The sequence below is a fragment of the Impatiens glandulifera genome, chromosome 5, assembly GCF_907164915.1.
Source record: "Impatiens glandulifera chromosome 5, dImpGla2.1, whole genome shotgun sequence".
Taxonomy (NCBI): domain Eukaryota; kingdom Viridiplantae; phylum Streptophyta; class Magnoliopsida; order Ericales; family Balsaminaceae; genus Impatiens; species Impatiens glandulifera.
The window spans coordinates 29,350,323-29,403,937 of record NC_061866.1 but is presented as its reverse complement, the minus strand read 5'-3'; the positions used below and the strand labels follow the sequence as shown (position 1 = coordinate 29,403,937).

General features: G+C 30.4%; 5 protein-coding genes across 8 annotated transcripts; 2 read left to right on the top strand and 3 right to left on the bottom strand.

Annotated features, from left to right (window-relative positions):
• Positions 1-6,797: 6,797 nt before the first annotated feature.
• Positions 6,798-7,492, bottom strand: LOC124940625 (chromatin remodeling protein EBS-like). Its single transcript, XM_047481147.1, has 3 exons — positions 7,420-7,492; positions 6,979-7,321; positions 6,798-6,870 (listed from the first exon to the last, which is right to left on the bottom strand). The coding sequence occupies exons 1-3, from the start codon at positions 7,490-7,492 to the stop codon at positions 6,798-6,800; spliced, it is 489 nt and encodes a 162-aa protein (XP_047337103.1).
• An 8,918-nt stretch (positions 7,493-16,410) lies between these two features.
• Positions 16,411-20,434, top strand: LOC124937583. Of its 3 annotated transcripts, none has more exons than XM_047477870.1 (5): positions 16,411-16,545; positions 16,710-19,010; positions 19,090-19,401; positions 19,469-19,544; positions 19,625-20,434. In XM_047477870.1, the coding sequence occupies exons 2-5, from the start codon at positions 16,759-16,761 to the stop codon at positions 20,360-20,362; spliced, it is 3,378 nt and encodes a 1,125-aa protein (XP_047333826.1). In that variant the 5' UTR covers positions 16,411-16,545; positions 16,710-16,758; the 3' UTR covers positions 20,363-20,434. The 3 variants fall into 3 exon arrangements, with proteins under 3 accessions (XP_047333826.1, XP_047333825.1, XP_047333827.1); XM_047477869.1 differs by having other exon boundaries at positions 16,430-16,545; positions 16,713-19,010; XM_047477871.1 differs by having other exon boundaries at positions 16,430-16,545; positions 16,713-19,010; positions 19,618-19,827.
• An 813-nt stretch (positions 20,435-21,247) lies between these two features.
• LOC124940373 lies at positions 21,248-26,694 on the top strand. Of its 2 annotated transcripts, none has more exons than XM_047480886.1 (8): positions 21,248-21,660; positions 23,731-23,790; positions 23,880-24,328; positions 24,399-24,519; positions 24,603-24,887; positions 24,965-25,066; positions 25,155-25,530; positions 26,433-26,694. In XM_047480886.1, exons 2-7 carry the CDS (start codon positions 23,737-23,739, stop codon positions 25,524-25,526), a joined length of 1,383 nt encoding a protein of 460 aa, XP_047336842.1. In that variant the 5' UTR covers positions 21,248-21,660; positions 23,731-23,736; the 3' UTR covers positions 25,527-25,530; positions 26,433-26,694. The 2 variants fall into 2 exon arrangements, with proteins under 2 accessions (XP_047336842.1, XP_047336841.1); XM_047480885.1 differs by having other exon boundaries at positions 23,670-23,790.
• Positions 26,695-29,574: 2,880 nt separating this feature from the next.
• LOC124940581 (chromatin remodeling protein EBS-like) lies at positions 29,575-30,294 on the bottom strand. Its single transcript, XM_047481106.1, has 3 exons — positions 30,180-30,294; positions 29,730-30,072; positions 29,575-29,647 (listed from the first exon to the last, which is right to left on the bottom strand). The coding sequence occupies exons 1-3, from the start codon at positions 30,250-30,252 to the stop codon at positions 29,575-29,577; spliced, it is 489 nt and encodes a 162-aa protein (XP_047337062.1). The 5' UTR covers positions 30,253-30,294.
• Positions 30,295-49,321: 19,027 nt separating this feature from the next.
• Positions 49,322-50,373, bottom strand: LOC124940533 (chromatin remodeling protein EBS-like). The gene is made up of 5 exons (XM_047481060.1): positions 50,271-50,373; positions 49,830-50,172; positions 49,679-49,747; positions 49,425-49,509; positions 49,322-49,345 (listed from the first exon to the last, which is right to left on the bottom strand). The coding sequence occupies exons 1-5, from the start codon at positions 50,341-50,343 to the stop codon at positions 49,322-49,324; spliced, it is 594 nt and encodes a 197-aa protein (XP_047337016.1). The 5' UTR covers positions 50,344-50,373.
• Positions 50,374-53,615: the final 3,242 nt, after the last annotated feature.

Below are 53,615 nucleotides of genomic sequence, written 5' to 3'. Positions count from 1 at the left end.
ACTCGTACCGATTTCTTACCTATAATTTTGATACCTGTATCATGCTGTATTAATTTTTTCGGTATTAAAAGTTGAAACACCACATGTAATTGCAAAATGTTGCAAAAACAAGCATTCCATATATGGATTTGCATAGCCTAAGTAGTTGATTATGTACAAGCATCTTCAAAGGAAAAAATGACTTATGAACAAATATCTTCAAAGGAAAGCAGAAAAGTAATTCAAAAAATGAGTAAAATTGTCCCGTACAAAATATAAAAAGTTGATGAAAAAGTTTTCATAGTATAAAAATGAAATTTTATAATTCAATCACAAATTTATATTAAATATAAAAATATATCAATCTTTCATCCTCAAACACTTTGTTTATCTTAAAGACTCCCTTAAAACAGAAACAATACAACATAAGAAAATTCTAACTCTGATAGTGTTATTATCTATCTTCTAAGCTTTCAAGTGCACATGAGATGGGTTGTGTTAGTGAAACAAGAAAGTAATATATGAAATTTTAAATCTTTGATGTATGTATTATAATTATATATACACTAATTGGAATAGATTGCTTTTTGAGAATATCAATTATATATTTTTGGATTTTTTCTTTGTAAAATGACTTACATTTTTTTTAACATTAAAATATTGATATTATTTCCCTTTTTTTGTAGTGAAATATCTTTGATCACATTGAAAAAGGAGTGGGGAGACTAATAATTAATTAGAAGGCAATACTGTGGTAGATATTTATTTGGTGGCAATCTATTTTATTATGTTTTTACTCATCATTTTCTTTTATGAAATTATCTATTAATTGAAATATTGTCAAAATTACAAAGAGGAAACTATTTACAAGAGGAAGCCAAATTGTATTAAATTTTAGATTGATGCCCATTATTCTTGTTTTTCACATTGTTGGTAATTGGTTTAGATCTGTTGTTTATATTTGATATTTTGGTGTTTTCTAAGCATTATTCTGTAGACAAAATGGTAGATACTTCCCTAATTAGCATGTATCATATTGCAAAGTTTGTTATCTCATGTTGGATATATTACTCTGTGTTCAAGTAAAACTCATATACTTTAACTTATCTTAATAAGTAGACTTAAATGAACTCTGCCTTTAATTTGGATCCATCAGATATGCTCTTAGGCGACATCTTCATCTGCAGTGTTAAGGTAAGTTTATCATATATCTTTTTCTTTTATCTCCACTTTGAATTCAACTTTATCCAGTACCACAAATTTTAAACATATTATACATTTTATGTCTGGGTTTTTTAAGTTGCTCATTGGTCTAGGTAATTGTTGTTCAGTCTCAATCCGAATTTTTATCAATTTTATTTCTTCAGTCTTTTTTTATTATCAATTCAAATATATTAGAATGCCAAGGAACAACAATTTAAATTTCGAGTTCGCATCACTCCTATGGATTGAAAATCCAATAAAGAAAGAACTGAGATGTTTTTACAACTATGTGATGAGGTGAAGCTAAAAGAAAATTTCAGTGATAAGAGTCCTTCATCCATTGGTTACAATAACTTGAGTGAGGGTTTGTGGACTCATTTGAGTGTCTATCATTAGCACAAAATCTTTAAAAACAAGTGGCATTTAGAGAAAACAAGGTATTGAGAGATTGAATTTCTAAAACACAATTCTAAACTTAAATGCATGGGTTGGGATGATCAACAAATACCATAATAGCTCCAAACTCATAGTGGAAAGAATATTAAGGTAAGTACTATTCTTGGTTCATTTTCATAATAATATAATAATAATAATTATTAGTCCATATATAAAAACTAGTTAGACTATTTTTACATATTTTAATATTTGTTAAACTAATATTAAATTTGCTTATTATTTTGTGTTGAATATGATAATGTCAAACTTAATAAGTTTAAGTTTGGTAGTATTGAAAATATTTTTGAAAGATTATTCGGCGACATTATAGCTACCGGTGCGACAGTGTTCAATGTTGGAATGGACACAAATGCTGAAAGTTCAGGTGATTCTGAGGATAGTCAATTCACTCCAGTGGATGCAGATGGAACGACTCATTCAGGAAAGTCTGGAAATATAGTGAGAGTGAGCTTAATAGGATAAGGGAAAAGGAGGAGGTGAGATCAAGACACAAACAAATCAATGAACATGTTAATATCTTTATTATAAATTAAGATACTTTTAATATCCAACCATCCAACATGACCATAATTTCGTCCTCCTGATATTTGAAATGGTTTAGTTAATGATTCAGTTGGTGTTGATACAAAGTGCAAATACACTAACATAACATTAATATTTATGTTAAAACCTGTCACAAAAAAATAATTCAAAATCAATATACAATTATAATAAATAGATTTGATGGGAGAATTGTTTTCAACTTTGACTCTCCTTTTTACTACATAACTTACATCTAGAAACCATATATGACACTAACCATAATAAATGAATGTATAAGTCAAACAAGGCAATAACATGATTCTCTAGAATATACATTAATATTTGCCTTCAAATTTCAGCATGGCCTATTTCACTACATTCTTAGCCAGTTAGGTTTTACTTGTATTAGAATATAACTATTCAGTCATTTCGTTAATAAAATCTTCAGTTGACAAGATTATATATTTAATTTTTTTGATGTATACAAATTGATAAAAAAAAAAGAAACACTTGAACTATGAGTTAATTAAGGACAATATATTCAATTATTCTATCATCCATAAGAAATAATTAATTAATAACCTTACCTTCTCTCCATTGTTCAGTTTTTTTAATCCACACTTGTTTAAGCTAGTATATATTATATTGTAATAAATTGGTATATATGCAGTATGTTGATTTGTAGTAGGGAGAATTTAAGCACTACAGAACAAGACTTGTTCATGGGGATTCAAAAAGAAGTAATGAGTGGTCCATAATATAAACATCATTTTGCATACACTGGCTGAATATATGCTTGATTTTCTTGATAGATTGATGTTTTATTTTGGGACGTTTCTATATACAACATATAAGTTATGCAAAAAAAACTTATATGTTTAGGCAAAATGATGTTTATATTATGATATAACTTGGGGGTGAAGAGTGGAAGATAAAAAAATGTTCCTTATGAAATTATTTCAGAAAATGAAGTTGAGATTGTTGCAGAACCTCTGGTTGAAGATCTATCACGAGTCAAGAGGTGTGTCAATGTCACTTATGTCGTATATTAGATAAGTTTAACATTTAAGAATTTAGGTTCTAATAATAAAAGTTATGTATATATAGTTTCATCTCATTGCTATTTTTACACCGGGGTTTAACATTTATTTGTTTTCATGTGTTGTTTTTATTGAGCCAATGAAAATATAAGTTTGATAGTTGAGGAGAATGTTTTTTAAGTATACTGAAACTGAGAGTTAATGAGAAGATTTGTTTCTACACACAAAAAAATTCATTAGGTAAATATGAATCTACTAGTTAGTATTATCATGTTCTTCGTTATTGTTATCTCGTCCTCTTAACTTTCAAGTTAAATTTAAAATAGTTGGTAAATGTGAATTAATTAATTAAAGAGAGTGAGACAAATTGAAATGATGTGTTTCTAAAAAATAATGTTAAGAAACCCTATACCTAAAACAAATAAGACACGAACAACATAATTGTGATGATGAATTTTCTTTTAATCTTGTTTAAATTGTCAAATATATATATGGTTTTCGTGCAACTATTTTTGTAATAATATCCGTGTTAGTAATTGTCTTCAAACTTTCTAGATGGATTTACAAATCATCAAATAAACAAGAAAGTTAATAATGATATTAATCTCCAATAAAAACAAAAAAGGAACATTTTAGAACTTTGTAAGGTATATTTTGTCATATGCATGCACTAACTCGAATAAATTGATCTTATTGATGAGTATCAATCAATCCTTCATAAAATTTATATGGTAGTAATTTAAAAAATAAATATGATTGGATTGTAATATGATTAGATACAATATGATTGGAATGTATTATTCTTTTTGTTTTCATCATTTCACAATTTTTTATTTTGAATAGTATTTGCATTAGAAAGATGATCATTTAGGCGGTATACAAAAGTTACCATAGATTTATGGTAGGAAATTCATTCAAGTGATGTATTGATTGTTGAATGTTTTCCAAATAGATTGAAGGTGAGACCCTTTTAAAAGTTGGAAGTGGTGAACACAAAATCTTGTTGTTGCTCTATGAAAATTATCCACTTGCTTGCAAGGACATGAAAACTATTTGGGAACTCATGTATATGCTTAAAAAGAAGATTGATATAAAGAAGTTGGAGAAATCAAGAAGTGTTGTTTGGAATGAAAATAAAGAAAGATATATGTAGAGTCTTCATTCAAGTTGGGAAACCAAATGATCTAAAGTTAATTAAGAGATGTTTATAGATTCTCCATGTCCCATTGCAAGGGAGTGTCTATTTCACTGGCAGTCCACTTCAAGGTGTTAAATGGAGACTACCCAAAGAATGAAGAAAGATGCAACTGTAACTTGTTCCTTATTGTTTGTGATGGCTTGGAATAGGCCAATACTCATTGAGGATGAAAACAAGATTCATGTCAAATCCGATAATGACACAAAGAGAGACTATATATGATTACAAAGGTGGAGTTGAGAAATTGAGGATCCAGGAACCGCGACTTTGTTTGGTTGGGTTTGTGGACAAATCATGCAAGGTTGTTGACAAAGAGGAGATCAAGGTATGTGTTTATGCTTAAGGAATCAAAACAAGTTAGAAAATTTAATTTACAAATTATTCAAACTCTTTCTGGTTGTGTGTCTTACTCTTGGAGAGTTGTATAGGATGGAAATGGTTGAAAAGAGTATCTGATGAACCTATAATTGGTGAAGAATTCCATAAGTTAAAGCGCATACAGCATATGAAAGTATGAACAGGATGGGATGTTTGGATTTCAAAGAGAATTAAATTTCTCTTGTGATGAACACCAAGATAGATGATAGATAAGCTCTTTCACTTATGATCAAGGTGGATATTTGTTAGGAATGATGATATATAAAGTTAGAATCATGTCCTAGACAACTTTAGAAGTTTGAGAAATCATGGAACCTGATTAAATTATTTTTGAAGCAATTAAAGTTGAAATTTGGTGATTAAAATAAGCAGCCAATTTTTTTTTGAAAATCTGAAACACCACAGTAGAAAAATAAATGGTATCAATTAGTTAAATTGAAATATTGAGAATAAATTTTATAAAACAATTTGGGCATGCTTTTGGATGATTTGAAGACGTTGACATGTGGCCCTAGGAGTTTTGGCTAAACAAAATCTATTTTTAATATCAATTTTTTCAATGTTAGTGGTTTATTACAACTCAAGAATTTGTATGTTATTTTGTACATTCCCTTCAATTTTGATATGGGGGTGAAAAATATAGCATTATCTAGAAACCTAGCCTCAATTTAAAATGGCGAGGATTGAGAAAATAATTACTTAAATATGTTTTTAATTAAAGAGAATTAATATGACACTAACAATTATGACATTCCATTTTCATTTAAAGCGTTTCTAATGAGGATGAGAAAATGGTTTCTAAGTACCATTGTACGGTTTGTCGTTAGTTTGTTTTTTTTGTGTATTTTGTTTTCTTATAAATCACCTAATTATTCATAGTACTAATTATTTTTGCTTGTTTGGAGTCTTATTATTTGTTATTTGGTTGCTTATAAAATTTTCTCATTATTAGTTATTTTGAATAGGTTGTTTGTATTTAATTTTTTGATTACTTTTTCAACTTGATTACTTAGCCAAAATGATGGATCTTTCCATAGAGGACATGTATCTTACAAAGTTGTTGTCTTGTCTTATTGACATCATCGCTCTTTGTGTTCATATATATTTTACCTTAACAAGTTGTCTTAGTAGGATATATTTCTTATTAATAAAAAATGTTCTTTTAATATTCAACCATGCAATATGAACTAGAAGAAGATGAATAGGGTAAGTAACACTAATACAACATTTTGATGAAGTCATGTTTTAATTATAAGCTTTTAGAGTACATCTTACCCATCCTTATACTGTATTATGAAAAATAATAAGGTTTTCGATTGTGCATGTTTTGTCGTATTATGATATATAATTTAAAAAAATTGATTTGTTATATTAATTAACTCATGACAAGTATCAAAATCTTGTCACTTTTAATTGACTAACATGTCAAAGGAGATGAATTTCAGTTTTTTTTTTTCAATCTAGATTTAGATTAATGTTAAATTTATATTAGAAATGGCTAGTTATATAATTATAATCAACAAACTTAAATAGATAATTGTTTTTCTTACAACATAACTTTAGAAAGCATACATGCATAACAACTCTCAATGCCAAACAACACTACCATGATTCATTAGAATATATATTAATACACTCAGACTTCACATTGTCTCCTTTACTTAATTCGTCATTGAAGTTTCATCCTGCATAACAATAGAATTATAAATTAAGTTATCCGAGTCAATAATAAGATATATAATAAATCATTGCATTGTAAAATGAATACCTCCTCTCCATTACAACTGGAGCATATAAACTCATCTAATTGTTTTACTTGATTTATAGTCATACCAAGACAAGAAGGATGGTACCTACATAAAGATAAAGGTATATGACAACATCTCAAATTTGAACAAGTAAAACTTAATATTAAATAAATTCTAAACTCCACTTATAGGGCACATTACTAATTACCCAGAAATGTGGTGTGTTCCTATTTCCAACCTTAAAAAATTCAATTGATAATCCTAGAAAGATTATTACCAGTTTTTGCATTCCTCACACTGCACCATAAAATGGTCTGGGTTCTCAGGTATTTGGCATTTACAATACCTTCAAAATATAAGACCAATCAATCACAAAAACTACAAAAACTACAAAATCTATACCAAGTTAGACAGAACCAAACACAATAGATAAATAGATAAAATATATACTTACACTCTAACGCGAATAGGTAAAAAAAGACCGATTGCAGATTTGTATTCAAATCGGCAATAGTAATCCTTAGCTCCAACCCTCTCTAGCTTGGTGTAATTCTTGAAAGAATGAACCATACACTTACCTTGAACCGTGTAAGCACTCTGAAACTCATAGTGGTCAGACAAGAACAGTTCTTTCTCACCATGGAATAGTTTACGACCTCCGTTGGAATCCTCCGGCCTGTAATACCATCTTATCTGAACTGTCACGTTATTTCTATTGTCTATCTGGTTCTTGTTAATCTGAGCCACATAAGGAGTAGTATTGTTCTCCGGTGATCGCAACAGCACATTGTCTCCAACTTCAGAAACAAACCATAATGTAGAAAGATATTATAAAAACAAAAAGAAAGAAAACCGACATAGACAATCATATAAAAAAAGAGACAGATTCAATTACCTTTGACGACTTTGTTGGTGCCTCTGATAGTGTAGGAGTCTAGGTTGCGTTTGACTGCACTGGTTTTGGCCATCTAGTGAGAGAAAGTGAGGGTAATCTAGAGTAGGGTAGGGCTTTTGTTCTCTTATGTAGTACTAAAATTTATGGCGGCCATGGGCTAAACCCTAGAAATTCGTCAATAGCTGTGTATGGTTACCACGGGCCGCGGCCATGGGAAAAACCCTAGAAATTTTTCAATAGCTGTGTATGGTTACCGCAGCCATGGGAAAACCCTACATATTTGTCAAAAGCTGTGTATGGTTACCGCGTGCCGCGGCCATGGGAAAAACCCTAGAAATTTGTCAATAGCTGTGTATGGTTACGGCGGCCATGGGAAAAACCCTAGATATTTGTCAATAGCTGTGTATGGTTACCGCGGCCATGGGATAATTGTTTTGCTATGATGAAAACATAAAGAATGTCCATGGTATTATTTGGATTTGTTGAATTTTTTTGCTTAAACTTATCATTAGTTACTCAAAGTTAAAAGTACACTCAAATTTTTAGTAAAATTTATTATTTAGTTATTGTTTATTTTGAAAGTGAGTAACTATCATTCTTTCACGTTTTTGTAAAGATGACATTAACACTGAGAAATAACAATAAAAATAATAAGAGGTTGTCTTAAGTTTAGTTCAAAAGATTGCTAAACACAATCAACTTAAATATTATTTTAAATGATTCAATTTTCAATAAACAAATATAATAAATTTTAAATTAACTCGAAAACATTCTTTAGGAGATTGAGTTACCTCTTCACTGTTAATATCATCAAATTGTCTCTTTCTCCAAATGATGCGTTTTTTCGGAAAATAGGTTCAATTCCCATTTCACTTATAATATGTTCGGCTTCAACCAAGACTTGATCAAATCCAGATTCTCTAAACTCTTGGAGAAAAGAAATAATCCCCTTTAACTGTCTAATAGCAACATCAATATCCATTTTTTCTGATTGGAGAAATTTACTGACAATGTTAATCTCATATAATAACTTGTACCAAATTATCATTCCGGTTAGGAATTCAAAATTCTCAAGTTCAAATGATGCCAAACCCTCAGCTTCACTCTTAATTTTTGAGTCACAAGAAGTGTTTGCCAAATCAATTAAAGCATCTCGTATTTTTAAAGTCTGGTCTTTTATGGGCTTCACACTTTCAACATGACTTTCCCATCGTGTTTGTGATAATGGCTTGACCGTAAGACCTTGTACATGATCTTTGAAGATTTTCCACCGCTTGGTAGAAGAAGAGAATAATGAATTTATGATTAACCACAATGTTATACTTCCGCTATGCAATAATGCAAGATACAGATTGTGAATCCACCATTTCACCAGACAAGTCCACAACAATAAAAAATAATCAAGTAAATCGAACCAAAATCTCACCGAAATCGGAGGAAGAACTCTAGTGGGTAGTGGCACAGTGCCGAGAAACAAGACTGGAACGAGCGAAAAAGGCCCAAGAGCTCGGGGAAGGAGACAATCGAGTTTTCTGCTCTGATTCCGGCAAGCTGGAGAATCGACGACGGGCTTGGAGTTTGGGGAAAGTGTTTTTTTTTCTAGAATGTTTGTTCTTATTTTTTTTTCTTTTTCCTTGATTTTGTTGATAAATGAGAATTTTGCGATTCTTTTCTCCAAGTAAGATAACGTTTTTTATTTTTATTTTTTTGGATACAAATTAAGTTAGGGCTTATCATTGATAGGTTATAGATTATTATTTATGGGCTTTTTAAAAATAAGCCCATGAACATATCATTATAATTTTTTTTTTTAAGATTTTGGTACCCAAAAATATTTGGGCCTGAGGCAATTGCCTCACTTATTACACAACAGATCTAAGTTTCGTATACAAAGGTTGGGGGAAATATTATCTCATCTCAACTAAGGTAACTATTCTACATGATATATGAAGTTGTGTTCTTCAAATGAGCAAATAATGATGTTTTGCATTTTTCAATAAAGCTTAGCGGTTAAAATTACTCAATGCTAACATAAATTATACAATTCTCTCGGAATTGTTGATTTGATACACTCAAGAACTCATTAGCCATATATGTATATATACACATATTGCTATCATGTTTTCCATTTTGTTTATATGGTAATCTATCCTTCCAAATATTTTTATGTCCACATATTGAATATGAAATGGTTGATAAAGATGAAGTAATGTGACACATCAAAATGACCTGTGTTAAGGGAAAAAAAAATTAAAAAGCCTTAAATCTCAAGATAATAAGATAACTAATTTATTTAGTGGTGAATTTTCTATTGAAATAATTGTGAGATATGTATAGTTTTTGTGCAACTTTTTATAATAGATGTGTCATTATTTATCTTCTAAACTTCCAAACATATATGAACATTCTAACTCTGATAATCAGTAATGGAAGAAGAAAATATGATTAGGCCTGTTATTGGCTACTCATTTAAGATGAAATAAATATTCATGTCAAATCTGAGAATTAAACAAAAGGAGGTTATGAAGTGGGTCTTATGGTTCTACAATGGTGGACCCCTGGACTTAGGAATCCAGGGCCATTGTGTTTGGTTGGGTTTTTAAGACAGAAACTATACAAGAATTGTTGAGTACTAGAGGAGATTAAATTATGTGTTTATGCTTAATGAAATCAAAACAAGATGAAAATTCAATTTACAAATTATTGAAACTCTTTCCATATTAATGGTTGAATGTGTTTCTCCCGGAGTCTGGATGATATTAATTTACAAATTATTGATGAAGAATTCCATGAGTTGAAGGTAAAGAGAATGGACCAATTGGATTTTGGGATTTTGAAGTTCATTAAGTTTATCTTGCTATAAACTTAGAGTCATGTCTTACACAACTTTGGAGGTTAAAAGAATCATGGGAAAATACTATATTACATTGGAATCAATTAAAGTTGAAATTGGAATTTTACACTAAACTGATGAAAAATCTACAAATTTGAAGCACCATATAGGCAGGTTAAATTGAAAAATTGAGCAAAGAAATTGTGAAACACTTTAGTCACGTTTCTGAATGTTTTGGAGACTTGACACTTGGCTTAAGAGTTTTGACTGGACAAAAATCATTTTCTAAATTCAAAGTCTATTTCCACCAACTGTCCAGTATTATCCTTAATAAATTAGTTATTTGGTACACCACTTACAAAACTAGCTATGCCTGGATGATGTTATGGAAGGGAGCTTAATTCCAGTTTTAGTACGTGTTGAACATTCTTCAGAAAATCTAACTCGATTGAAATTGTGAGCATGAGAAATAGTTTCTATAGTAACATTTATCGGACTTACGATAATGTTCCCTTAAGTGTGTTCTTCATTCTTTTATTGATTTTCTTTTCCACCACTAATTGATAATAGTGGAATTGGTTGTTTTTTTTAGTGTGGAAGTAGGTCACTTTGGACCAAACTATTATAAATTTTATTGTCTTTTCATTTGTTGTTTGACTACTCTTGTTTTTTTATACCGAATATATTATGGTGTTGCATATTATTAATATTTTTCACATTGTTGGTTGGTTTGCATCTCGTTTGTAATTAATATTTTGATAACTTCCCCAACATTATTATGTAAACAAAATGATAGATTCTTCACTAAATTGCATAATCTTTCATAGAAGTCACATATTTACTTTACTTGAACAAAATTATCTTAAAAGAATATTTTCATTAATATTTTTTAATATCCAACTACAACATGAACCATAATTTCATTATGGTGTGTTTGAAATGGTACAATCAATGGTTGGGTTGATGTTGGTAGAAACAGTAAGTACACTAATTAATACAACATTTTAGGGATGAATAGTGTTTTACTTATAAGACTAGAGACTATATTGCACTTGTTATTATTATGATATAGAATGTAAAGAAACATTATCAGAATTATTTTAAGAAACTCATGACAAATTACTATCATAATCTTTTTATTTTATGATTGGCTAATATGTCAGACAATTATTGTTTTTTTTCTTTTCTTTTTTCTATCTAGATTTATATTTACAACATAACTATGTTAGAATCCCAAAAAACTAATAATATATATAATTATAATCAACAGATTTGACAAACGAAATATTATTAACTCTTTGACTCTCCTTTTTACCATATAACTTAGGGGTGTTCATCGGTTCGGTTTCGGGTTATTCGAGTTCCTCAATTCGGTTTCTTCGAATTTTTTATTTTTTTCCGTCAATTCGAAAACTGAACCGAATTCAAATAAATTCTAATTAAACCGAACCGAATTCGAATTTTATATTCGGTTCGAACTTCGAATAATTCCGAACCGAATTCGAATTTAATTTTCTTTTAAACTCAAAATAAAATGTATCAACCAAGAATTGAACCAGAAGTCTGTACCATGATAGGGTACTATTCTACCATTAGACCGCTAGTGTTTTTGTTTTTTTTTTCTTTTATTATATATTTTAATTAAAAATATTCTAGTTTGATTATTTTGAATTTATTCTTAAGTTAAGTTTGGAAGAATAAATAATAAAAAATGAATTCGGTTTTCGGTTTATTTTTCGAGTTGAAACCCAAACTCGAAAACCAATTCAAAAACCGTATTTGAATTCGAATTGGTTTGAAATTCGATTCGAAAACCGAAAATGAAATTCGAATTCGGTTTATTAGAATTCTGTTTCGGTCGGATATTCGGTTCAGACCTAATATTGAACACCCCTAATATAACTTATGTCTAAAAACTATACATGACACTAGCGAAGGTGAAAGTAAGGCACAAACAAGATTCTCTAGAATACACATTAATACATTCATTCTATGTTACCATGTCTCTTTCACTAATTAGTGATTTAGGATCTCGATAATAGAATTATTCAGCAATTCGTGCCAACAATAATATAAAAAAAAAAGAATATTACATTGCAAAGGAAAATTACTTACAGTAATAAAATCTTCAGCGCGAGACTATATATTAATTATTTTTTATGTTTCAAAACTGATGAAAAAGAAAGAAATAAAAGAAACACATGAACTATTATTAATTAAGGAAAGTATATTTAAAGAAATTAATAGCCTTGCCTTCTCTACATTGATCATTTGTAATAAATATGAACATGTATGAAGTATGTTGATTTGTTGTAGAGGGAATTTAAGTTCTACCGAACAAGACTTGTTTATGGGGATTTGAAAGAGGTAATTACTGGCCCCAAATTATAAACATCATTATGCATACATATGTATGCACTGGCTGAATTAATGTTTGATTTTCTGTATAGATTGTTGTTTTATTTTGGGAAGTTTCTATATACAACATATAGCTTGCAAAATATGGGGGTCAAGAGTAGAAGATAAAAAAAAAATCATTGTTAAATTATTCCAAAATATATGGAATTATTGATTGTTACTGAAACTCTAGTCTAGTCGAAGATCTATCACGAGTTAAGAATTGTACGAATTAATAAATGTCTATTTTGTCGTATTATATCTTCAGAAGTTTAACATTTAAGACTTTAGGTTATAACAACATAATTATGTATAGTTTCATCTCACTTCTATTATTACAATGTCGTTTAAAATTTATTTGTTTATATATGTATTGTTTATACTTGGTCAGTGGAAATATGAGTTTAATCATTGAAGAGAAAGTTTTTTAAGTACTTTGAGTCAACTTAAATTGAAAGTTAATGAGAAGATATGCTTGTATTTAAAAAAAAATTTCTTAAGTTAATATGAATCTGCATGTTGCTATTATATTCTTTATTATGTTTTCTCCTCGATCTTTTTAACTTTTCAATTATTTTTATGTCAACAAGTTAAATTTGAAATTGTTAGTAAAGATGAGGTAATTAAAGAGAGTGAGACAAATTGAAATTATATGTAAAAAACAATGTTAAGACGCCCTATACATAAACCAAATAAGACACGATTTGATGATGACTTTTTTTTAATCTTATTTAAATGATCAAATATACAGTTTTCTTGCAGTTTTTTAATAATATATTTGTTAGTAGTTGTCTTCAAACTTTCGAGATGGATTTATAAATTGTCAAGGTAACAAGAAGTTACTTATGATTTTAAATTTGCAAAAGAATCTCCAATAAAAAAACAAAAAAGAACAAGTTAAATTTGAAATTGTTGGTAAAGATGAAGTAATTAAAGAGAGTGAGACAAATTGAAATTATGTGTAAAATACAATGATAAGACGCCTATACATAAACCAAATAAGACACGATTATGAATTTTTTTTATCTTATTTAAATGATTAAATATACAGTTTTCTTGCAGTTTTTGAATAATATAAGTTTTAGTAGTTGTCTTCAAACTTTCGAGATGGATTTATAAATTGTCAAGGAAACAAGAAAGCTACCTATGATTTTAAATTTGCAAAAGAATCTCCATTAAAAAAATATTTTAGAACTAACTAACTAGAATAAATTGGTCTTATTGATGAGTATCAATCAATCCTTCATAAAATCTTTGAACACTACAAAAAAACTGTCGATTTGCAATATTTTCGTGCAACAAATAATTTATTAATGCTAATTTTTAAGAACTGCATTTGAAATTGCATTGAAATAACTTACCATTGCAAAAATTGCATCAGTTATTACAATAAAGATATATTTTCACGTAAAATAAAATCAAAAAAATATATATTGCAAAATATATCACTATAAATGATAAAATATAATATTTTTTCAAAAATTTTATGAATATAAGTCTGCAATAAATATAGTAATAAGAAAAATTACGAAAGATGCAAATATTTTCGCAAAATAAATTAAATATTAATGTTTGCAAAATATTTAGCAATAAGTTATATTTCCATTAACTATTGTATCAAATAATAAACACATAAGGCTTTTTTAATTGCAAATATAAATATAAAATAACTGTATTGGTTTTGTTAATTAAATGTGTACTATATATTGCAATAACACAAATAAATAATTTATTCGCAACTAGATCTGCAGTACAATGATAGAATATCATTGCAAAATATATTACACTAGTATTTTATATTTTTTTAAGAATCTTTTTAAGTATTCAAAATCCTTTCGCAATAGGATTTGCATTAATTTATATAAATTTTTACTTATCAATTATTTTCATACCATTAGTACAAATATAAATGCTATTCATATTGAAAATAATCATTTATAATTATTTCGCAATATAATTTACAGTAATTTATTAAATTTAATACCAATCACTGCAAACGTAATTGCTAGTGCTATTAAATATAATTGTTCATAAACTGTTCGCAATAGGATTTGCATTAATATATATAAATTTATACTTATGATATATTTTCAAATGTTTTCATACCCATCAGTGCAAAGATAATTGCTATTCGTATTAAACATAATCGTTTATAAATTGTCCGCAATTACATTTGCAGTAAGTTATATAAATTTATACTTAGGATATATGTTCAAACGTTTTCATACCCATTAGTGCAAACTTAATTGCTATACCTATTAAATAAAATCGTTCATGATCTTTCCGCAACAACATTTACAATAAGGTATATAAATTTATATTTTTGAACTCTTAGGTGCACTAATTTAAGCACTAACCCATTTAGAAAATTATATTTCATTAATGTTTGCACTAATAATTTGGATGTGTATTGCGAGAATTCATGGAACTTGAATGACATAAATTGTTATTATTTTTGAGCTCTTGGGTAGAATTCCTCTATATTAGTGTGCACTAATATTTGCACTAACTTATTTAGAAAATTATACTGCATTAGCGTTTGCACTAACAATTTGGATGTGTATTGCGAGAAATAGTGCAGATCGAATGTCATAAATTATAATTATTTTTGAACTCTCGGGTAGAAATCTCTTGTATTAGTGTGCACTAGTATTTGCACTAACCCATTTAGAAAATTATACCGCATTAGCATTTGCACTAACAATTTGGATGTGTATTGCGAGAATTAATGGAACTCGAATGACATAAATTGTTATTATTTTTGAACACTTGGGTAGAATTTCTCTATATTAGTGTGCACTAATATTTTCACTAACTCATTTAGAAAATTATATTGCATTAGTGTTTGCACTAACAATTTGGATGTGTACTGCGGGAAATAGTACAGATCGAATGTCATAAAATATAATTATTTTTGAACTCTCGGGTAGAAATCTCCTATATTAGTGTGCACTAGTATTTGCACTAACTTATTAAAAAATTATACCGCATTAACGTTTGCACTAACAATTTTGATATATATTGCGAGAAATAGTGCACATCGAATTTCATAAATTGTAATTATTTTTAAACTCTCGGGTAGAAATCTCTTATATTAGTGTGCACTAGTATTTGCACTAACCCATTTAGAAAATTATACTGCATTAGCGTTTGCACTAACAATATGGATGTGTATTGCGAGAAATAGTGCAGATCGAATAGCATAAATTGTAATTATTTTTGAACTCTCGGGTAGAAATCTCCTATATTAGTGTGCACTAATATTTGCACTAACTCATTTAGAAAATTATACTGCATTAGCGTTTGCACTAACAATTTGGATGTGTATTGCGAAAAATAGTGCAGATCGAATGTCATAAATTGTAATTATTTTTTAACTCTCGGGTAGAAATCTCTTATATTAGTGTGCACTAATATTTGCACTAACTCATTTAGAAAATTATACTACATTAGCGTTTGCACTAACAATTTGGATGTGTATTGCGAGAAATAGTGCATATCGAATGACATAAATTGTAATTATTTTTGAACTCTCGGGTAGAATTCTCCTATATTCGTGTGCACTAGTATTTCCAATAACTCATTTAGAAAATTATATTGCATTAGCGTTTGCACTAACAATTTAGATGTGTATTGCAAGAAATAGTGCAGATTCTATTAATTATTTCTCACCAACCACATCTACCCATGTACTTCTTTACCAACTTTATTTAATTCTTCTTCTTCATTTTCCTTTATTCTATCTCCATCTTTTCTCTACATTTCTTTATCATTTTACATCGTTCATCTATCATTTTCTTTTCCTAAACTCTATCTTTCATCACCAACTTATAGAAGATCTTCATACATTGATCACCAAAATCAAGAACATCAATACATTGGTTTTGTATTTCAAGGTAATTATGTCTACAAACTCCAATATCACTTACTTTATTTATTCATTGACTAATTATGTTTATATATATATATATTCATTGACTTATATGTAAACATATTGATTTAGTGAATGAAGATCTTTTAATCTATAATAATAGATAACCATTATTTTTTTTGCTTTTAGTAGGTATTGTTTCAATAGAATTGCATCTAAATTATATACATAACTACAAATGAGGTCTGACCGTGATTGGATGTATACGAGAAACCCTGAAAGTATGGAAGATTTTTTAAAAGGAGTGCAAGAGTTCATTTCATTTGCCACAACTCAACTCGGTTATATGGATGGTGAAAAAATAAGGTGCCCTTGCTTAAAATGTCGTATTCAAAAGTACATTAAGTCAGATTTGTGCCTTAGTCATTTGATTAAGCATGGATTCATGGCAAACTATCATACGTGGTCAGCTAATGGGGAATCTAGTCAAACCTCGAATGTATACACCTTTCGACGTAAAAGACCTTCGCTCGGTTACAATGAAAGAACAACAAATCGGTATGAGTCAATGATACATGACATGGATTCTAGTTTCCAACCAAATGTGGAAAATGAAGCATCAACCTCTTCCAATTTTAACACATATATTTTATCAGAAAGGTTTTGGAAAGCATTGAACGCGGCACATCAACCAATCTGGCCTGGTAATGATAGCGAGAGTAAACTATCTGCAACTGTGAAACATCTTAACATGAAATCCGAGAACAATTGGTCCGAACGTGCTGTCAATCAAAATCTTGACTACATTAGATCAATGTTACCCAAAGACAATTGCATGCCGGATAGTTATTATAGCATGAAGAAATTGGTTGAAGATTTGGGTTTGCCCGTGATTAGAATAGATGTATGTAGAGATGGTTGCATGCTTTTTTGGGGGGAAGATATTGATAAACAATCATGTAGCTTTTGTCATCAATCTCGATACAAAGAAAATGTTCGTAAACTAAAGCCCCACAAACAACTATTTTATTTACCACTAGCTCCCAGATTGCAAAGGTTGTACACCTCAAATGTGACAGCACCTCACATGACATGGCATGGTCGTCATGTCAATAAACCCGAGATCATGTGTCATCCGTCAGATGGAGAGGCTTGGAAGAGGTTTGATCACCATCATCCAATATTTGCACTTGAACATAGAAATGTTCGATTAGGACTATGTTCAGATGGATTTGCTCCTTTCGGACAATATGGAAAAGCATATTCATGCTGGCCAGTTATTCTAACACCGTACAATCTACCACCGGGGATGTGCATGAAATCACCGTATATGTTTATTTCATTGATTATTCCCGGGCCAAAAAGTCCTCAAAGAAAAATCGATATTTTCCTTCAACCGTTGATAGATGAGCTAAAAATGTTATGGAATGTAGGTGTTCCTACTTATGACGTTTCTCGAGGTGACACGTTTATCATGAAGGCAATGTTGTTGTGGACGGTTAGTGATTTTCCGGCTTATGGAATGTTATCAGGCTGGAGTACACATGGAATCGATAGTTGTCCGATATGCATGAAAAAATCTAAATCCTTCCGATTGAAATACGGTCGAAAAGCTTGCTACTTTGATTGTCATAGACAATTCTTGCCATTGGAGCATCCTTACAGACATGACACGCAACATTTTACAAAAAACCGGGTGGAAAGAACTATTCATCCTCATATTAAGGATGGAGATGAAATATGGACAGAAATTTCCCATTTGAAGCTTGTTAGTGAAGCTCCCAATGAATATCCTCATGGATTCGGTGATTATCACAAGTGGACTAAGAGAAGTATCTTCTGGGAACTTCCATATTGGGGTAAACTTCTAATTCGACACAACTTGGATTTTATGCATATCGAAAAGAACGTGTTTGAAAACATCATAAATACGGTTATGAATGTGAAGGGAAAGACAAAAGACAACCTTAACGCTAGGAAGGATATGTTTCTTGTTTGCAATCGTCCGGAGCTACATGTTGATCCTAATACAACTTCTCGAAAGCCTAACAAGGCTTCATATAGTTTGACGAAAACAGAAAACATGATAATTTGTAAATGGGTGAAGACCTTGAAATTTCCGGATGGTTATGCGTCAAATTTGTCACGGTGCGTTGACACAACCGAATCAAGGTTGATTGGATTCAAAAGTCACGATTGTCATGTTTTTTTAGAAAGATTATTGCCTATTGCATTTAGGAGATTACTACCTAAATTTGTATGGGGAACACTTGCGGATTTAAGTAATTTCATGAATGACCTAAGTGGTAGAACTTTGAGCTCAGATCAAGTGGATAACTTGCACTCTCAAATTCCGGTAATTTTATGCAACTTGGAGAAGATTTTTCCACCCTCCTTCTTTGATTCAATGGAGCATCTTTTGATACATTTACCATATGAAGCAAAAATAGGTGGTCCTGTACAATACAGATGGATGTATCCATTCGAAAGGTATGTTGCCTATATTCAAATTATATTTTCCCATAATTTTATTTATAGTTGTAATACATTTTTCCAAATTTCTATTTAGGTTTCTAAAGAGTGTGAAGCAAAAGGTGAAAAACAAAGCCAGAATAGAAGCGTCCATATGCAATGCCTATATTCTAGAAGAAATATCCACGTTTGCTTCATATTATTTTGAATCGAAGGTGAGTTGCAAACAAAGACAACCACAAAGGAACACTGAAGGGCCTGTAAACATAACAGAACCACCGATTTCGATTTTCAATTACCTTGGACGTGGAACTGGTGGTTCATCAAAGAGATTTATGTCAAGCCAAGAAACTTTATCGGCTCACAATTATGTCCTATTGAATTGTCCGGAGGTGGATCCATATTATAGGTAGCGAATTATTAATTTGAATTTCAATTATAAATTTGTTTGCTTAAAATTTATATTATGATTGTAGGGCCTTTTGTGACATGAATGTCGGGTTAGATCCGGATGAAATAGTTTGTCAATTCTCATCATGGTTCCGATCAAAGGTGATGAACTAATTATTTCACTTTGATTGAAAATTGATCTTATTTGGTTCAACACATGGTGTTCATTAATTAGTTTTCAGGTTGTACAAGACAATCGACGGAATACGGAAAAAGATCTACCTTATTTCATCTCATTTGGTCCTAAAACGCCTGCAACCACATATTCAACTTACTTCATCAACGGTTATGTGTGGAGGGCAGGTGATTACGGTTCTAATAGATCAACGATGAATAGTGGTATTTCCGTTCATGCAAACGATGTCGATTACTATGGACTTTTGGAAGAGATTATTGAATTACAATACCCAGGTCCATGTTTACGTGTTGTTCTATTCCGATGCATATGGTTTGATCCAACAAGAGGTACTAGAGTTAATCCTACCTACAGATTGATTGACGTTAACATGAAACATAGATTGAGGAAATACGATCCATTTGTTCTTGCACAACAAGCCATACAAGTTTATTATTCGAACTATCCAACCCCAATGAATGATCCTAATTGTGAATGGTTGGCCGTTTGTAAAACAAAAGCAAGGGGAAAGATTGAGGAAATATGGAAAAATGAAGTGGAGGTGGAGTATCAACAGGAGTATCCAACCATTGAATTGTATATTCCCCTTGATATACCGTTGTACAATGTTAATGATTTGAGTGACCCAAATATTCTGAATGTTGAGTTAGACGGATCAGATGAAATTGAATCGCATGAGAGTGGTTCGGAGGAAACTGAAAACGTAAGTGATTCATATTATAGTACAAATGAAGATGTTGAACCTATATTAGGGGAAGAACAATCCGGAGATGACATGTTTTAGATTCCTAACGAGTCAAATGATTTATATTATGATATATTATGGTGAATTTTATGGTATATTTTAATCAATGTTATGGTAAATTTTATGGTATATTTTAATGAATATTATGGTAACTTTATGGTATATTTTAAGGATTTTTATGGTATATTATGGTCACTTTTATGGTATATTATGGTGAATTTTATGGTATATTTTAAGGATTTTTATGGTATACTATGATATATTATGGTGAATATTATGGTACATTATGGTGACTTTTAAGGTATATTATGATGAATTTTATGGTATATTTTAAAGATTTTTATGTTATATTATGATAAATTTTATAGTATATTATGGATACTTTTATGGTATATTATGGTGAATTTTATGGTATATTTTAAAGATTTTTATGGGATATTATGGTGAATTTTATGGTATATAATGGTGAATTATATAGTATATTATGGTTAATTTTAGTGCAAAAGAGATCTTGCACTATCTTCGGCACTGACATTGTAAAAAGAGTATTGCAAGCCTTAACGCATATAGGAATTTACTTATGATTAAATGAAAGTATTGCAAGAGTTAGTGTAGAGGGTTAAGGGAAAGTACTGCAAGGGTTAGCGCAGAGGGTTAAAGGAAACTTTGCTTAGAGCTATGTTTAATGCAAGGCCAAATAGCAAAAATCTACCCGAGAGCTGAAAAATATTTACTTAAAATGCCATTGGAATTGTATTAAAATCCGCACTAATGGTTAAAGGAAAGTAGTGCAAAACTTAGCCCAGATTGGCACTAAATTCCGTTTAGAGCTAAGTTTAATGCAAGACCAATTACCCTAAAAAAATTTACCCGCCCGTTTATTTTATTTTTCCGCCTAAGTCCCCCCAAAATATTTCATTTCCAAAAAATATTTCTCTCTCCTTCCATTACGACCTATCTTCGTCTCCAAACATCCTTTAGCCTCCATCTTCATCTCCAGCCGCCTCCGTCTATCTTCATCTTCAGCCGCCTCTAGTCTCCTTCTATCTTCATCTCCAGCCGCCTTCAGCCGCCTCCAGCCTCCATCTATCTTCATCACCGTCTCCAGCACCGTGACCCTCTTTCTCCATCCTCCTCCAGCTGCCGTCTATTTTCATCTCCAGCCGCCTCCAGCCTCCGTTTATCTCCATCTCTGTCTCTAGCACCACGACTCTCTTTCTCCAGCCGTCTCCAGTCGCGATACCCTGAAACCCTCCAGTCGCGAAACCCTAAAACCGTCTAATCGCGAATCCCTAAAATCCTCTAGTCGCGAAACCCTCTACAGGATAACGTTCCAGGTATCTCTAACTCTATCTTAATCTTTCATTGTTATTGTTTATTTACAGTTTCTCAAGAATTAAAATATGTTTTAGGTCAATGGAAAACTTGACTGTATGCGAATGATCTATCACATATATATATAATCAATACTTTTTTCATTCTTTAGTATTAGGCATTGGAAAATTTGACTGTATGCGAATGATTAATCACATATATATGTAGTCAATACTTTTTTCGTTCTTTAGCATAAGGCATATAGAGTGACAGACTTTGGTAATACCTTTTTTATTTATACAAGTCTAAAAGAAACATTTAAACCCTTGATGACTGCTTTTTATGCATATTTGCAGAAAAAAAAACACATGGTAAAGATGATTTTTGTCCCATCTTCCATTAACTAGCTAAAACTTATAGATATATATCCCTTTCAAATCTTATAGGAATAACATAATCATATTATTTGTTGAATTCTGAAAGCTACCATATTTCAATTTGATTAGTACATTGAGATATTATGTTTGATTTTCCGTCTAACATTAAAGTTAATTTCTTGCATTCATTTCATCTGCTTATTTGATCTGCATAGTATTATTCATTCCAATTGTCAATTGAGCTTCCTTAGCTTATCTCTTGATGTGTATTTGTTTGTTATGATTTATTGTTTTTCTGTGAAATGGTAGAACTTTTCATCTAGGTTGAGTTCCTGGCTCATTTCTTGATGGGTATTTATTTGATAAGGTCAATTAGTACTTTTAATTTTGTTTCAATGCTTTTGTTTCTTTTATTTCTTAATTTTCAACTATTTAATCAATTTTCATTGTTATTGTTTATTTACAGTTTCTCAAGAATTAAAATATGATGAAATAATGTTTTAGGTCAATGGAAAACTTGACTGTATGCGAATGATCAATCACATATGTATATATAATCAATACTTTTTTCGTTCTTTAGCATTAGGCATTGGAAAATTTGACTGTATGCGAATGATTAATTACATATATATGTAGTGAATACTTTTTTCGTTCTTTAGCATAAGGCATATAGAGTGACAGACCTTGCTTAAGTCGACATGTGTATTTTGTTTCTTCACTTGCTTTTTGGTAACATCTAAGTTTCATTATATTAAATATTTTGTCTATTCTTCATTCTACTCCTTTTTCCTATCTGAACTTACCTTGTAGCCCTTCTTTCATTTGACAAAGTAATGACTAGCTAGGTTTGGCAAATTGGGAACTCAAGACTTTATTGTTCCATTGATACTAGAAAAAGTTCTTATTTCATCAAAGGTTTATTTCTTTTTCAGGATTATTATCTTTCTAGAAAATTGTACTTTCTTCGCTATTAGAATTCCTTTTATACCTTTGTTTACAAAAGACTTTGGTAATACCTTGTTTATTTATACAAGTCTAAAAGAAACATTTAAACCTTTGATGACTGTTTTTTATGCATATTTGCAGAAGGAGAACACATGGTAAAAGATGATTTTTGTCCCACCTTCTATTAGCTAGCTAAAACTATAGATATATATCCCTTTCAGATCTTATAGGAATAGCATGATCATATTATTTGTTGAATTCTGAAAGCTACCATATTTCAATTTGATTAGTACCTTGAGATATTATGTTTGATTTTCCGTCTAACATTAAAGTTAATTTCTTGCATTCATTTCATCTGCTTATTTGATCTGCATAGTATTATTCATTCCAATTGTCAATTGAGCTTCCTTAGCTTATCTCTTGATGTGTATTTGTTTGTTATGATTTATTGTTTTTCTTTGAAATGGTAGAACTTTTCATCTAGGTTGAGTTCCTGGCTCATTTCTTGATGGGTATTTATTTGATAAGGTCGATTAGTACTTTTACTTTTGTTTCAATGCTTTTGTTTCTTTTACTTCTTAATTTTCAACTATTTAATCAAGTAAAATATTAAATAAATTTAGTGATGTATATCATTTTCAGTTACAAGTTAAGAAACACAGCTTATTAAGGAACTAGTAATTGAATATTTACTTCTCAATTTCCTCCAGGATTTGGCTGTCCTAGTGCTATTGATATTTATATAGTTTATTTCTCCCAATTCATCAAAAGGAGAGGATGCCTAGACGAAAGAGGATAGACGATGAAGACACTGATACAGAATTTGAAGTCGTAAGATTTCTAAAATCCTAGATTTCAAAGATGTTGTTACTAATATGCTAATATTATTTTCAATAATGTTTTTTGATTATCGATTTCAGGAAACAATTCGACCCAAAATTAATGCACCTGCCAAGAAGATTGGTGCAAACTCTAAACGCCCTAGAATTGAAATATCCCCAGTACCTAAAAAAACGTCTAAAGTTGTTTCAAGAAGACAATCCCCACAGAAAAAAAAAATGGATCCTAAACGACTAGTTGTCTCTACTCCTAAATCACCAAACCCGACTCAACTCCAAAAACAAAATAAAACATCCAAACAACCAACTCCCAGCCATGATGTATCAACTCTCCAACCAGTATCATCTGCTGGTTTGGAGACTCAATCAGACCGGCCAGAAACATTCAACAATCATGCACTCGTCCTTGAAGATCCAATCCCAACTCATCCAACCTCAAATGTTGCTGATCATGATGATATAAGGGCGGAGGACGGGATAGCTAGTGTTTGTAAATCTTCTAAGACGTACATCGAGGTTAATGGAGAAAAGTAAGTTTCAATAGGTAAATGTTATCTCTAACAATTGACAAATGTAACTAATATATTTTTGTTTCTACAGCTTCATTCCAGATATCTTGAAAGATATACATCGGATAGTAACGGGATATTGGAGGGGGGCGTATTTAAATTGGAATCAAGTGCCGGAAGACATTAAAAACACATGGTGGGAACATTTTACGGTAAGTGATAATCAAAAACTTACATACTTTTAAATATTAAAAATTGTTTCAAATCCAAAACTAATTTCAATTACTTATTGAAGGAGATGTTTGAGTGGGATCTAGTCTCAGAGGGGGATGTAAACAAACTTTTTAAGAAGAAGGCGGGTACGAAGATAAGGAATTTCATAACTAGGGCAAAAGCAGCAATGAAGAAGCCACCACATGTCACACTGGAAGACTGGGCGCAAATGAAAATTAACTTTGAAGAACCTAAATATTCAGAGAAGTGCACTAAAGCTAAAGGACATAGACACGATTACACGTCAAATGGTGGGGCGACGTACTGCGGTGGTTCCATAACGGCGGAAGAACATCAGAGAAGATTAGTAAGTAATTTAGTTACTTTTTTAGTATTCAATTCATATTTATTTTCTAAATGAAATTATTATATATTTCTTGAAAGGCACGGGAACTAGGAAGACTCCCAACCATTCTTGAAACATTTGAAAAAACGTTTAAAAAAAAAGATGGTACTTGGAGTGGGAGCAGGGCAGCAGAAGTTGTGGTAAGTTTTATTCAATGATACATATGATTATTTATTATAAATGATGTTGAGATTATTATTTGTACTAATAATTTTTTTTTATGTGTAGGAAACTTTTAGTCAGCTCCATGAAACACAAAATTCTGTTCAACTAGAAGAAAGAAAAACCGACACTGAATTGTGGATGGAGGCGGCTGGATCGAGCACTAGCGGGCGGGTGTTTGGAATCGGATATATGGGTCGAAAACAAGTGTATCAAGATAATCGTTCCAGCACCAAGCTAAGTTTGGAGGTGAACACTCTGAAGGAAACAGTGACTGAATTGAAGTTGGAGAATTCAGAAAAACAGAAAGAAGTTGAGAATTGTAAGCTGGAAATCAATACACTCAAAGACCAATTCGCCGAGATGATTCAATTAATGAAGAAAAGTGGACAACCTACTCCCCTAACAAATACAACTCCGGAAGGCGGAGACGTATGAAAAGGTTAGTTTCCTTAACCTATTCATTCATTGAATTTGGTTTTATACATTGATTTTAATTTATACCAAATATACAGGAATGAGTGATTTTAATTTGGTGTTGTTTGGTTCTAAATTGATTAAGAAACTTTGTGTGAACTTTAGATGATTTTGTAATGTTGAATAACTTGTAAAATGTTAAAAAAAATAAAAATAAATTGTTCTCAATAGTATGTGATTTTTGTCAGAATTTCAGTTTTTGTAGACATCATCCTAATTAGATTCAATTCTACATCCATTTGGTCAACATTAAGTTGAATATATTATTTATAACTACTAAGATAATCATGATCTTTCTCCATAGACTTTTCTTATAAAACTGAAGTAGAAACATACATGTTGTGGATGCTATTCAAATTTTAAACATATATGTGGTTGTTATTCAAATTTTAAACATATATGTGGTTGTTATTCAAATTTTAAACATATATGTGGTTTCTTAGTTGTTATATTGTATTGTATTAGACAAGCATGTTCACACTAGGAAGGCAAGGGAATTAGATTTCTTAGTTGTTGTATTGTATTGAATTTAATTGAGGGAAAACTATAGTTGAAAATGTTATGTTATATATTGACATTATTGAGTGTTATTTCTTAATAATATGAAATTTTATGTGCAAGTAATTAGTGGAAAATGATGTTACATATTGACATTATTGAGGCATCAAAGGAAAACAAATCATATATTTTATTTATGTATTAGCTTTATAAAACTATAGTTTCAATGTTGTGAATGCTATTCTTTGTATAAAATTCAATGATTTCTTTTACATTATATAATATAAATATTTTCTTTATACATAAAATGTTTATACATTTCATTTTTTTGATTCAAAGCTTTGTTTGTATTTTTCTATATGTACACAGGTATGGCTGAAATGTGGATCTTCCATGACATTGATGATCTTTTTGGACTATATCAATGGATGATTTCATTATTTTATGGACAAGGTTTGAGAAATTATATTTTGGAAAGTTTGAATTGAATTGAATCTGATATGTATGCTGTTTGACTTGGTTATGTTTGAGGTTAATTATGATGTTTGAATTAGTTATGTTTAAGGTTTGAGAAATTATTTTTTGGAAAGTTTGAATTGAATTGAAATTGTGGTTAATTATGATGTTTGAATTGGTTATGATTTCTTTTGCCTATTATATTTCAAAATTAGTTTTTTCAATACCAGGTTCAAATAAAATAAAAAAGTTACAAATGTCTTAGAAAATTTAATGCTAAAATAAAAATTGTGCACAATATTAATGCTAAAATAAATAAAATTAAAATAATGTATAAAAGATTTGCAATATTTCGAATCAAATAGTGCAAAATAGTTAATGCAAAAATATATTACAAATATTAAAAACACTATTATTGCAAAACCAAATGTATATACATTTGCAAATGTTAATGTAAACTAATCTTATATATATAAATTATATAAGATATTGAAGAAATGATTGCATAAATTACCGCAAATTGTATTGGATCATTTTCAAATATTCCGTATTTGAATATAAATTAAATTGAGTATTGCAAAACCAAATGCGGATACATTTGCAAATATCAATGCTAATTAATCGTATGTTTACAAATTATCGAAGATATTGAATAAATAATTGCATAAACTACCGCAAATTTTATTGGATCGTTTTCAAATATTCAGTATTTGAATATAAATTAAATTGAGTATTGCAAAACCGAGTGTAGATACATTTGCAAATATCAATGCTAATTAATCATATGTATATTATATTATCAAATATATTGAAGAAAATATTGCATAAATTACCGTAAATTGTATGGCAACATTTTCAAATATTCAGTATTTGAATAAAATTCGGAATGTATTGCATATACAAATGCGGAAATATTTGGAAATGTTAATGCAAACTAATCGTAATAATATATTTATTAACGAAGTTATTGAAGAAAGTAGTGCAAAAACATGAGGCTTTTAATAAAAATATTAATGTAAATATTATTGGAAAATTATATTAACCATGGTTAGTATATGTTTTACAAAATAAGGGATTTTCTGCAGCATATTTGGTTTTAGTGATAATGTTATGGGAACTAGTATTGCGCGCGTTAATGCAAATTTGCATTGGGGTGATTTGCATTATTTTTGGTATCCTTGCAAATTTAGTTGCGAACCTCTCAGATAATGCTAATATAATTGCTGAAGTTCTTTTTCATTGCAAAGAATGTTGTTTTACCCTTGTTGCAAATTGACCGTTTTTTTGTAGTGGAAGTGGTTAACACAAAATCTTGTTATTGCTCTATGTAGATTATCCACTTGCTTTCAAAGACTGGAAACTATTTGGGAACTCATGTATATGCTTAAAAAATAAGATTGACATAAGAAAGCTGGAGAAATCAAGAGGGTTGTTTGAAATGAAAATAATCAAGAAAGGCTTGTGTAGAGACTTGTTTCAAGTTGGTCAACCAAGTTACCTATAAAGAGATGTTTATAGGATTTTCATGTCCTCTGAAAGGGGTTTACTTTAATTGGTACTCCACTTCAAGGTGTTATATGGAGACTAATCAAAGGATGAAGGTGAGATGGAGAAGATAGGTGCATGTGTCACTTGTTCCTTATAGTCTGTGATGGTTTGAAATAGGCCAAATTGTTGGCTACTCATTGAGGATGAAAACAAGATTAACGTCAAATTCGAGAATGACACAAAGGGAAATATGAAGTGGGTCCTATGTTTTTCCATAGGTGAATCTGAGAAAATGACGATATAGAAACTAAAGGCCATCGTTTTGATAGGTAATTTGTTGATAAAAACCATACAAGGGTTGTTGAGAAGCGGAAGTCAATGTATGTGTTTATGCTTGATGAATCAAAACAAGTTGGAAATTCAATTTACAAATTATTGAAACTCTTCCCACATCAATTGTTAGGTGTCTTTCTCAGCATGATCTTTAGCCAAAATGGAATATCCCTAAAAGGCATGCATCCTCTAAAGTTGTTGTCCCGTGTTGTTGACATCGTCGCTCTTTAGGTTTATGTAGAGGTTATCTACTTATTTTAATAAATTTTCTTAATATAATATATTTATTATTAATAAAAATGTTCTTTTAACATAACTTATGTCAATAAACCATACATGCACACTAACGATTGGTTGATGTTGATACATAAGGCAAGTATCACAAGTACTTAATACAACATTTTGATAAATTGTGTTTTAAATATAAGCTTTTAGATTACGTATATCTTATTCATCATCTACTTATATTATGAAAAATTATTATGATATATAATTGAAAGACATTTTATCTATTATATATATAACCTCATAATAAATTATTATCAAAATCTTATCATTTTTTGCTAATATATGGGAAGGAGATGAATCCTAACTTTTTTTTCAAGATTTAGATTCACCTTAAATTTAAGTTAAAAGTCATACATCAAAAAAACATCAATAAAAATAGATAGTTATAATCAACAAATTTAACTGAAAAAATGTTTTCAACACCTTACAACATAACTTATATGTCAATAAACCATACACGCACACTAACGACCCACAATGTCAAACAAAACACTACCATGCCTCCTTCATTTCACTTCACTTCACAACTGAGCACGTCTCCTTCACTTCACTTCATTCATGTTTTCAATTTTATCCTAATGACAAAAGAATTATATATTCAGTTAATCTTGTAAACAATAAGATAAATAACATAATCAATAAATTAGAAAGTGAATACCTCCTCTCCATTACAATCAGAACACATAAACGGATCTAATTGTTTTGCTTGATCAATAGTCATCTCAAGACAAAAAGGATGGTACCTAAAGAAAGACAAAGGTAGATAATAACATCTCTTATTTGAACAAATAAAACTTTAATACTAAAATTAGAAGTAAATCATAAACTCACTTATCCAGCACATTACTAATTACTCAAAAATGGTGTTCCAAATTCTAACCCTACAAAATCCATTTGGTATATATATATATATATCAACAAAGGTTTTGAAACCCTACACAGATTATTACCAGTTTTTGCATTCCTCACACTCCACCATCAAAAGGTCAGGGTTTTCGGGCAATTTGCATTTACAATACCTTCAAAATATAAGATTAATCAATCACAAAAACTACAAAATATATACCAAGTTAGACAGAACTAAACACAATATATACTTACACTCTAACGCGACTAGGTACAAAAACACCGGTTGCAGCTTTGTATTCATATCGACAATAGTAATCCTCAGCTTCAATTTTCTCTAAGTTGGTGTAATTCTTCAAAGAATGAACCATACACTTGCCTTGAATCGTTAAAGCATTCTGAAAGTCGTAGTGGTCGGACAAGAACAGTTCTTTCGCACCATGGAACAGTTTACGACCTCCGATGGAATCCTCCGGCCGGTAATACCACCTTAGGCAAACTGTCACGTTATTTTCATTGTCTATCTGGATCTTCTTCATCTGAGCCACATAAGGAGTAGTATCGCTCTCCGGTGATCGCAACAACACATAATCTCCAGCTTCAGATTCAAATTAACCATGATGTAGAAATTAAGATATCATAAAAACAAAAAGAGGAGAAAATCGACATAAACGATCATATAAAAAAAGAGACAGATTCAATTACGTTTGACGACTGTGTTGGTGCCTCTGATGGTGTAGGAGTCTAAGTTGCGTTTGACTGGTTTGATTTTGGCCATCTAGTGAGAGAAAGTGAGGTGAGGATAGGGTAGGAGAATAGAAGAATAAATGGGCTATTGTTTTCTTATGTAATACTAAATTTGACGGCGGCCATGGATAAAGATATTGGTCTATAGCTATTTATAGGTACGGCGGCTATGGGATAAAACCCTAGAAATTGGCGTACAGCTGTTTATGGGATTGCGCCCAGGTTTTGGATATAAATGCCACATAATTGTTTTTTTTTTTTTGTTTTTTTTTCTATGATGAAAATATAAATAACGTATAGGATTATTTGGATTTTTTGAAAAAATATTTCTTAAATTTATCATTAGTTACTCAAAATTTAAATTAGTCAATTTTTTAATAAAAAATTATAAATTAGTTATTATTTATTTTAAAAGTGAGTAACTTTCTTTCTATACGTTTATGTGAAGATTGTACAAACACGTGAATAAATAACAAAATTTTGCTATAAATTCAGTTCTAAAAAATGGTTAAACATTGCTAACTCAAATATTATTTAAAAGTTTTCATTTTTCAATAAAAAGTATAAAAATTTTCAAATTTATTTTTCAAATAAAAAAAATTAGTTTATGGTGAAAATTTTGTAATTTATTGAGAAAGAATCTAAGGTGCTAAATAACAACCCTTTCCTCAATCCAAAACTAGAAAATACTATTTAATTCTATTTCATAGAATATTGTAGTTCATTTTCTATCTGAACTTGAGTTACCTAAACTCGAAAGATACCCGAAATCTGATTAAACTATTTATGAATCTTAAGAAAGTATACTTAAGTTAAGTTAGTCGGAGGAGGAGGAGGAGGAGGAGGAGGAGGAGGAGGAGGAGGAGAAGGAGAAGGAGAAGGAGAAGGAGAAGGAGAAGGAGAAGGATGAAGAGGAATATGAATAGGTGAAGGAGAGAGGAAAAATATGCTCTAAAATTATTCATGGTGAGATTGTTAAGCACTATTAACTCAAATATTATTTAAAGAAATACATTTTTCAATAAATAAGTTAAAAAAATTTCAAATTTATTTTCAAAAATAAAAATTAAATTAGTTTATGATAAGATTTGTTGTAATTTATTGAAAAGGAATCTAAGGTGCCATATCACGGGTACTTAACAACCTTTCCTCAACCAAAAACTAGAAAATGCTATCTAATTCCGTTTCATAGGATATGCTAGTTCATTCTCTATCTGAACTTGTGTATCCTAAACTCGATAGATATATAAATCTGATTAAACTAATTATGAATCTCAAGAAAGTATACTTCAGTTAGTTTTTTATTTTATTTATAAAAATATAAAGACATGAATATGAGGAAAAGGAAAGAGAAGAAATATGCTCTAAAATTATGTTAATTTTGATTATTTGTTTATTTTTTGGGGACGGTTATCATCATCACTCATCATTTGAACCAGAAGGTGATGAGATTGTATAGTTATTCACTATCTTTGATCACATTTCTAATTATAACTATTCATAGCTATTTTAGACAAGACATATATGCTCACGAGTTTTGAGTTTTTGAGTATCAATTATCATTCCCGAAAGGATCAAGATTGTCTTCTTTCAATGAATATGACAGTATTTTAAAATATTGCAGATTATTTACAATATATTACTCACTCGCAAGTCTTGTTGATTTATTGTAATGAAAATATTACTACAAATATTATTACCTTTCACACACGTGATCATGATCTTCACCATCTGAATATAAATAAAAAACACAACCATTTAAAAAACATAAACAAGGATAGAGTGTTAACAAATTTGAACAAGTTGATGTGAAATTATAAGCCTACTAATTATTTTGATATTCTTAATAGTGTATAAGAAAAAATAATTATATGAATTTTATATAGTTGAAATTTGATAAATAATTTCTTTCTATAAAACATATATAATAATTATATGCTTTAAAATCTATTTTATTGTTTAATAATAATTAAATTAAATAATTTTATCTTTCTTTATTTAATTTTTCTATTTGGGTATTGTGGAGATGGTTGGTGATTTATAAAATTTTATTATAAGTGAAATTTTACTCATTTCTTACTCTCCACTTTTATATCTTCTAAAAATTCCGAATCTATTTAAAAATATTTTCTAAAATTTATAAACGAACTTATTATACTATACGAGATTTAAATAAAAAAATTAATTTAAAAGATTGTCACATCTGATCTCGTATTAATTAAGTGTCTCACCAAATAAATAAACAAATAAGGCTCAAAATAAATGAATAAAATACAATGGTTGAATAAATAAATAAAATAAATTATAAAAAATAAAAATAAAAATAAAAATATATTTTTGTATCATAATATTTCTAACTTCTTTAGCCGAAACCACTCAATCATCTATTTTCAATTGTACGATTGAATACGATAACAACGACACATTTATCAAATTAATTATCAAATCAAATAGACTTTTATTGTAGTATTTAATTTCACAAATATCAAATTAAACAAATACTTATTAATTTTTAAATCAAATCAGACTTTTATTGTAGTATTTAATTTCACAAATATCAAATTAAAGAAATATTTATGACTAATTGAACAATATATAATATATATATATATATATACTTCCTTAATTTTAGCCAAGAAGATAGTCGCGAGCAGATAAGGGTGGTCACGAGGGTTGAGGTTAAAGAAGCTCTATTTAGTATTGATGGGAATAAAAACTCGGGTCCTAATGGGTTTAATGCACAGTTCTTCAAAGACAATTGGTCGGTTGTGGGTAAAAACGTTACTGATGGGGTTCTGGAATTTTTCAAGAACAGGAAGATGTTAAAGCAATAGAATACAACGGTCCTAACCTTGATCCCCAAAACTACCGTACCCGAGAAAATACAAGATTTCAAACCAATTTCCTGCTGCAATGTGATTTATAAAATAATTTCAAAAATCATTTCTAAACGATTTAAAAATGTCATAGGAAAAATTATAAATCTTAACCAATCTGCATTCATCCCCGGTAGGACAATCTCTCATAATATTCTTCTCTTGCAAAACTTTTTAAAAGGCTACGGGAAAAAACAATATCCCCGAGAGTGGTTTTTAAAATAGATATCAAGAAAGCTTTCGACTCTATTACATGGGAAGCCATTCATGACTTTCTCGTTGTTTATTCTTTTCCTATGATTTTTATTGATTGTATTAATGAGTGCATTTCATTATCCTGCTTTGTTGTTAGCGTCAATGGAGTCCACGAAGGGGGAAATGGGATAAGGCAAGGGGACCCCCTCTCTTCTTACCTTTTCATAGCTATCATGGCGATCTTTGAGAGCATCTTCGCGATGTTCCGAAAGAATCGTCCATACATCTTTCACCCATTGTGTGAGGTAGAGGAGGTAACCCATTTATGCTTTGCTGACGATTTGTTCATTCTATGGCACGCATACATTGATTCCATTAAAACTATTAGGGCTACACTAACGTTCTTTTCTGAGGTTACAAGTTTAACTATTAATGAAAGTAAAAGTGTGGCATTTTATGGAGGCATGAAAGACGAAACAAAGAAGGAAATCTTCAATATCATGGGCATCAAGGAAGACAACTTTCCCATAAGGTACTTAGGAATTCCGTTAACCGCGAAGCAGATCGAGATTTCACACTGCAAGTCGCTGATTGAAAAGGTAAAAAACACGATATCTGGCTGGGTAGCAAAAAAAACTTTCTTATGCAGGGAGGATCGAACTTATCAAAACCGTAGTCATGGGAATAGTTGGCTACTAGGTGCAGTAGATGGTCATTCCGAAGAAGGTTATGAAGGAGTTCGACACGTTGACGAGGAACATTATATGGGGCAGTAGCGAAAGAGGAGAAAAGAAAGTCAAATGGACCGCTCTCTGCAAACCGAAGGACGAGGGAGGCATCGACTTGAATAACTGTATCGAGTGGAACAAAGCTCTCACCTTCAAGCATCTGTGGGCTTTGGAGCGCAATCAGGAGTCACTATGGATCAAATGGGTGCATACGAGGTTTAACAAATACGAAACCAGCATCTGGACCTGCCAAATTCATGAAGGTATGAACTGCTCTCTGAAAAATATTCTTAAACTAAGAAGCGATATTGCAGATTTTTATGACATCCAGCTAGGGACGGTAAATGCACTCTATTCTGGAACGACCCCTGGTTCGAAAACCAACCTATCATCCACAAGGAGGAGTTTCAAAATACCCGTATTAGAAGGGACTGTGCAGAAGCGAAAATCAGAGACATTAAAGACGGGAATTGAGACTCACTCTTGAGAAGAAATCCAGAAGGACAGAGGATACTTGATCATATAAGTAACATACAACTACACGACATACCGAATATTCATGAATGGAAAGCTGAGGACAATGAGAAGCTGATATCGAAGAAAATATGGGTGGTAACTCGGGAAAAAGCGCAGAAAGTAGAATGGGCTCCTCTTGTATGGTCAACGAAGATTATCACTCAACACCAGTTCATCCTATGGCTCGCCTTTTAGGAAAGACTCAACAATCGTGATCGTATCAGCAAATATATGAGCATCCCGGATGCGAGCTGTCTTATATGCAGAAGAAATCAAGAAATCATAGATCACCTATTCGGGAGCTACTGTATTGCTTCGATACTTTGGGACAGATTCTATAAAAGCCTAGAGCTGATTAGTTTCTGGGGCGAATGAAATTTAATCATAGAAGCGACACTACTCAAAGCCAAGGGAAATAGATTTGCAACAAACATGTTCAAGTGTGGCTTTGGAGTAGTGGTGTATAACATTTGGCAAGAACGAAATGCAAGGGTATATGAAAGAACCTGCAGGAGCATTGAAGAGTTATGGAAAGATATTGTATCAGATTGAAGTACCTTCGCGGGAACATGGAGAAAAATTCCTAGCACGGAGAAGAACTAGAATATCTGTAGAAACTGGAATTTATCGTTAAACTCACTAGAATTAAAAGCATTGTAATCAGATAATTCATTTACGTTTTTAGCTTTTTAGGTTTTACTCAGAGTGTTACGACTTCAAAATCATTCTAGGCCTGTCTAGAATGATCTCTTAAACTCTTGGTTTTTTTTCGTTTTTGAAAAGTTTTAATGAAATGACGTCGAGTCATTTCCACCTTAAAAATATGTCAATGATTTATTCCTTTCATTAAATATTGACTTATTCATTAAAGATGGACTGAACAAAATTTTATTTTGTTTCTTAATTTTTGCCAACAACAAATATATACACACCAATAACAAATATATATATAATCAAACATATTGTAACAAATAATATGTCATATATCATTAACCAAACAACTTAATATATCATTAAACATGCTTTTATAAAATATATAATAATTTGTAAGAATATTAATTATTACAAATAATTAGAATAATGACCATTTATCTTTAATCAAATATAAAACTAACTAAATATTATAGATAATTATTCATGTCATCTTCTTCAATTTCTTAATTAACTAATTTTCTATATAAAAAAAAATTAGACCAAAAAAACACATAATTTTATGACAAAATTTCAGAATTATCGTCTATTAAACAAATTTATATACAATATGTCGTTATCCATGTATTATACAAATAACTAGTTTATCAAACTATTTATGAATTTATAACAATAATCATATTATTAACTAATATGTATGTTAGTGTAACCCTTGAAAAAAAAAATTTATTAGGTTTTGCGAAAAAACTTAAGGTTCGAAAAATTTTAAACTCAATTTGCGTGTTAGGAATTTTCTTTTAAATAAAACTACTTTGGTATAATCAAATCACAATTTATTTTTAAAAATTCATTGGTTTAAATTAATTAAACATAAATATTTAGAAGATTATTTATTTTGAAATTGAATCGTCAATTAATTTTTTTTAAATCAATACAAGTTGGCATTCGTGTATAAACGTATTGGCCAACGTTTATTTTAGTTCGTAGTTTGGTGATACTCGGGAAAGGGCTTTCGCGTTTCATACTCCGTACCCATTTTAAAAACGTCTATACTTATAAATTTGGCATTTGAAAATCGGTTATATCATATTTTATTTTTACCGATTATTTTTACGGTTCTAATCATGCATAAGATTTGTGCGTTATTTAAATATTGCAATAAAAATATTAAATGTTGATACTTATTGTTGATGTCGTTGACTTAAGGAAATATCTGAAGAATATCACTCATTTTTAAAGGCATTAGGTTAAACCTAAATCTCATACAAGCCTTTATCGAAATATTTTTGGAAATATTCTAAAAATATTTTAAAAGAATTTTTTAATTTTTCGGGATTTTTGGAAAATGATTTGAAGTTCCAAAATTACAAAAATAATTTTAGATTTTGCAAAGGGGAACCAAATAGGCCTTAGGAATAGAGTCACAGGCCTTGGGTTTGTGTTTGTGGATCGGGGTCTTAAAAATCTCAATCTAGGTCGAAGCTTGGGATCTTTAGTCGAAGTGTCGAAATCCCTCGGTCTAGGTTCTAAGGACTCGGTCCTTGGCTAAGATTCTCGGTCTAGGTGTACAAACCCATCAGTTGTGGGTTAGCTTTAGGCTAAGTCCTTCATTCCTAGGTTTAAGAATTCTCGGTCTTGAGTTTGGACTTCTCGGTCGTATGTCTTGGAATTCTTAGTCCTAGGTTGGACCTCCGGATCCTAGATTGGACCTCTCGGTCCTAGGTTGAACCTCTCAGTCCTAGATATAAGAATTCATGATCGATTGTAGCTTAAGAACATCGGTTGGACCTCTCGGTCCTATTGAAATTCTCGGTCATGTATCTCGGTTGTAGGTTCGAATTTCTTGGTCCTAGGTTTCGGTCCGGACCGAGGATCCTCGGTCAGATCTCTTTGTCCTAGGCTAACAAGCCTCGGTTCAAGAATAAAAAAGTTAATTTTTTAAATTCATTTTTTTAGCTTGGATTCATTGATCAAAGAGTTTAGGTAGCTTCACAAAGCTCTTAGGAACATGTTGATCATCATCTCAAGGTATTAATCAATCTGGATGATCAAATCGTTCAAAACATTTTGTGAAAAAAAATAGTTTTTTGATTTGAAGGTTGTTTTGAGGAGAAAGGAAGCTATCCAATAGCTTCTATTATATCTCATATACTTGACTTGTTCCAAAACAAGAACACTGGATGTTCGTTTTGACCAAATCAAGAACTCAAAATATGAATTGTTTTTGAAAATTTTGATTTTGATAAAAAAATGATTGTGATGGATCTAAATGATCTAAATAGTTGCCACTAGTAAAAAAGATGTCTTTACCGACAAATGTTACCGAGAGTTTTGTAAAACTCTCGATATTGATCCCGAGAGAGAAACAGTTCTCTGATTAAAAATAGATTCTAAGAGGTGTGTAAAACCTTTGGTGATATTAATCTTTACCGAAAGTTTTGCATGCAACTTTCGGGTTTGACTCTTCCAAAAAAAAAAGAAAAAATCTAAGTGTTTGTGTTAGAAGTAATTGCGAAGGTTATTCAAAGAATCCTCAATTTTGACTCTTCCCAATTGGGTAAGTGTGAAGGTTTTTCAATAAATCTTCTGTTTTGACTCTTCCAATAAACCAAAAATAATTCGAAGTGTTGGGAAGGGTAATTGCGGAGATTTTTCTATAAACCTTCGGTTTTGACTCTTAAAAAAAACGAAAATAATTCTAAGTGTTGGGAAGTGTTAATTGCGAGGGTTTATTGGAAAACCGTTGGTTTGACTCTTCCCAAAAAACCCCCAAAATAATCATAAGTGTTGGGAAGAGGTAATTGCGAAGGTTTATTGGAAAACCTTCAATTTTGACTCTTCCCAAAAAAACTGAAAATAATTCTAAGTGTTGGAAAGGGGTTATTGTGAAGTTTTATTAAAAAACCTTCGATTTTGACTCTTCCTAAAAAAACTAAAAATAATTCTAATGGGCAATTGCGAAGGTTTATTGGAAAACCTTCAGTTTTGACTCTTCCCCAAAAATATTTGTTGGGGATGGATAATTGCGAAAGTTTATTAGAAAACTTTCGCTTTTGACTCTTCCCAAAAGTAATTACCAAGAGTTTTAGAAGAACTCTCGGTAAAAACTTTACTAATTAAAATTAGATTCCCTTTTTTTTCCCGATTATTTCAGACGCCTCTCTTTCTCCGCTCTCCGCTGCAGATTCTTCAACTTAAGGTTAGTATATGTTAGATATATATATATATATGTTAGATTTAGATTATTTTGTTTTAATTTTGGTTAGTATATGTTAGATTTAGGGTGATTTTGTTTTAATTTTGGTTAGTATATGTTAGATTTAGGGTTGATTTTGGTTAGTATATGTTAGATTTATAGTTGATATTGTTTGAGTTTTGGTTAGATTCATATATGTTTAGGATTGATTTTTGTTTGAATTTTGGTTAGATTCATATGTGTTTATGGTTGATTTTTGTTCGAATTTTGGTTAGATTCAAATATGTCTTAGGTCGTTGTATTAATTAGGATTTCATTTTTATTTTGGTTAAATTCATATATGTTATATATATGAAGGATAGGGAAATGAAAGCCCAATTTTTTAATGATATGCATTCAGGATGACTAAATGGTCGCGTATACGGAAAACACCAAAGAGACCACACAAGTCATTCCACAACCTACTAGCACAATTAGATGACCTTATAATCCGAGGAGAGACTTTCAGAGATACAGTGTTTGTCATGGACCCGATGGATGACGTTACACATGAGGAGGATGAGAATGAAAAGTTAAAGGCGGATGCGAGACACATGGCGTTGGAATTGGAGCAAATTCAATTGAGGGATATGGAAAGAGCATAAATGCTTAGTGAAATCAAAGCGGAGAGGGTGAAAATGACGCAAAAATTTGAGAAATATGAACAAAAATTGAATTCTTCATGAGGCAGAATCAACCCCCTCCTCCCCCAATCTACATAGTACATTTTTAATGTATTGAAAAATTATAAACATTTTAGTTCGATTGATAATATGTTTTTGAATAATTGGGTACATTTTGTTTCGACTGATAACAGGTTGTTTGAATGATTGACTTTGGTTTAGAATTTTGAATTACTATCGTGTTTTGGTTTATGAATGTTATTGTATATGTATTGGTTTGCCTCATTTGAGAAATTTATTTAAAATTTTCGGTATTGACTCTTCTAAAAAAACAAGAATATAATTTTAAGTGTTGAGAAGGGGTAATCGCAAAAGTTTATTGAAAAACCTTCGGTTTTAACTCTTCCAAAAAAAACTAGAAAATAATTTTAAGTGTAAGGAAGAGATAATCGCGAAGGTTTATTAAAAAACCTTCAGTTTTGACTCTATAAAAAATCCTAAGTGTTGGGAAGGGGTAATTGCAAAAGTTTATTGAAAAATCTTTACTTTTGACTCTTCCCAAAAAAATTGAAAAAATTCTAATTGTTGGGAATGTGATAATTGCGAAGGTTTATTGAAAAATCTTCACTTTGGACTCCTCCAAAAAAAAATTGGAAAAAATTCTAACTGTTGGGATGGGGTAATTGCGAATGTTTATTGAAAAACAATTGCTTTTGACTCTTCCCCAACAAAAATAAAAAAATTCTAATTGTTGGGATTGGGTAATTTCGAATGTTTATTGAAAAACTTCGCTTTTGACTCTTCTCCAACAAAAATGGAAAACATTCTAAGTGTTGAGAATGAGTAATTACGAAGGTTTATTGAAAACCTTTGCTTTTAACTCTTATCAAAAAAACTGGAAAAAATTATAAGTGTTGGGGAGGGGGGTAATTGCGAAGGTTTATTGGAAAACATTCGTTTTAGACTATTAAAAAAAATGGAAAAAATTATAAGTGTTGGACGTGGTAATTGCAAAGGTTTATTAGAAAATCTTTGGTTTTGACTCTTCTAAACAAAATCGAAAAAATTCTAAGTGTTGGGAAAGGGTAATTGCGAAGGTTTATTGAAAAACCTTCACTTTTTACACTTCTCAAAAAAAATTGAAAAAATTCTAAGTGTTGGGAAGAGGGTAATTGTGAATGTTTATTGAAAAACCTTCGCTTTTGACTCTTCAAAAAAATGAAAAAAATTCTAAGTGTTGGAAGGGTAATTGCTAAGGTTTATTGAAAAATCTTCGCTTTAAACTATTTCAAAAAAAAATGGAAAAAATTCTAAGTGTTGGAAAGTGTTAATTGCGAACGTTTATTGAAAAACCTTTGGTTTTGACTGTTCCCAAAAAAATTAGAAAAAATTCTAAGTGTTGGGAAGGGGTAATTGCGAAGTTTTATTGAAAAACCTTCGTTTTTGACTATTCCCAAAAAAACATTATGCTTAAGGTTAGGACCGAGAGATATTTGAAAATCTCTCGGTTTTGAATGTAGGTACCGAAAGATAATTAATTTGCTTTCAATATTCATTCCCTCTTTTATTTGATTTTTTGCTATTTTGTTTGTTTAAACTTCTAAGCACATCAAGGTAAGGTAAAAGTATGCATATTTTGCATACCAAAATTTTCGATAAAATATAAGATATGAATAAAACATTAAGGTATGTCGTACTGACCCACCATTAATTAAAGATTGTGTTTAATGTTATAATGTATATGATTGTGTTTGATTATATAAATAAGTGCATATGTATGTTTGTGTTTGATGATAATAAGGATATGAGTAAATTTTGATTGTAAGGATGTTGGGATTGTATAATATTTTAAGTATATTAAATGTACTATTCAAAGTTATTAGAAAGTGAAACACTAGTTAATTTAACAATTTATGAAGTGATAATACCGAAATCATAACCATTAACTTTCGGTAATAATCTTCAAAACCGAAAGATATTTATAAAGCTCTCGGTATTACCAATTCATAATTTGTTAGTTTAATTGGTGTTTTACTTTCTAATCTAAAATGCTAACTAATCTAATCAAGTTTTTGTTATTTTTTAAGATTAAGGATTGTGTTTAAAGTTATAATGTATATGATTGTGTTTGATTGTATAGAGAATTGTATATGTATGTTTGTGTTTGATGATCATATAAATGTGTGTAATGTTTGATTATAAGGATGTGTTGGGATTCTGTATACTTTTAAGGATATCAAATGTGTTAAACTATTGTTGTTCAAGGTTATTAGAAAGTGAAACACTAATTAATTTAACAATTTATGAAGTTGTAATACCGAAAAATGTAAGTATATCTTTCGACAATAATATTCAAAACCGAGAGATATACACAAATCTCTTGGTTTTCTCTATTTAAAATTAATTGTGTATCTGTCAAACTGAGATATTTAGACATATCTCTCAAAATCTAAAATGATCAAAACCTAGAGATATGTCTAAATTTCTCGGATTTAAGGAATTGATCAAAACCGAGAGTTATATGAAAACACTCGGAATTAAATAATATCAAAATCGAGAGTTATATAAAAACTCTCGGAATTAACTTGTTTAATTTTAAAAAACATTCTTTCTTCTGCAATTCTTTCCCCTCTCTCTTCCCCATCTCTCTCTCTCACCAGCCAGCTATTGAAGACGACGTTGCTGATTGGATATACGACATCGCCGCTTGGATTGACGACCCCACCACCGATTGAATACTCCAGTCGCCTGCCCGCCATCGAATTGAGGACACCAATTGAAGACTGAAGCCGCCTCCCGCTGCCACCGCCATCCGATTAAAGCTCCTGCCGCCGCCGCTTGTATTTCAAGGTTAGATTTTTGTTTGATTTTAGGTTATATTATATTTGGTTATTTGCTTTGATTTTAGGTTATGTTAATTATGTTGATTAATATTACATTAAGTTGATTAATGTTAGATTATGTTGATTAATGTTAGATTATGTTAATGTTAGATTACGTTATATGTTATATATTTAGGTTGATTAATGTTAGATTAGGTTCATTAATGTTAGATTAGGTTGATTAATGTTAGATTATATTGATTAATGTTAGATTAGGTTAATGTTAGATTATGTTATATGTTATATATTTAGGTTCATTAATGTTAGATTAGGTTGATTAATGTTAGATTATATTATTAATTTTAGATTATGTTATATGTTATATATTTAGGTTGATTAATGTTAGATTAGGTTCATTAATGTTAGATTATGTTGATTAATGTTAGATTATGTTATATGTTATATATTTAGGTTTGATTAATGATAGATTATGTTGGAATTAGTTTTTATTTATGTTATATGTTATATATTGAGGTTGATTTAGGTTATATATTAGGTTAGATTTATGGTTAATATGTTATATATTGAGTTTGATTTAGGTTATATTTTGGTTAGATTTATTGATATTTGGTTAGACTTATGGATATTTGGTTTGATTAATGTTAGAATTGGTTTGATATATATTAGATTTGGTTTGATTAATGTTAGATTAGGTTGGAATGAGTTTTGATTTAGGTTATAAAGATGTAATTAATATGTTAGATATATTTGATATGTAAGATATTTGGTTTGATTTATGTTAGATTATGTTTGAATTATGTTTGATTTATGTTAATATGTTAGATATTTGGTTTGATTTATGTTGTATTATGTTTGAATTATGTTTGATTTATGTTAGATTAAGTTTGAATTATGTTTGATTTAGGTTAGAATTATGTAAGATAAATGTAAGCCTAAGCCTTATTTAGATCATGTTAAGTAAATAATAATGCAAATTGTTTTCCATCTTATTAGAAAGATGGAAGTACCCGATAAAACTTGGATGACCTTACGTCGAGATCATCCAAATTACGAGGAAGGGATTAACAAATTCCTCGCGAGAAATGCTTAAACACGATGTCTATGGAAATAGATGATGTGAAGATTCACCTCATCATTTATGGAATAATCTTCATTATGAATTCTGGTATTTTCATGAAAAAAAAGAGACTTAATACTAACGTGGTTAATGATGATGATGATACAAATGACTTGGATGATGATGGTCAATCGGAGGATGTCATACTGGAATTAAACGATACAAGAATAGAGATGAATAATACAATCAATGAAGAGGTCAATGAAGAACGTTATATGCACAATTTTATAAACGATATGTTCTCCAATGTTAATGATAGCCCGAACAACCATGAACTAGTCGAAGATGCACAGAGATTTTATAAATTACTTGATGATTCTAAACGGCCATTGTATGAAGGTGCTTGAATAAAGAAATCATCAGCACTACTGAAACTCCTTCACTTAAAGAATATCGGTCATTGGACAAATGCTTCGTTCGATATGTTGTTGAGTCTACTTAAAGATGACATATTACCGATGGACGCTCAATTACCAAACTCCTACTACGAATGTAAAAGAATTTATTACAGATATCAGACTTAAGTATGAGAATTGACGCATGTAAGAACAATTATATGCTATTTTAGAAAGATGACAAAAATGTAGAGTCTTGTAGTGTTTATGGCCTTTCTAGATGGAAAGTCAACAAAACAAGTGGGGCAGTTCGAAAGAAGAAAAATGAGAAATAAATGCCCACTAAGGTGTGAAGATATTTCCCTCTAATACCAAAACTACAAAGACTATACATGTACTCAAAAACTACTCCAATGATGATATGACATAAGGAAGGAAGAGTTGATAGTTATACGTTGAGACATTCGGCTGATTCATTAACTTGAAAAACATTTGATGAAAATTATAAATATTACATGGGGAGAGTTGGACTATTTGCATTCTGGATGAAATGCTGCTTGGTTTCAATATGTAGTCATTATCTAGGCTTGTAAAAGTCTGGACTGTTTCCCATTTTTTGTCCTGTCTGTGCATAGGGAAAGGAGATGTGGATATTTTTTTTTCTTAAGCGACATCTTCATCGGCAGTGTTAAGGTAAGTTTATCAGATATTTTTTCCTTTATCTCCACTTTGAATTCAACTTTATCCAGTACCTATACATTTTATGTTTGGGGTTTTTAAGTTGTTCATTGGTCTAAGTGATTGGTGTTGTTAGTCTCCAACATCATTTTTATCAATTTTATTTCTTCAATCTTTTATTTCTGTTAATATCTATTCAATTATATTAGAATGCCAAGGAACAACAATTCTAATTTCGGAGTTCGCATCACTCAATCCAATAAAGAAAGAACTGAGATGTTTCTACAACTATGTGATGATCAGGAGAAGTTAAAAGGAAATTTCAGTTATAAGAGTCTTTCGTCCATTAGTTACAATAATGGGTGTGAGGGTTTGTGGACTCATTTGAGTGTCTATTATTAGCACAAAATCTTTAAAAACAAGTGGCATTTAGAGAAAAGAAGGTATTGAAAGATTGGATATTTCTAAAACACAATTCTAAACTTAAATGCATGAGTTGGGATAATCAACAAATACTGTTAGTACAAGAATGGTTCATTTTCATAATAATATAATCATAATTAGTATTATTAGTCTATATATATAAAAACTAGTTAGACTATTTTAGATAGTTTAATATTTGTTGGACTAGTATTAAATTTGCTTATTATTTTGTATTGAACATTATTATGTCAAACTTAATAAGTTTAAGTTTGGTGGAATTGAAAAATTTTATGAAAGATTATTCGGCGACATCATAGCTACCGGTGCGACCGTGTTCAATGTTGGAGTGGTTACAAATGCTGAAAGTTCGGGTGATTCTGAGGATAGTCAATTCACTCCAGTGGATGCAGATGGAACGACGCGTTCAGGAAAGTCTGGAAATATAGTGAGAGTGAGCGTAATAGGATAAGTGAAAAAGAGGAGGTGAGATCAAGACACAAACAAATCAATGAACATGTTAATATCTTTATTATAAATTAAGATACTTTTAATATCCAACCATCCAACATGACCATAATTTCGTCCTCCTGATGTTTGAAATGGTTTAGTTAATGATTCAGTTGGTGTTGATCCAAAGGGCAAATACACTAGCATAACATTAATATTTATGTTAAAACCTGTCACAAAAAAATAATTCAAAATCAATATACAATTATAATAAATAGATTTAATGGGACAATTGATTTCAACTTTGACTCTACTTTTTACTACATAACTTACATCTAGAAATCATACATGACATAATAAATGAATGTCAAAGTCAAACAAGGCACTAACATGATTCTCAAGAATATACATTAATATTTGCCTTCAAATTTCAGCATGACCTCTTTCACTACATTCTTAGCTAGTTAGGTTTTACTTGTATTAGAATATAACTATTCAGTCATTTCGTAAATAAAATTTTCAGTTGACAAGATTATATATTTAATTTTTTTGATGTATCCAAATTGATAAAAAAAAAAAAAAAACACTTGAACTATGAGTTAATTAAGGACAATAAATTCAATTACTCTATCATCCATAAGAAACACTTAATTAATAACCTTACCTTCTCTCCATTGTTCATTTTTTTAATCCACACTTGTTTAAGCTAGTATATATTATATTGTAATAAATATTAGGTATATATGCAGTATGTTGATTTGTAGTAGGGAGATTTTAAGCACTACAGAACAAGACTTGTTCATGGTGATTCAAAAAGAGGTAATGACTGGACCATAATATAAACATCATTTTGCATACACTGGCTGAATATATGTTTGATTTTCTTGATAGATTGATGTTTTATTTTGGGACGTTTTTATATACAACATATAAGTTATGCAAAAAAAACTTATATGTTTAGGCAAAATGATGTTTATATTATGATATAACTTTGGGGTGAAGAGTGGAAGATAAAAAATGTTCCTTATGAAATTATTTCAGAAAATGAAGTTGAGATTGTTGCAGAATCTCTGGTTGAAGATCTATCACGAGTCAAGAGGTGTGTCAATGTCACTTATGTCGTATATTAAATAAGTTTAACATTTAAGAATTTAGGTTCTAATAATAAAAGTTATGTATATATAGTTTCATCTCATTGCTATTTTTACACCGGGGTTTAACATTTATTTGTTTTCATGTGTTGTTTTTATTGAGCCAATGAAAATATAAGTTTGATAGTTGAGGAGAATGTTTTTTAAGTATACTGAAACTGAGAGTTAATGAGAAGATTTGTTTCTACACACAAAAAAATTCATTAGGTAAATATGAATCTACTAGTTAGTACTATCATGTTCTTCGTTATTGTTATCTCGTCCTCTTAACTTTCAAGTTAAATTTAAAATGGTTGGTAAATGTGAAGTAATTAATTAAAGAGAGTGAGACAAATTGAAATGATGTGTTTCTAAAAAATAATGTTAAGAAACCCTATACCTAAAACAAATAAGACACGAACAACATAATTGTGATGATGAATTTTCTTTTAATCTTGTTTAAATTGTCAAATATATATATGGTTTTCGTGCAACTATTTTTGTAATAATATCCGTGTTAGTAATTGTCTTCAAACTTTCTAGATGGATTTACAAATCATCAAATAAACAAGAAAATGAATAATGATATTAATCTCCAATAAAAACAAAAAAGGAACATTTTAGAACTTTGTAAGGTATGTTTTGTCATATGCATGTACTAACTCGAATAAATTGATCTTATTGATGAGTATCAATCAATCCTTCATAAAATTTATATGGTAGTAATTTAAAAAATAAATATGATTGGATTGTAATATGATTAGATACAATATGGAATGTATTATTCTTTTTGTTTTCATCATTTCACAATTTTTTATTTTGAATAATATTTGCATTAGAAAGATGATCATTTAGGCGGTATACAAAAGTTATGATAGATTTATGGTAGGAAATTCATTCAAGTGATGTATTGATTGTTGAATGTTTTCCAAATAGATTGAAGGTGAGACCCTTTTAAAAGTTGGAAGTGGTGAACACAAAATCTTGTTGTTGCTCTATGAAAATTATCCACTTGCTTGCAAGGACATGAAAACTATTTGGGAACTCATGTATATGCTTAAAAAGAAGATTGATATAAAGAAGTTGGAGAAATCAAGAAGTGTTGTTTGGAATGAAAATAAAGAAAGATATATGTAGAGTCTTCTTTCAAGTTGGGCAGCCAAATGATCTACAAGTTAATTAAGAGATGTTTATATATTCTTCATGTCTCATTGCAAGGGAGTGTCTATTTCACTGGCAGTCCACTTCAAGGTGTTAAATTTCACTTTAAGGTGTTAAATGGAGACTACCCAAAGAATGAAGATATATGCAACTGTAACTTGTTCCTTATTGTTTGTGATGGCTTGGAATAGGCCAATACTGATTGAGGATGAAAACAAGATTCATGTCAAATCCGATAATGACACAAAGGGAGACTATATATGAAGTGGGTCTTATGGTTCTACAAAGGTGGAGTTGAGAAATTGAGGATCCAGGAACCGCGACTTTGTTTGGTTGGGTTTGTGGACAAATCATGCAAGGTTGTTGACAAAGAGGAGATCAAGGTATGTGTTTATGCTTAAGGAATCAAAACAAGTTAGGAAATTTAATTTACAAATTATTCAAACTCTTTCTGGTTGTGTGTCTTTCTCTTGGAGAGTTGTATAGGAGGGGAATGGTTGAAAAGAGTATCTGATGAGCTTATAATTGGTGAATAATTCCATAAGTTAAAGCGCATACAACATATTAAAGTATGAACAGGATGGGATGTTTGGATTTCAAAGAGAATTAAATTTCTCTTGTGATGAACACCAAAATAGATGATAGATAAGCTCTTTCACTTATGATCAAGGTGGATATTTGTTAGGAATGATGATATATAAAGTTAGAATCATGTCCTAGACAACCTTTGAAGTTAGAGAAATCATGGAACCTGATTAAATTATTTTTGAAGCAATTAAAGTTGAAATTTGGTGATTAAAATAAGCAGCCAATTTTTTTTTGAAAATCTGAAACACAACAGTAGAAAAATAAATGGTATCAATTAGTTAAATTGAAATATTGAGATAAATTTTATAAAACAATTTGGGCATGCTTTTGGATGATTTGAAAACGTTGACATGTGGCCCTAGGAGTTTTGGCTAAACAAAATCTATTTTTAATATCAATTTTTTCAATGTTAGTGGTTTATTACAAATCAAGAATTTGTATGTTATTTTGTACATTCCCTTCAATTTTGATATGGGGTGAAAAATATAGCATTATCTAGAAACCTAGCCTCAATTTAAAATCGCGAGGATTGAGAAAATAATTACTTAAATATGTTTTTAATTAAAGAGAATTAATATGACACTAACAATTATGACATTCCATTTTCATTTAAAGCGTTTTTAATGAGGATGAGAAAATGGTTTCTAAGTACCATTGTACGGTTTGTCGTTAGTTTGTTCTTTTTGTGTATTTTGTTTTCTTATAAATCACCTAATTATTCATAGTACTAATTATTTTTGCTTGTTTGGAGTCTTATTATTTGTTATTTGGTTGCTTATAAACTTTTCTTTCATATAATGTTCATTACTCTTGTATTACTCATTATTAGTTATTTTGAATAGGTTGTTTGTATTTAATTTTTTGATTACTTTTTCAACTTGATTACTTAGCCAAAATGATGTATCTTTCCATAGAGGACTTGTATCTTACAAAGTTGTTGTCTTGTCTTATTGACATCATCGCTCTTTGTGTTCATATATATTTTACCTTAACAAGTTGTCTTAGTAGGATATATTTTTCTTATTAATAAAAAATGTTCTTTTAATATTCAACCATGCAATATGAACTAGAAGAAGATGAATAGGGTAAGTAACACTAATACAACATTTTGATGAAGTCATGTTTTAATTATAAGCTTTTAGAGTACATCTTACCCATCCTTATACTGTATTATGAAAAATAATAAGGTTTTCGATTGTGCATGTTTTGTCGTATTATGATATATAATTAAAAGAAATTGATTTGTTATATTAATTAACTCATGAAAAGTATCAAAATCTTGTCACTTTTAATTGACTAACATGTCAAAGGAGATGAAGTTCAGTTTTTTTTTTCAATCTAGATTTAGATTAATGTTAAATTTATATTAGAAATGGCTAGTTATATAATTATAATCAACAAACTTAAATAGATAATTGTTTTAAATTACGTTCTCTTTCTTACAACATAACTTTAGAAAGCATACATGCATAACAACTCTCAATGCCAAACAACACTACCATGATTCATTAGAATATATATTAATACACTCAAACTTCACATTGCCTCCTTTACTTAATTCTTCATTGAAGTTTCATCCTACATAACAATAGAATTATTCAGTTATTCGAGTCAACAATAAGATATATAATAAATCATTGCATTGTAAAATGAATACCTCCTCTCCATTACAACTGGAACATATAAACTCATCTAATTGTTTTACTTGATTTATAGTCATACCAAGACAAGAAGGATGGTACCTACATAAAGATAAAGGTATATGACAACATCTCAAATTTGAACAAGTAAAACTTAATATTAAATAAATTCTAAACTCACTTATAGGGCACATTACTAATTACCCAGAAATGTGGTGTTCCTAATTCCAACCTTAAAAAATTCAATTGATAATCCTAGAAAGATTATTACCAGTTTTTGCATTCCTCACACTGCACCATAAAATGGTCTGGGTTCTCAGGTATTTGGCATTTACAATACCTTCAAAATATAAGACCAATCAATCACAAAAACTACAAAATCTATACCAAGTTAGACAGAACCAAACACAATATATACTTACACTCTGACGCGAAAAGGTAAAAAAAGACCGATTGCAGCTTTGTATTCAAATCGGCAATAGTAATCCTTAGCTCCAACCCTCTCTAGCTTGGTGTAATTCTTGAAAGAATGAACCATACACTTACCTTGAACCGTGTAAGCACTCTGAAACTCATAGTGGTCAGACAAGAACAGTTCTTTCTCACCATGGAATAGTTTACGACCTCCGTTGGAATCCTCCGGCCTGTAATACCATCTTATCTGAACTGTCACGTTATTTCTATTGTCTATCTGGATCTTGTTAATCTGAGCCACATAAGGAGTAGTATTGCTCTCCGGTGATCGCAACAGCACATTGTCTCCAACTTCAGAAACAAACCATAATGTAGAACGATATCATAAAAACAAAAAGAAAGAAAATCGACATAGACAATCATATAAAAAAAGAGACAGATTCAATTACCTTTGACGACTGTGTTGGTGCCTCTGATAGTGTAGGAGTCTAGGTTGCGTTTGACTGCACTGGTTTTGGTCATCTAGTGAGAGAAAGTGAGGGTAATCTAGGGTAGGGTAGGGTAGGAGAAATAATGAATAAATGGGCTATTGTTCTCTTATGTAGTACTAAAATTTACGGCGGCCATGGGCTAAACCCTAGAAATTCGTCAATAGCTGTGTATGGTTACCGCGGGCCGCGGCCATGGGAAAAACCCTAGAAACTCTTAACTGGAAAGGTGTGTTCTTTTAGCATTTTGTATAACTTCCTGTTAACTATATCTGAATGGCATATTGAGTCATTTTATGCATGTCAGTAAGCACAAGTGGATGCATTATCCAGTGAATTAAGTAGCCGGGCTGCTGTTCCGGGTGATTTTTTGTTCCACTATTTTCCCTTTAATAATTCTATCTCACAAGAATTTTATCTCTACTTTAAAAATCTAGAAATTTGGTTGCTCATTGGGATTGAGATATGAAGGTTTCTAAATGATAGAAGAGAGAACAAATAGTTCTTAGTTTATTCCTTATTTTGTGATGCTTTATAAGAGAACATTATATGGGTATTTATAGGACAATAAAACATAAAAGAAGTAAATGAGAACACATTAGAAAGTGAGTGAATTATAGGAAGAAAAGAAAGTCTCCTAGCAAACCATACAAGACTTTTCTGTAGTTAGCTTGCTAATGAATAGGAAAAATATAAATTTCTGCAAACTTACCTTGTCTCCCAATAGAGAAAAAGGATGGATTTGCTTTGGGAGCGAAAAACATCAAAAATTGCTTAGAGAAACTCTATTGTGAAAGGGTTATCGCTGATGTTTTAATGTTACCTTAAGCGAATGGTTTTGCTATATAAATAGTCAAGAAGAGTTGAGCTATTAACATGAACTTTCTAGCATTTAACTTAAGTGTCATTGAAGGGTTTCGTCACACACTTGAAGTATATCTCAGAAAGTCGAGTGATTGGAGAATTGGTTTATCTGAATTTTTACTGGTTGATAAAAAACCATGATGCACATGATGGGCTTATTTCAGCACTATGTCAGATATTTAGCTTTTGTAGTTGATTGGCTACTCTGCTATGTGAACTTCTGAACATACTTGAGTTCTCATTTGCAGCAGAAGCTCTTATTGACATAGCTCAATTAATAGGATTCTTTGAGTGAATTGTAAATCCTTGTGACCAACTTATGTATACATATATATAAAATTTGCATTAGTTGAAACAAAAAGTTGCAAACACGTTTTTATTTTGTAATCTACCCTGATTTATGTATACATATATATAATATTCTTTTATAAGCAAAATTTTATTCATTGATCCAAGTCAGCGCGAAAGTCGCATTGACCTTACAAGTTGTGCCATCTGTTGGCAAAAATTAATCAAGACATAAATAATCAAATGCTCAAAAACCCAATATATATATATTTGTCTTTTTATTTGTTCCTGTCAGTTATATTTATGATAGCATTGATTCAGTGGGTGCTCATGATTATTATCCCTTTGTTTGCTCCTTTTTATTCAGGTTGCTAGTGCCCTTTCAGATCCTTACCTTTCATTTGCTGCTGCACTGAATGGTTTGGCGAATCAGGTATGTCATTCTTTTAGCTGTTTCCTTGTGGCTTTTAATCTGAATATTTTTAGCTATCGTTACAATGTGCATTGCACCTGGATTAACGTGAGCTTTAGAGAAGCATTTTTTAATCCTTATAAGATGACTTGGCTTTCATTTGAGCAGTATCTGAGGAACAATTCAGTTCAAATAAACCTTCATTTTATCAGTGAAAGGATGGATAGTTCCAGTAAAACTGTTGTATTTTTTCAGATAGACTAATGACAACTCATGTCATGACTTGTACTTGAATTTATTTTTTGAATGTTTCACCATGATTCTTTTGATATTCATATTAATTGTGGATTAATGAAAATAACTTTGTCCTTTTAAACTTAAAAAATAATCATCAGGAGTACTGTCTACATCATGTTGTTGGTTGAACTTCCAAATTCTGTTTGACGTAAGTTGATCATGACAGAACTGGAACTTTATGTTTTTTTGGGGGGTTTTTCCCTTTTGCTTGATCCAATCAGGAAGATGGGCATTTATAAGAAAACCAGTTATTAAAACTTGATCATGATCTTTTTTCTTTATGCAAATTTGGTCATTACAAAAGGTGAAATCGATTTTTATATGTGATTAACGATGTCTTATAGTTACTTAAGCAGATCTTGGATCTTTACCTAGAATTTGTTTATTTGATTTAGCATATTGATACTATGAAAATTGAAGTAATCTATCTAGCTCTTGTAGTGACATGCCTTCTCTCTTGTTGCCAATCTTATTAAAGATTGATTTACTCTGTATACCATTCTAGATAAGTGGCACTGCCAACCATGGTAGGAATACCATAATAAGTAAAAGTTAGACATAAATATTTTAGAAATTTCAATGGCCCTTTATGGTGCATACTAATTTTCATGTGATATCTTGCATATGTAAAGGTAACCTTGTCATAATATTCAGTTTGAGCTTGTAATACCCAGACCCAGGGTCCGCGGCGGTTGTGAGGATATAGGCTATAGATGCCTTAAACAACTGGAGCACCACAACCCAAGCCTTAAAACATACCAATAAATATAACTATACCCATTAGCCTCACACTTATATGGAGTCAATATTTGATGTGATTTATCGTTGTGGGATGTCATAATCCCCCCAACATAAACATGATGTGTTACATTAATTGATGCTATATGCTTTTCATCTTTCTTAAATGCATACAGAACCTCAACATAAAATGAAAGCAATAACCCCACTGTCCTGCAATGTCATGCTTTTGTTTCATAAATATTACATGAGGAGAGTTGGACTATTTGCATTCTGGATGAAATGCTGCTTGGTTTCAATATGTAGTTATTATCTAGGCTTGTAAAAGTCTGGACAGTTTCCCATTTTTTGTCCTGTCTGTGCATAGGGAAAGGAGATGTGGATGTTTTTTTTCTCCTTCATCTAATATTTTATTTTCAGGAAGTCTTGCTCTGGATCAAATCTGTGGTAGATGAGTGCGGTGAGAACATTACCAAAGATCAATTGAAAGATTATGTCTGGAAGACATTGAATAGTGGAAAGGTATGAAAATAGATGTTGTGGATCAGGGATGTTTTGTTACCAATCCTTTTTCATCTTGATCATGATATGAAAACCTTGTTTGAAGATGATAAACTATTACAAGGAGAATGCAATTTATAGTTATTTTTTTGAAAACGCCCCAAGTAGGGAAACACTCTAAACACGCAATTGAAATTGGCAATATT

What these genes read in the sequence shown, in the direction of transcription:
- LOC124940373 (XM_047480886.1), top strand. Translation starts at nt 23,737, where the DNA reads ATGCCTAGACGAAAGAGGATAGACGATGAAGACACTGATACAGAATTT. An exon ending in CTGATACAGAATTTGAAGTC is followed by an intron (nt 23,791 to 23,879) that starts GTAAGATTTCTA and finishes TATCGATTTCAG; the next exon opens with GAAACAATTCGACCCAAAAT. An exon ending in AAGAACATCAGAGAAGATTA is followed by an intron (nt 24,888 to 24,964) that starts GTAAGTAATTTA and finishes ATTTCTTGAAAG; the next exon opens with GCACGGGAACTAGGAAGACT.
- LOC124940581 (XM_047481106.1), bottom strand. Translation starts at nt 30,252, where the DNA reads ATGGCCAAAATCAAACCAGTCAAACGCAACTTAGACTCCTACACCATC. An exon ending in CACCAACACAGTCGTCAAAC is followed by an intron (nt 30,073 to 30,179) that starts GTAATTGAATCT and finishes TTGAATCTGAAG; the next exon opens with CTGGAGATTATGTGTTGTTG. An exon ending in GTACCTAGTCGCGTTAGAGT is followed by an intron (nt 29,648 to 29,729) that starts GTAAGTATATAT and finishes TATATTTTGAAG; the next exon opens with GTATTGTAAATGCAAATTGC.
- LOC124940533 (XM_047481060.1), bottom strand. Translation starts at nt 50,343, where the DNA reads ATGACCAAAACCAGTGCAGTCAAACGCAACCTAGACTCCTACACTATC. An exon ending in TTACCTTTTCGCGTCAGAGT is followed by an intron (nt 49,748 to 49,829) that starts GTAAGTATATAT and finishes TATATTTTGAAG; the next exon opens with GTATTGTAAATGCCAAATAC. An exon ending in TGTGAGGAATGCAAAAACTG is followed by an intron (nt 49,510 to 49,678) that starts GTAATAATCTTT and finishes ATCTTTATGTAG; the next exon opens with GTACCATCCTTCTTGTCTTG.
- LOC124937583 (XM_047477870.1), top strand. Translation starts at nt 16,759, where the DNA reads ATGAGGTCTGACCGTGATTGGATGTATACGAGAAACCCTGAAAGTATG. An exon ending in GAGGTGGATCCATATTATAG is followed by an intron (nt 19,402 to 19,468) that starts GTAGCGAATTAT and finishes TTATGATTGTAG; the next exon opens with GGCCTTTTGTGACATGAATG. An exon ending in CATCATGGTTCCGATCAAAG is followed by an intron (nt 19,545 to 19,624) that starts GTGATGAACTAA and finishes ATTAGTTTTCAG; the next exon opens with GTTGTACAAGACAATCGACG.
- LOC124940625 (XM_047481147.1), bottom strand. Translation starts at nt 7,492, where the DNA reads ATGGCCAAAACCAGTGCAGTCAAACGCAACCTAGACTCCTACACTATC. An exon ending in CACCAACAAAGTCGTCAAAG is followed by an intron (nt 7,322 to 7,419) that starts GTAATTGAATCT and finishes TTGTTTCTGAAG; the next exon opens with TTGGAGACAATGTGCTGTTG. An exon ending in TTACCTATTCGCGTTAGAGT is followed by an intron (nt 6,871 to 6,978) that starts GTAAGTATATAT and finishes TATATTTTGAAG; the next exon opens with GTATTGTAAATGCCAAATAC.